Source organism: Centroberyx affinis, unplaced genomic scaffold, assembly GCF_046629955.1.
Source record: "Centroberyx affinis isolate AG114_WGS23_722 - 3 ecotype Tasmania unplaced genomic scaffold, CSIRO-AGI_Caff_v1 ptg000441l_1, whole genome shotgun sequence".
NCBI classification, from domain to species: Eukaryota; Metazoa; Chordata; class Actinopteri; order Beryciformes; family Berycidae; genus Centroberyx; species Centroberyx affinis.
The window spans coordinates 45,326-117,414 of NW_027279104.1; the positions used below are offsets into that span (position 1 = coordinate 45,326).

The 72,089-nt window shown below is 40.2% G+C and overlaps 2 protein-coding genes across 2 annotated transcripts; one reads left to right on the plus strand and one right to left on the minus strand.

Moving 5' to 3' along the window:
• Positions 1-3,369: 3,369 nt before the first annotated feature.
• pdcd7 (programmed cell death 7) lies at positions 3,370-12,001 on the minus strand. The gene is made up of 5 exons (XM_071516986.1): positions 10,783-12,001; positions 10,428-10,566; positions 5,471-5,701; positions 5,201-5,288; positions 3,370-4,755 (listed from the first exon to the last, which is right to left on the minus strand). The coding sequence occupies exons 1-5, from the start codon at positions 11,896-11,898 to the stop codon at positions 4,611-4,613; spliced, it is 1,719 nt and encodes a 572-aa protein (XP_071373087.1). The 5' UTR covers positions 11,899-12,001; the 3' UTR covers positions 3,370-4,610.
• Positions 12,002-15,554: 3,553 nt separating this feature from the next.
• Positions 15,555-50,624, plus strand: spg21 (SPG21 abhydrolase domain containing, maspardin). Its single transcript, XM_071516988.1, is given in 10 exon segments — positions 15,555-15,676; positions 16,038-16,102; positions 31,347-31,394; positions 31,396-31,509; positions 47,744-47,824; positions 47,930-48,075; positions 48,191-48,299; positions 49,419-49,526; positions 49,666-49,806; positions 49,989-50,624. Coding segments are annotated over 10 exon segments (1,011 nt in total). The 5' UTR covers positions 15,555-15,603; the 3' UTR covers positions 50,115-50,624.
• The last annotated feature ends 21,465 nt before the right edge of the window (positions 50,625-72,089 follow it).

Consider the following 72,089-nt stretch of genomic DNA (forward strand, 5'->3'; position numbering starts at 1 on the left):
GAATTACACCAGACCTCCCACCTTTTTCTCAGGTTGGTGTAGACTTCTTTGGACCAATTGAGGTAAAAAGAGGACGTGGCACTCTTAAGCGATATGGAGTCATATTTACATGCCTTTAAGTCGTGCCATACATCTAGAATTGGCTCAATCTTTGGACACAGATTCATGCATTAATGCATTCAGTCCTCCAAGTAAGATCAGACAATGGAACAAATTTCATCTCAACAGAGAAAGAGTTGAAAGATGCATTGAAGAAGTGGAATCTGGCCAAAATCGAGCATGCCTTATTGCAAAAGGGAGTTAAGTGGATCTTCAACCCACCCGGCGGAGCACATCATGGAGGAGTGTGGGAGAGACTAATACGACTATTTAAGAAAACACTGTTGTCCATCACCAACCAACAGACTCTAGATGATGAGGGACTTACTACTGTCATGTGTGAAATAGAGGCATTTTTAAACAGTCGTCCATTAACTACAGTATCAAGTGACCCAAATGACTTTGAAGCTTTGACTCCAAACCACCTTCAGTTTAAAGTCCAGCCCAATCTTCTGCCAGGCTTATTTCAACCTGAAGATGTAGATGCAAAGCGCAAATGGAGACAAGTGCAATACATAGCAGATTTATTTTGGACAAGATGGATTAAAGAATATATACCACTTATGCAAGAAAGAAACAAATGGAACCGTGTCAAGTGAAACTTTGTCAAAGGAGACATTGTGTTCATTGCAGACTCAAATGCACCCAGAGGATCTTGGTTAATGGGACGAGTCTTAGAAACCTGAACTGGATCAAAGGGACTAGTACGCAGTGTGCTCCTAAAAACAAAGACAAACACACTAGAAGGCTAGAGGAATAGCATCACCTGGTGGCCGAGTCCCTGTTTTCACCAGACTGAACAGGAAATATAGGAAGTGAGCAATCACGGGGGCATTGCCAGTAAATTGATCCAGGTGGAAGACGCCAAAGAGCGTAGTAGTTTTCAAACGTAAACGATCGTAAATAATGTAACCTTTGTTATTTTGGTTACTTTTCGTGTTATTTGATTTACTCATTATCATATACTGAAAAGGCCTATTTCAGTTTTTTTATTTAAACTTTGTGGAAAGCTTTTTTCTTTGTTACATAGCAACTTCACCAACTTCACGCCATTCATTCATCGTCACCATCATCATCACCATTACGAATCATCAAGAATCAACAAACTGTGAGAAAACCAATTCAAGAAACGCGTTGAGAAATTGTTAGGGTCTATAACCATGCGGCACGTGGAAACATTAGAATTGGCCGCTACAATAATCTTTTTGAGACATTTCAATCTGTTATGAATGACTTTTAGCAGCTGACTCTGGGAAGTCTTCTGTTTTAGTACTTCTTGACCTGAGTGCAGCCTTTGACATAGTTCATCATTCCATCCTTTTGAATCGGCTCAAATACTGGGTTGGCATCTTGGGCATGGCTCTGGACTGGTTTTCCTCATATTTAACAAATAGAACTTTCTCAGTTGCCATTGGAGAAGTCAGGTCATCAGTAGCAACAGTCTCGTGTGGAGTTCCCCAAGGCTCCATCCTTGGCCCTATCCTCTTTTCAATTTACTCGCTTCTGCTGGGTCACATAAATTAGAAAACATAATATTCATTAAAGCTGAAAGCAGCGATGATCGGGCCCTCGCACCTTTGTGCACGTCGGGGTGTGACGCAGCCGCGGCGTCATTACTGGACACCGACCGGTCAACGTGGCCCACACCATGAAAATTCCATGTTAATCAAATGATGATTGTCACACAAGGCTTACTTCCTGTTGCCAGTAGGTGGTGCAATGACTATGACTCCTAATTGGCATGTATTTGTCCTCAGGCCTGGACTCTTGTCCAGCATGTGAAATCTGGTGCAGATTGGACAATGTACACTTAAGTTAACACAGCTTCCTCTTTCATGGCGAAACATCGAAATTCGCCGCGGTGCCAGGGCAACATCATTCGACGAAAGCTCCCAATCTTCACAATGAAGCGCCATCAACGTCCTACGGCTTTTCTGACCACATTTGAGGTGGATCTGGTCAACCCGCTAAGAGAAGCACAGCAAAGTATAAAACATGGCATTTCCTGTTGCCAGTAGGTGGCGCTATGACTATAACTGAATATTGGCATGTAGATGTGTTCAGGCCGGGACTGTTATCAAACCTGTGAAGTTTGGGGCAGATTTGACCATGTACAGTCATGTTACAAGCCACTTCCTGTTTCGTGGCGAAACATGGAAATTCGACGCCTTTCCACGCCCACGCCGTGCGACGAAAACTCAAGCTTAGCACAACTTTTCATCGTCAAGGTCTTTTATACATGCTGACCAAGTTTGAGGTGGATCCGATCAACCCCGTAGGAGGAGTGCGTTAAAGTACGACCCCTGCAAATGGCCAAAAATGCGCAAAAATGTCACAATAAATCCAAAATGGCCGACTTCCTGTTGGGTTTAGGGCATGGCACCAATTGACTTTTTTTTAAGTCTGGACATGATACATGTGCCTACAAACGTTTATACGAACGTTTTGACTCCAGTCTAAGCCTAGATAAACATGTTAAGACAGTGCTGCAGTCACGTTTCCTCCAGCTCAGTAAAATTAATTTGTAAAATTAAAGCATTTTTACCTTTTCAACATTTGGAAATTGCAACACATGCTTTTATTTCCTCACGCCTTGATTACTGTAAATCACTGTACTCAGGTCTTAGTCACCAAAACATTTCCAGATTACAACTAGTTCAAAATGCCACAGCCAGACTTTTGAACAATACCAGGGAAAGGGATCACATTACTCATTTTATCCTCTCTTCACTGGCTGCCAGTAGAATTCAGGATTGATTTTAACATTTTATTAATCACTTTTAGAGCTCTCTCAGGGCTAGCTCCTTCTTATATATCTGACCTTTTAACTCCATATGAGCCAAGATGCAGCTAAGATCATCTGGTTCGGCTCTTTTGGTTGTTACACAGCCTAGGTTGAAAACAAAGGGAGATCATGCTTTCTCCATTAAGGCCCCTAGACTGTGGAATGACCTGCCTGAAAAGATAAGGTTAACAAATTCAGTGTCTTAATCACTCTTTTAGACCCACTTCTGTCAGCTTGCTTTTATGTGAACTTTTATTTTTTATTTTATTATACTTATTTTCAGTTTGTATCTTAAACTATTTTGAGTCACTGGTTTTTACCCTACTGTTGTCTTACCGTGTATGCATTTATCAATGTCTTATTTTAGTTGTAAAGCACTTTGTAACTGTGTTTTGAAAAGTGCCATTAGTGTATTTCATTTGGTCAAGTTAGTTGAGGATGTACTTAAAAATGAATGTAAATACATTTTTAAAAGAATGTAGTTTTATTATTTGTACTGTATAATACCATTGCAAACATGTACAACATACTTGTTCTTAACTTATATATCATTATGCGTTTAAAAATACCACACCCACCAAAAAAGGAATAGTTCACCCAAAAATGAAAATTCAGTCATGATCTACTCACCCCCATGCCAGTAGAAAATTGGGTAAGGTTTGTTAGTTCATAAAACAGTCCCGGAGATCCCCGGAAGAAATACAATGCAGCTTTCTCCAAAACAACTGCAGCTGCCGGAGACCTGTCTTCAGACTTAAAAAAATAACAGAAAATAACCACAAAATGGCTCCATGCAGCTCTCCCAGGATATTCAAAGTCTCTTGAAGCCAACAGATACCAAAGTGACTTGAAAAGGCAGACATTTACACCATTATTTAGCTGAAATCACCACTCTAGCTGTTATTTCAAAATATGTCACCTTTGCACCCCGGCCTCGATAGGTAAGACTAGCTCGAATTAGCAGAAACAAGAGTTCCAGTTTGGCCATTTAGCCTTCAAAATAAAGGCGTGAGATTTGAAAATAGGTAGAAATACTGTTTTAAACCAATTACTTTGTATTTAATCGTCAAATTCAAAAAGTCGGTCTTTTCAAGTCACTTTGGGATCTTTTCAAGTCACTTTGTGATCTATTTTTTGAAGTCTGAAGACAGGTCTCCGGCAACTGCAGTTGTTTTGGAGAAATTTGCATTGGACTTCTGGGGATCTCTGGGACCCAATTTTCTACTGGCATGGGGGTGAGTAGATAATGACTGAATTTTCATTTTTGTGTGAACTATTCCTTTAAGCTACCAAACCCATGTTGAACTAAAACTACACTGAAATTGAAATAAAATTTAAAACTATATACAAAAAAAAACAAATAAAAAAAATCACAAACTATAATAACCCTGGTCTTAACATGATTTGTCAAGTTTACTGGTAGGATGTGTGGAAATTTGTTTACTTTCTTTCTTTGTCCGGCAGGTCTTGTTGGCACACACAGTGAATTGTGAATTATCAGCAAACAGCTAGTCTGTATTGCATCTCAGTGTCAGCATTTCAGATTCTGCCTCTGCTTGACCCACTGCTCATCTTGTCTCCTCTGAACAGCCCTTTCATCTACCAAGTTGTGTATCTGGTGTTTTACCAAGAGTCTCGTCACTGTCCTTACGCCAGGGAGGACAAATGTGACAAAAGTATAATTTTCTTTCTTTGTCGAGCAGGTGTTGTTGGTACATACACTCAGTTAGTTTCCATCTGGGTGAGGGTCAGTGTTATGTAGGAAAGAGGCCCAAGCCTGGTCTGATGGGACATCTGGCAGGACCCATCCCTGGGGAACCGCAGCACCATCAGGATGATCCACAGCAACCAGAAAAACATCCCACTCTCTCCTGACAGGAAACACAGGTTTACACTACTATGTGAATATTGATTTGACAGCATATTCAGCTAAATTAACAAAATTGAAAATTGTTATGGCATTGCTTTATTGACAACCAAGATTTAACCACCCAATAAATTGTCCCATTAACAACAATAACACGTATACATTTTCTGTAAGGGTCAACAGTCACAAACTTGCAGCTCTTCCAAGGTGCATGAATCAAAAGTGACATTTGGAGAACAAAAGACAAAGCTTAATGTGGAAAGGTTTTTAACATTAAAGCTGCCTTTTGTTCTCCAAGAGTAATTTATATTTTTAGGGTCAACACAATCACTGTACATAATCAATTTTAATGTAAAGCACTGTAATTAGGTTTTGAGCAAGTGCTGTGCAAATAAAAATATTCTTATTCTTATTATTATTAAGAATTAAGTAACAGAGGGGACACAAACCTTATTTGTACTAAAGCAGGTAGTGAGTGCTCTCCCTGGGTGAAGTATTCCTTAAAGGGCTGTAACTGGGGATCAGCAGGCATCTCATCTATGAAAAGACGGGGAAAATAAATTGTCACTTTAAGAAAAGACAATACTCTTATGTCAATCATTTCTCCATTGCAAATCACTACAGTTAGATGAAAACAATACATTTTTCTCTGAATTATGCTATTCTTAAAATAATCAAACTATGGAAGTGAAGCAACGGCCAAATTTGATGGCAGTTACCTCCAAAGAGCATTGCGTCCATGTCTTGTTTTCTCTGCAGGTGTCTCTCCCTCTCCTTCTTACGCCGTTTCTCCAGGTCTTTTCTCCGCTCCTCTTCCTGCTCTCCTTCCAACATGACCATCAGTGCTTTCTCCTCTGCTGAGTACACTGCTGTCCTTTTCCTCATTACAGCCCTCAGTTCCTCCAATCGGCTGATAAACGCCTGGTCACATTCTTGGTCAGGGAAGATACCTGGTACACAGTGGTCCAAATTTACTTTTTGGCTCATCTGCCAAGGGCTGGTAAACTAAAAAATATTATCATTCAAAATATATATTTTTTTCATTGTAATATGAAAAGTTTGGGTACAGCACCAGCTACTGTGGATTAAGTTTATAATTGTGACCTGCCACATAAGAATAACATAAAATTTCAACTAACATTAGGCTAGTTTACCATCCAGGAAGTTTAGACTTTACCAGTTTGTGTAGAGCAACATTACTGGCAGCCAATCAGGAGCCTACAGAGCCATTATTTTGCTTTGATTCAAGTTTGCCACACCTCCCAGTGTGGCAGCACTGATTTATCCACCAAAGACACATTTTAACAACATTTGCAGGGTTGCCAACTCTCACACATTTGGCATGAGACTCACACTTTTGGGTCCCATCTCAGGCTCTCACGCTCCCCAAACGAATGTCATGGCAGTTTAAAATACAGCAAGCATGTAAAATATAACATTTAAAATATAGTAGGACTCAGTCTGAGCAAACTGAGTAAGCTATTCTAAACACATTGGCTAGCACAATATATTTTCCCTACATGTCATGATGAGATCATTTTGGCGCATAGACAGTATGGACAGACTGTGGATTGGCTCATTTTCTCCCGTAATACTGCTGTGTGTTGTTTTCTGTGTGCGCAGGCCAAGTTCTTCAGGTGGAGTAAGACGATTCCAAACAACATTTTATTCATAAGTCATTGACATTTTTTCATCAACAAAAATAATTTAATTGTAATATAGGTACTAACAAATGTTGTAATTTCTTTTTTTCTTTCCTTTTATTGTCAAAAAGTAGCCTAACTATCCAAACAGGCAGTATCTGTATAGTCTACCCCTGCCTATTTACTCAAAATGGTTTACTCCTGTGCTTGCAAGTAGTTGGTTGGGTAATGATTTGATTCAAGTTTGAGCTAGAGCTTGAGCAATTTGGTCTTCACAACTTCCGGGCAACGTCCTGTGTGCCTACACATTAAAGGATAAGGCTGGTGTTTTTTAATGCATTTCTTACTTATGTCAACAAATCCAATGAAAATCAGCAATGAATTTGTTTTGCTAACAAGTCTCGTCCATGTAGCCGATGCCCAATAAAGCCATGTCCCAGTAGCCATATACCTCCATTGTATTAAAAAAAACTATTAAAAACACATCAAAGAGCCATGCCGTTGCTCTGGGCAACATATTTCATCATCACGATGTACCGGGCCAGTCTACTTTTTCCTCAAACAACTTAATAAACTGGCTGTAAACACGTTTTCCATCTCAGGAAAGTAGTTCTGTAGCACAGAAAATAGTCCCCATCGTAATGAAGAATTTGTTCCCATTTAAATTTGATTTGGTAATAACTACAATAGCCTGACTTTTCATGGTAACTGTTAGCGATTTTTAAAATTGAAACTATGTCTTTGTGAGCTGTATTTAAAGGTTTTTATCTTACAATTGGAGCCAATGACTTCCAGGTTGAAGACTAAAAAGGGTATGTGGGAAGTCGGAAAGTAATGGGAGTACAGCAAACATATTGTTGATTTTGTTATTTTCATAGGATTTGTTGATGATAAGAAACGTATTTAAAAACAGCAGCCGCATCCTTTAAGTGTTGTACTCGTTTTAGGCCAGTAGAGGGCGAGATATCCTATTTAATTGTATTACTGTGTATTATTACTGTTAATTGTTTCTATTTCATTATATTTTATGTACTACTTCTCCAAAGAGCAGGTTTGAAAGTGCGATGTCTTTGTTAAGGTACATGGCAATCATTCAATCGTTTAATGAGCTCTGATGGAAACTTGAAGTGGGAGGAGCCACTATGTACCACTACAGACTCTGTATGTTTCGAGCTTGAGAAGGATTAGTTCAAAATGATTTATTTGTTCTTTTTGGCCCAGCACTAGTAGTTGGGAGATTTTCTAGGGACCAGAGTGAAGACAGATGGTGTGTTTCATTAGTCGTTTTAACCTGCCCTCGTTGACTTCCCCTTGGCACTTCCCCTCGGGGGAATCCCTGCCGCCATCTTAAGTGACGTTCCATTACTCTGATAACTCAAGTGAATTTTTTGAGATCGACCTTTCAAGGGCAGAGGGAGCGAGTCAACAACGATGTACACTTCACAAGCGCATCTTACCCAGGATGTATTGTGACCGTCTGTCATTTCCGGTGCACGAACAAGTGATATATATAAATGTAAGTAAACAATCAATATTTAGAGGATTTAGACTTGTTTTTGAAATTAACTCATCTGCAATATTGTATTACTCATTATTACTCAATACTAATTATTAGGCCTGCTTAAGGGCAAGTGTGTTCCGTTTCAAATATTCTGCTCCCCGTCGGACCCTGCCCCCCTGCTCTGCAAGTGGCCACTCGCATGACGTATGGTGCTACGTATTACCAAGTGCCGATCGGAAGTGAAGGAGGGCCTGTTAAATGACTAATGAAAGGCAGGGACTCAGTGTTTTTAAATTAAACTGTTAGCCAATTCCATAGGCTATTGAAACAGAGTTGATGGCTTACATAATATCTTCCCATATATTCTCTGAGTGTTCACATTTTGCACTTTTAACTGAAATTTAGTCAACACAAGCCAATTTTTGGCAAGCTACTCATATTAAATCAGATGTCCCCTGGTATCAGGCCCAGCAGATTCAGATTCAGCACCCTGTCACCCCATGACACCCAGTGAACCTGTCTGACTGAAGGAGCAGGTGAGCAGCATTGTGTCGAATGGCCGCAGTTCTATTACTATCACACAACAGAAATCCTGTTAGGGGGGCTTACCTCTCTCTGTCTATTTCAAATATCAAACATAACTCAGGTAACTTATAAGTAATAGTTCCCCAGATCATAAGTTAGCAACTCTCTTATCCAGCTGTTCTCTAGGTGAATTGTTACAATAAATAATATAAAAATGTGCCTGTCATTTCTTGAAATCACACAATACACTCTTGTTTGACATAAGCATTAGTAATGTATTATCCTACATATTTTATACTATCAACCATAGATCCACCTAACACACCTAACAGACACCCTGGTGAGGAAGGCACGGCAGCGTCTGTACCACCTCAGACAACTGAGGAAATTCAGAGTCTCTCTGAGGATCCTAAAGACCTTCTACTCTGGTGCTGTAGAAAGAATCCTGACAGGGAGCATTACCGCCTGGTATGGCAACTGCTCCTCTCAGGACCGTAGAGCTCTGCAGAGGGTGGTGCGATCGGCTGAGCGTACCGTTGGGACTACACTTCCCTCTCTGCAGAACTTCTACATTAGGAGATTTTATATTTGCACACCATTGCTATTTCTATTTCTGTTGTAGCTACTTACTCTTACTTACTTGAGTTTTATCTTATTTCTTATACATTTTTTATTATTCAAATTATTATATTTTCTATATCTTCATCTTTCTTTAAAAAAATTCTATTTCTATATTTGTCTATTTTGTTTTATTTAGATTAGATTTATTACATTTTGACTTTAATTTTTAGCACAGCCTTGAGGGTTTTATGCCACACTGCATTACACTGCACATTTGGATGAGCATGTGACAAAGTCTTTGAATCTTGAATCACAAAGGCTCAGACTACCTGACTCTACTCACCAGATGACAGTATGCTATTTTGGTTGGTTGACTTATTTAATTTTAGGACGTCTTCATTCTTTTGAGAGCTTGATTGCATTTTGTGCATGAAATTAACTGTTAGATTAGACAGCGTCTTAGTGTTGCAACTGCCAACACGATGCTTTAAGGGTTTTGAAAACTCAGTATAAAGAAATGCTTGTAACCAATTGTGAAAAACTATGGAAATGGCATCTTCCTCTTATAAAAACATGGCCATAAATGTGAAGCCGAATATCCATGGCGTGTCATTATGTGAGAGAATTAATACATGTCATTGTTATAGTGCTACAGATACTTACTGATGTTTAAAATGTAGAGTAAAAACAATGTTCATAATGTAAACTGGCACTATGGGTTAGGTGTTGTACTGTAATTCTCAGCAGCTCAGGCAACATTAGTGGTCAGTTATGTTATACAACATAGGGCTGAAAGGGGATGAGGCAATGTCCACATATTTCAGACAAATTTCCATGCATCTGTCAGTGACAAGTGATGGCCAATAATCAGTTGTTTGTGAGTAATTAGGCTAAATAAATGATTTATGGTGAAAACATGCAAGCGCAAAAGTTACAGCCCATGACATGAAAATCTCACTCCAACCAGTTGACAACCCTGCATTTTGCACTTGGCGTGTGTTCAGTTTGGTTAATACTGGCACACCACCAAAACACACATTCAATTTTACTATTGACTAATTTTTGGCTATTGTCAGAACCCATTTTGAGGGATGCAACCAGTGCAGGTTTGGCAGTTGGCACAAAAGGTGAGGGGCTTATTGGCAGAGACTAGACACGGGTGTTACCTCACATATCACTCACATATCACTGCACCTGGAAGCATCCAAACTCCAAAGGGAGGCTTAAAACCCCAAAGGGAGAGAAATGCTGGAATTTTCTGCTAACATTTCTGCTGCAAATTAACCATGTACACACAGCAATATTGACATTTTTATCAGGATTGTCATGTTTCATTTTACTATGCATTCATTGTCTGAAAAAACTAAAAACTAACTAATTTCTTGATGGCACACTAGCTCCCATGAGGGTGAAAAAGATCTATTGCTGGCTAATAATAATTCTCACCTTTCCTGGATGCTGCCTCCTTTCTCAGTTTGCGTAGTTTCTCCAGAGACCTGAGGACATCCTGCATTCTTTTTACATCCGTCTGCTTCTTCCGCACTTCGCAGAGCACAGAGTCGGCAGCCAGCTTCAGTTCATGTTCCTGGTGGATATAAAAGTTCTTGGTAACATTACATTCAAACACGGAATTAAAACTGAGTTTGCCAAAATCTGACATAAATTTTCTTGAAATCCTCCAATAACCTAGTGTTTAGAATGTGTACTCTAGACTAAATAAAGAGCATGTTAAAATTATGGTAGGTGTACAATGCCACCTACTGCTGAAATAGTGTAACAATATTGTGCCAAATTTACTCACCATCTTCTTCTCCTCTACTTGCTGAATCCGTTTAGTCCTCCATTTATCTATTTCTGCCTCTTTTTCAGCAAATAGTCCCTCCATATCTTTATCCTCCATTTGTACTAGTTTCCTTCTCCGTTGCCGGGCTCTCCTCTTAGAAATACAGGACAGTTTATCTTTCAAGCCATCTAAACATTCAGAGTCGTTGAGGACTTTCAGTTTCTTTTGCAGCTCTCTTTTCACTTTCAAAGCAGTTACATAAGCGTCTGTCCAAACACTGTCATTCTCCAAGTTGTGTCTTAATATGTCACATGCAAGTGACAGCTTTGAGACAAGTTGAACAGCACCATAGAGAGTGTCTCCTATGTGAGAAACAGATATCCTATGTGGCTGCTGTGACTCTGGACTTTTGGAGGCACTGCCTCTGCTTTGTAAGAAACGCTTGACCAACTGTTCATCTTGTCTCCTCTGCACAGCATTTTCATCCACGGGTTGTGTGTCTGGTGTTTTGCCAAGACTTTGGTCACTGTCCTTAACCAGAGGAGGAAAGGAGGGGTAGCTAAGAAGAGGTCCACCGTGTCTCTCAGACAAATCTTGGTATTCGTGCTGCTGTATAAAACCTGAGTCTCGATCACTGATTGGTTGATAATCATACTGACTATTTTGGGGACCAGAGATAAAGTTTGCCGTAGAATGCTTAAGATTTTTTGGAATATCTGCAGCCCCAGTGCTACTGTATGTAGTCATTGGTCCAACCTTTGTGTTGGGGTGAACTGTGTCCACAGTGGGAGGGAATTGGCTGGTTGGACAGCTGAAGGGAGGTGGTGGTACGGAAGGATCAAATGCATATCCATATGCCAAACGAGGCCTTCCATAACTCTTTAATCCGGGTGAAGATGGTGGGAAATGGCATCTGAATCCGTAACAACTGTCATATCCTGGTGAAGTTGTCCACGGAGTATCAGGGTCATTTTGCTGTGGATCTTGAGCCGTATTGCTTACCATGTTAGCTGTAAACATCCCCTGTGAACTGTGCGGTGGTCTGCTAGCGGAGTACAGCGTGTCCAGATAGCCGCCATTATAGAGAAGCGGTTGCTGCTTTTCTGAGGGAGAAAGATGAAATGTGTTGTCCATTATTTTCAAGAGTAACTAGTAAACTGAATCAATGGAAAAGTCTCGTCTTTAGATAATGCTACATGGACGCCATATTTCTATGACGACGAATACTACTACTACTACTACTACTTCTGCTGCTGCTGCTGCTGCTGCTGCTGCTGCTGCTTCTTCTTCTTCTTCTTCTTCTTCTTCTTCTTCTTCTTCTTCTTCTTCTTCTTTTTGTCTTTTAATGGCGGTTGGCAACCAACGTCATAGGTGCATTACCGCCACCTTCTGCTTCGGAGTGTGGACAATATAGAACCTCCTTGGTGTGGACCAGAGACTATGCGCCACTTGATAAATTCATTATTGTCTTCATTGTAAAGTCCTGAATTCCCACCTCTCTGAATCCTTCTTTCATTTGTTGCTTTTCCTGTTCATATTTCCCACACTACTGCATAATGACATGTTCTACACTCTCTTGAGCTTGACAGTGATCGCACAGACTATAGGTTGCTTGAGTGTCTTATTTAGGTTGGAATGACCCAGCCTTATTGTGATATTAATGACTTTCTCTTTCCTGCACCGGCCTACATTTATAAATGATTCATTAACCTTGTTAAGAAAATTATACAACAATCTTCCTCTTAATTCAGTGTCCCACTCTTGCCATTTATCCACGGCTTTCCTCCAAATCATTCCTTTAACTTCTGATTTACTTAATGTTATATCTAACTCAATTGATTCTTTTTGCAGGGCTTGTTTTGCTAATGAATCGACGTCTTCATTTCCCTTCAGACCTACGTGAGCAGGAACCCACATGCATTGAATGGACATGCCTTGCTGTATAAATCTGGAATTAATCTGTAACACCTTGAACAAAATATCTTGACGGCTAGACTTCACTCAGGCTCCTGAGAACTGAAACTGAATCAGAGCATATTAAAACATTCCCTGGTTTAACCTCTTCGATCCACTGCAGTGCCAAAAGCAATGCTAGCATCTCCACCGAGTAAACTGAATCTGACATACGTTTCACTAATTCAATTTTCCTGTCAGGAACCACAAGCGCAGCCCCGCTGTCACCTGATGTTCTGGCTTCTTGGATCCATCTGTATATACCTGCAGGAACTGAGAATAATGTTCTTTAACATGATTTGAAAAAGCTGTTACCAGATCTACTTCACCGCTCTCAGTCCTCTTAAGTTCCAACAGGTATATCAGTCAGTGGAGTTGCTAGCAGCCACGGCTCAACATCTGGGATGACTACTGTTGGGTTTAACCTCACATTGAGACCACCCATCTCCTCAGCATAGTGGTTTCCAACCGACCCAAAATTTAATTTTTGTCCTCTTGTCTGTTCACAGCATACCTGCAAAACCGCTTTTGTAGGATGATGTTCCCCATGCCCCTAAATATTGGCCCAGTAGTTCGTCATTAGCTGTTTTCTTCTTCTTCTCTCCTGCTATGACTTGCAGGGCTGGAATAGGTGTTGTTCTCACTGCTCCACAGCACATTCTAAGAGCTTGAGCCTGAATCTTAATGAGCTTATCAAGCAGTGTTTTTGAATCTGACCCATAAGCCACACTACCATAGTCAAATACAGACCGGATTAATGCTATATATATTGTTTTTAAAGATGAGACGTTTGCATCCCACTCCACCCCATTTAGACATCTCATTATTACTTTCTGACATTTCCCTACTACCTTGTTGATATGAACTCCCTGTGTCAGCTTTGAATCAAAGCAAAAAACAATTTGTTCTCCATCTACAAATCAAACTCTTCAAGAATGTAAGTGAAAATTCCCCAAATTTATATGGCCCAAAAAATCCAGATTGGGACATGTGTATTGAAAAACTTAAAACCAGGTATAGCTCCAAAACCCTCACTTTAGTATTGATTTACAATTTTTTGTGTTTGAGCACCCCCCAAACATGTGTTTGGGGGGTGCTCAAATTGAAACACATGGGATTAGTACTACTCCCATGTGTTTCAATGGCTGCATAGCACTGTTTATTATTTCAGAACCTGAGTTCTGTCTCCTTACTCCCCCTTCTAACAGTGTACACATGTATTAGTCGACAACAGTAAAGACATTGGTAGGTTGATCATCAAATAATTTATCATATACACCATTCTGGCAGCTTTTTTGAGGTGAGCAATATCTCAACCCCCCTACCCCTACTCCCCTGGTCACAGTCAAGTGTTTCCCCACTTTCCAAATCCCAAATTAACCCCTCCTAACACCTCAAAGAACTGTTTTACGTGTTTCTGTGTGTTATTGTTGAACTTTTATCATTTTTGCGACTTGGGTTAGGCGATCATGTAGGCTATTTGACATCTCAATATCAATGAATGAACCAAAGTTTTATTCTTTCTATACCCCTAAATTACCATCTATCTGTAAGAACATAATGTGCAAAACAGACAATGAAAGGCTGTTAATGCGGTTTAGTAAAAAGGTGTTATCCCCAAAGGAAAAGTCCAGTTCCTCCTATAATTATAATTCAATGCCAGCATATCCACTATGTAAATTTCATCTGTCAAAATGGTAATTCTTGATATAATTGAGTTACTACTGGTGAAAATGTTACTTCCAGATATCCAGATATGTACGTATCCACAATGATAAAGAAACAAAATGCTCATTCGCAGACAGAAAAGACAGACAAGATGAGGCGAAGAGTTAAAAAAGTGGGAGAAACAACATACTCTACACCTTAAGGTAAGTAAGCCTATTCATGTTTTTACATTCTTCCACAATAAGTTTTCTTGGCTTTGAGTATGTAGGGCGATGTGATTTGCAAATCTTCAAGGCAGGGTCTAAAATTAGCATTAAAACTTGTCTTTAATTCAATAAATCAGAGGATAACATCTTTTCAGTTTCTCAAAGTTTGTCCCTGCTGACCACCGTAGCTACACTCTCTGACCATGAGACAATCAAATCAAAGCAACGCAATGACTCTGGCTTTACATGCTGTAGCCACAAAACAACCATTGAAAACGGTCCTGACGTTATCAGTGAGATATTATTATGCTTATATCAAATATAAAAGTTGGGATGTAAGGTGGGATTTCTGTGCGTTCTAGGTGTTTCTGGGGTTGAAGGTAACGAAAAGGTTGATAGAATTGCAAAAACTAAAGAAAAAGCATTTAATGGGGGAAACAGTGTCACAGTATGATTAAAGTGGAACTTGAAAGGAAATGGCAAGCAATGTGAAACGAACACACACAGACACTATTTACTAATTCAGTAGTCAGTAAAGAACTGAAACAAGGAGACACTGTGGGTTAGGCAGATGTCTAAAATAGGCTAATTGGTAAACATTCAAATGAAAATGTGAGTGAGGCAGTATAATAAGTGTAAAGCATGTCATGTTGCAGGAAACAGAAGGGGGTATTGTTCAAAAAAGAAAAGAAAAAATAATTACGAGATCCGTGTTTTTCTTTGAAAACGTTTTTGCACTTAACTAGAAATAGAAACTGATAAAACAAAGATTTGGATTTTTTTTACACACACGGATTTATCACAGGATTTAATTCATAATAGAATTTATGTGACTATTTTCATCGATCGAGGGCAGTAATACGCCGTTGATGCGTCTACACTGACGGAAATCTACAGAAGAGGAAGAAACTACGCTCTTATTCTGAAAAAATCGCACCGGAAGATTTCAGCTGGTGGAACTTGGGCGGAACACAGCCGAAGAAGTAGGGAAAAAAAATCTACGCGGAAGTCGATGAAACTAAAGTCATATGACCAGAGAGCTGGAGAAAATGTTACCCAGAAATGGATGAAAGTGCGCGGATACGGTGAATAACATTCATAACGAAAACGGTAGCAATTTCCGTAAATTTTGTTTGTTTACATTAAACGTGCCATGTGTAATGTTGTTCCAGCTAGCAGCTAGTTTCAAGTGGTTGGCTTCGACCAACCAGGCCTGTAAACCAGCATATCGTAGTCACATTTTCTCTCAGTCCAAATCAAACGCATGCGTGTCTGTATAAAACTATTTAACTACATAATTCTGTAAGGGAATAAGCCTGGTTTTTAGTTTTTACGTTTAGCATAAGTACGAGCGATCCTCAGTTATTGGTTGATTATTGGTTAACATTAGCTGTTTAAGTTACCATTATTTTTTAACCTCTTTGTTTGTTTCTGAATGTGTTCCAGAGATGGAGGAGATTAAATTGTCTCCTGACTATAACTGGTTCAGAAGTACGGTGCCCCTGAAAAGGGTAAGTAGGTTTTGCTTTGAATTCCCCTCAGATACTAGCATGGTTTTCACTGGGCCCAAATATGCAAAAGAAAGAAAGAGGGCGGTAGACTGTGGATGACAGAATCGGCCGTAATTAGTAATAAATTAATACAGAAACAAATGTATTGAGAAATACACTAATGCATTAAAAAAAAAAAAATGTAACGTTATAGAAATCTAAGGCAAGGCAAACTTTATTTATATAGCACATTTCATACACAAGGCAAATACAATGTGCTTCACATAAAACAGAAAAAATACATACACAGACCATAACTATTTAAAATGACATTAAAAAGGAAAGAAAAGAAAGAAAGATAGAGATAAAATAGGTAAAACACACATAAAAGAAATAAAAGAAATAAATAAAGATAATAACACCTGTTACATCTACATACAGATGATTTAGTGGAAAGCCACAGAGAAAAGGAATGTTTTGAGCTGACTTTTAAAAGAGCTGACAGTGGGAACATCTCAGTTCTTCTGGAAGTTTATTCCAGTAATTGGGAGCATAATTACTAAAAGCAGCTTCACCTGATTTAGTTTTCACCCTGGGAACAACTAACAGACCGGTCCCAGATGACCTCAGAGGTCTGGGTGGCTCATATCCTAAGAGCAGGTCAGAAATGCATTTTGGAGCTAAGCCATTTAGCGCTTTATAGACAAGCAGCAGAATAAAATCAATTCTATGGCACACTGGAAGCCAATGCAGTGATCTAAGAACTGGTGTAATGTGTTCTGTTTTCTTAGTCTTAGTCAGAACTCTGGCAGCAGCATTCTGAATCAGCTGTAAACACGATCTTGTAATGGTATTGATATGGTTGTTAAAATTGAGATCGGCATCCATAATAACACCAAGATTCCTAGCTTGGTCTTTACTCTTGAAAGACAGGGAGCCAAGGTGAGTCCTAATTGTCTGACTCTTTTCCTTAGTGCCAAAGATAATTACCTCCATTTTGTCTTTATTTAGCTGAAGAAAGTTTTGGCACATCCAGTCATTAATTTCCTCAATACACTGAATCAGAGAATCTACAGGACTAAAGTCACTTGAAGAAAGATATATATAGAGCTGAGTGTCATCTGCATAATTGTGGTAATGAATGCTATTTTTTTTGTATGATATGTCCTAGTGGAAGCATGTAGCGGTAGAATAAAAGAGGGCCAAGGATTGAGCCCTGTGGAACTCCACATGTCATACTGACCCTTTCAGAGACAAAGTCACCGATAGACACAAAGTAGTTCCTCCCTTGCAGGTAGGTCTTGAATAGGGCTGCACGATATTGGAAAAAACTGACGTTGCAATATTTTTTTTTTCTGTGACATATATTGCGATATGAAAAAATACAGGAAATTTCACCAGATACACGCAGTTTACAATGTACAGATATATAATTAACAATCATAATTTTCCATCATTTGGGTACTTTAAAAGTCTATCCTCTTCTAACAAAACAAACCCCCCTCCTACTTCTACCACACTTGGTTCAGCCCTCTGCCACCCCTCCAGAAATCAGCTTGGACTCCTCCACTACAAGGAGTGGAGAGAGAACAGGTGGAGAGGTATTTGGGACAAACAACACATGTTTCTTAATAAACTTTACAAATGGACTTGTGTGTCACAGTTGTGTTATTTACATGTAAGGATACAAGGAGGATGGTAAAACTCTCAAACTCAAGCAACAAACAGATTTATCTATATGCCGGCAAGAAGTAACTGAACGCCTGCCTCTAGCATCCAGGCAACATTATCTGTGACAGTAGCCGCGTTGCGTGCATGTTTACAGGCAGGTGATACGCAGACTCTGCATGCACAGCGATCAGTTCGCTATATGCTCCGGTGAAGGGGTGCACTTGATCAGTTTGTCAAACAACCAAAACAGGCAGCGCTCATTTTCAGGTTGTGGTAGGCGACTAGTGGGACCTGCTTTGGTTGTTTGATAAATTGTACATCATGCGTCCTGCAATGTGACTATTGCACATGTGCACATCGCAATGTCGATGCTGAAACGATGTGTCGTGCAGCCCTAGTCTTGAACCAATTTAAGGCTGGGCCAGAGAGTCCAACCCAATTTTCTAGTCTATCTAATAATATTGTGTGATCAACAGTGTCAAATGCAGCACTAAGATCCAGAGGTACAAGGATAGAAAGCTTGCCTGAATCTGTGTTCGAAGATCATTCACAACTCTAATAAGGGCTGTCTCAGTGCTATGACGAGGTCTAAATCCTGATTGGAAATGGTCAAAGTGAGCATTTGAAATTAAATAGTTGTTAAACTGGTTGAAGACAATTTTTTCCAGGATCTTACTAATAAAAGGGAGATTGGAAATAGGTCTGTAATTACTTATCACAGAGGCATCCAGGCAACTCTTCTTTAACAGAGGCTTAATAACAGCTGTTTTCAAAGCATTTGGGAAAACACCAGACAAAAGAGAGCTGTTAACAATTTGCAATAGCTCATTCGCCAGCTCATTCAGCTAAAGACATTTTTAAAAAAGCTTGTGGGCAGCAGGTGGACAACTTAAGCTGTTGTATAGTGTTCTCAAGTGTTGAGTAGCCAATAGCAGTAAACTTTGCCATATAACATTATTTATGCGTGAATGAAATGGAAGCACCTTCCTGTTAGACATGGAAGCACTGATGGTTTGTCTGATACTCACAATCCTATCACTGAAAAAGGCGGAAAATTAATTACATTTAGCAGTAGAAAGACGCTCTGGGGCAATTGATGCTGGGGGATTTATCAGTCTGTCAACAGTAGTAAAAAGTACGTACATTGTTTGTATTTTCACTAAAGATCTTGGCAAAAAAGGATTGTCTGGCATTTCTCAATTCTATGTTGTAGTTTTGAAGCTCCTCTTTTTAGATATTGTGAACCTGGAGTTTTGTTTTTTGCCATTTACGTTCAGCCTTTCGGCATTCTCTATTCCGTTGTTTTACAGACATAGCATTTCTCCAGGGTGCTTTTTGCTTACCAGAGAATTTCACCTTAACTGGTGCAATGTCATCAATGGCATTCCTAGTTTGACAATTAAAATTTTCAACAAGGTCATTAATACAATGCGCAGTGGGCATTTGTGACATAGATATGGCGTTCATAAAAGCTGCAGCAGTATTATCATTGATGTAGCGTTTTTTACCAATTTTTGGCCTAGCTTGTAGTTCCAGATTTATGGACACATCAAAGAAAACACAGAAATGATCAGATAGACAACATCAATAGTAGCAGTTTTAGTTATATTGAGACCCCCAGTGATAATCAAGTCCAAGGTATGCCCCAATTGTGGGTGGGCCCCGACATATGCTGAGACAGACCAAAAGCCTCTAGCATACTAGTCAGCATGGTTATCATTTGGATTATCAACGTGAATATTGAAGTTACCCAATATAGCCAGACAATCAAAATCTGTGGAGATTTTGGACAGTAGTTCATCAAATTCGTCAAAGAAATTGTTGGACTGTTTAGGTGGTCTATATACAGTCAGAAATAAAACTTGAAGAGTACATTTCAAAGTAAAAGCAAGGTATTCAAAAGATGTAAAATCCCCAAATGACACCTGTTTGCACTGAAACACATCAGAGAAAAGAGCTGCAACACCTCCCCCTCTCCTGTCAGCTATAAAAACATCTAAAAAATTAAAATTGGGGGGTGCAGATTCAATAAGAATGGCCATTCTGCCATTTTTGTCTAACCAGGTTTTAGTTAAAAACATAAAATCAACTTTATAAGTATTAATTAGGTCATTGATCAAAAGAGACTTGTTAGCCAGAGACCTAATATTGAGCAAGCCAAGCTTTATGTTTTTTTGGGCTAGTTTTAGATTATTGGTTACAGGCCCTGGGGCAGGATGTCTGCAATTGTCAAGTTGTTTCACACTTATCAAATTTGATAAGTTTGCAGCATGGAGAGGGTACGTCTTGCTTGCTGCTAGTCAAAACAGGAATGGGGAAAGTTACAAGCACTGACGTAAAAACTCTTGGTGGTGGTTGTGATCCAGCAATATGTGTATTGGGTCCCAGCTTGATATGGGAAATTTCATGACTACCAGCTACATTGTAGCAGGGACCTCAAGGCCATCAGTTGTTTGCTTCTCCGGTATTGATATCAGCAACGCTGGTGTGACACAGTGCGCTTGGCGCCTCCAGGATGGATGAAGGTCGAGGGCAGCAGGGAGGGGGAGGACGTCTGGGAGTTGAAGGGGGGGGCATGGGCGAGGGGGACGACGGGGACGACGGGGAAGAATTGAAGAGTGGGGCTTTGGTGGTGGTGGAGCCTGAGGGCTGGCTAGAACGGTGCGGGGAAGGGGTCGAGGGGTGAGATAAATATACAAGTAAATAACAATGAGCATGAATTAGTAAGACAATGTATAAACAAGAAAAATCATCTAGGCTACATAGGCCTACTCATTTATTTCCCCAGATTTCCCAGTTGTTTTATATTTGTGCCTACTTTGGGATGATACACAGCCTATAATGAGGCTGTGTGAATCAAATGCATGTGGGTGGTGTTTAATAGACAATTGGTTGATCGTTGTCATGGAGCATTGCTTGATTAGATTTGCCTTACGGCTTACATTAATGTTCCTCATGGTACAACTTCAGTTGTTCATGGGACAATAAGCAAAACTAGATAACTGTGTTCACTTACCTATAGGTAAAACCCTAGTACGCGCAACAGAACGTGCAGACCGTGGATGGAACAATAACAGAGCTGGTGTAGCAGCGTAAACTGCCGTGCTGCAACTGGGCCACAAAACAAATACGTATACGCTAACTCGTGCTGTGTAGATTTGGGGTTACGTGACTGACACCAAAACAACTTTGGGTACGTTCCATTTGGCCAAAATGCGTCCTCTCCTCCGTCCTTGTGGCCTTGTCTCCTCGCTGACCCGGCATCCAAAAATGAGCCGCCATCATTAAGTACGTTCCAATTAGTTAAAAGACGCATGAAGGATCCTTCATGTCTCCTCCTCTGGTCGTAGTGCGACCAGAGAAATAATGCAGAAATAATGACGATAATTCACGTGCCTGTAGCCTGTAGGCTAAACCCAGCTCCATACCATTAGAAACATATAGAAAAAATCTCATTCTGTATCTCATTCTGTCTTAATCTTTCTTGTGGATTGTGTTTGTGTGTTCCCATGGAATTTCTCTTTGGGGAGAATAAATTCTTACTAAACCTTATTAACAACAATTCATTGTGTTTTTTGCCCATTATGTTCTTACAGCTAGATCTATGGTCATTTAGGGGAATAAAAAAAATACAACTTTGGTTCATTGCTAGTGAGATGTAAAACAAACATCTTTGCCTAACCCAAGTCACAAAAAAGTATCAAGTTGGACAATAAAGCACAGACACACATCAGCTTAAGAAATTTATTTTTTGGTGTTCTGCCTCCATCAGGCTCAGACAAGGCTCATTAGGGGCGGACAGAGATGAATTACACATTAATGTTAACTGTGTGAATGTTTGTGGATAAAACTAGACAGCTGTCATCCGTGGATGGGAAGTAGATACTGTGTGGGAGGCGCCTCAAACGCCACACTTCAAGCATCACTTCAGTGTGGCGCGTGCGAGGACATTCCGATTGACAGCACCCGGTTCACTCCTCCCGTTTCCTCTCCTTGCATCTCCTCCTCGTTTCCCTGGTGACCTTTGACCAAGGAGTAAGAGGAAGGAGGAAGAGACACGAGGCGAGAAGACGAGGAGGTCTTGTCGCAACCGCTTCGTCCGTGCTGGCTGGCTCACCTTTTTCATCGGGACTAAACCCAAAATAGTCCCAAACAGGGGCAGAGGCATTTTTCTTTTTTTACTAGTCCTGTATCCCCACCACTCGCAGTCGCCATCTTTCTCAGCTCAGCTGCCTGTTCCACCAGTAGAGACTGACCTCTGCTGGTGCGTGCTGTGCACTACAATACATCGCCTCAATACAGCTTCTCTGTATCAGTTTAATAGAAAGAGGAGTGTCTGTATTTTTGACAGTATTGAAAATCATACCGTCTGGATTTCTAAATACCCTGGTATACTGTAATACTGTGATACCGCCCAAGCCTACTACAAATGCAAAAAGTTCATATCTCATAATTGACTGCATAGATTTTTATGAAATTTTGTACACATGTTCTAAATCAAACCATGAAATTTGGTCATTATTGATGAAAGTGGGCATGGCTAGTTGCATAATAACCAAATCTTCACAGGTATTAAAGTCACAACTTCAAAAGTTCATTAAAAATCTGCTGTATGTCCTAGAAAGCTGAAATTTTCAGGACATGCTGGCTGAAGTGAGATAAATCTTTCATACACTGGTACCTACCCCCATTCTGAAGTTGCCCCCCTCTGTTTATAGCTAAAACTGACTGTGATCCCACAGTGTTGTCCTCCTAAACCGTACGTTACAGGAAAAAAAAACATGATTTTTGAAATCCTCATACATTAATTAGTAAACAGCCCAAAAATTGTAATGATATCTTGAAAACTGAGCGTATGGTAGATGGAAATGTGCAGCTGCAAATAGTTTGATAAATTGACAATGTGATATGTTCAAGATAGGATGATAAATCTTCATCAAACTAAAGACAAATGATGTCTGGACTCTCAAGATGATGTCTGTAAAGCCATGTGTAAATTGATTAATGTGATTGATCATTGGAGACGCTGGTGCTAGGCGCAGCCATTCTCTTGTTCACCCCGGTCGCACACTGTCTGATCCCCCAGAAAACGAGAATACAGAACTTGTCCATGCGTTTTTTTATTCAAATCAAATGAATATGAAATGTTGAATGCGTGGTTACATTCACTCTTTCCAAAAACAAAAGTCACATTTACGATACCTGGGTCACTCGCAGCTCTCTCATCTTCCTCTCTAACGTTATGTCATTGTCATGCTGTTTTTCTGGCACAATGCCACTAAATAGGGTTCCCCTGTTATTGAGGTGAAACGTTCAAGAGGAGAGAGCTCCGGTGTCTCCTCACCCTGCCGGAGGTGCTGACACAACTGTCGCTGTGCAGCAATGCGCTTCTTGGCGTCAACCTTTATATCGGACAATTTTCTTTTTGTCCCCCACCAAAGGGGGGACTATGGATCGCTCTCCGTCCGTTAGTTAGTTAGTTTGTTCGTTCCTTAGTTAGTGACACTGTAATATTGACTTTGTGCCGCTAGGGGGCGGCATTGGAAATGAATGGGGACTCAGTGGTAAAGCAGGTCATACAGTTAAAGTTATCATACAATGTGGGGGACAATGAATGGGGACTCAGTGGTAAAGCAATACAGTTAAAGTTATCATAGGTAACATAATAGTCTACACACACTACACACTTGGAGACATCAGACTGGGTTGATGTGTTGAAGTGAGAGTCAATGGAGAATTTTTGGGCAAACCTCTAACCACAAGACACTGTAGTTATTGTACAGTTGTTGTACTGTTATTGCACTCATCACTTCACTACCACTGTGCTGTCAGTGTTGACTACTTATGTCATATTATCACTTACCTACTGAGCAATACCATATATCACTTATCATTTAGCATTTATATTACTCATAACACTCACGCTGCTGGTGTTGTATGTTATATTGTATATTGTATTATAAATTGTATTGTAGTGTACATTGTGTAATGTACGGATTGTATTTATTGCGTATTGTAGTTCTTATATTTTGTACTGTATTGAGTAAAAACAGGACAATTACAGTTACTACATTTCAAGATGTAACTTGTAAACCTAATTCTGAGGAGAGTAGGCAACAGAAATATATGGTCAATCTGTCCTTTCATTGTCCCATACCAAAATGCTTATACAATTTCACACTATTACACTCAGCAATCACTGACTGATCCAAGGGTGGAATTACATCACTGGTGGGGGACAATATGTTTACCATTTGCTTGTTTATTTTTAGTTTTATAAAGGGTCCAACTCTCGGAGCTGGCAGCATTAACTGCTGCTGTGACATGTTGCCACTCACCACTGGTTTTGCCATTTTCTCACGCAGAGAATGGAATGACAAGTACATTTACATACACATCAGTATTCATTCAGGGTGTTTCATTGACCATCTGTGGTTAATTGTGGGACTTAAGGGGTGGAGTATGAGGCTTGCGCACGTGCGCAACATTTCAAGTTGGATTGTGATTTATAAAGGGGAAATTGCGTGCAAGTGTGCGTATGCACGGTTTTATAAATCCAATTATTTTTGTAAAATACTTGATTGGCATCACTGATTGGGGTGTGGCCAGATGTTTCAACTCATAGAGAGCAGTGCAGTTTTCTGGCCTATGTGACTTACTATTGTTTTATTTGTTAATGCAGGGCACTACAATGTTCTATGAAGTGATTAGCACTGTCAATCTGTGATATGTGATATCATATACTGCAGTATAACAATACTTCTCCATTTAGTTTCTCAGTAGGTAAAGTATTAGCCTTTCTTTCAATCATTTTATTTATTGTTACAATGATATATACGGAAAAAAACAAAAACATCACATCACGGTATATCAAAACAATAGCGCACAAAGTACTAACAGAAAAGAGCACTATACAGTTATTTCCAATAGAACACACCCACATGCGGACCGAAACGCCCACAAGCACATAGACAATCTGACCGTGCTGAGTATGCATGCAGGCATACACACACATACAGTACACGTGTACATTAGAGGTGTGGAAATTTCTTGATTCTAAGATGCATCGCGATGCAGACGTGGACGATTCTGAATCGATTCACAAATGTCAAAAATCGATTTTCTAAATGTTAGTTAATAACGTGATGTTGACGGAACGAAAAAGGCGGAACTCAACTGCGAGGGAAGTGCCGCACCCGGACAGTGTACAGCGCGCACACGCTAGAGTTATCTTGTCAATACATCCATGTTTTTTGTAGTTCATCTTCAAAAAAGGTGGCAGCAGTTGCAAGCAATTTTGATTTAATGGCTCAATATTTACCTTTGCGAGACGTACGTGAAGTATATTGTGAACTTTCTACGCCATCATTCAGAGACTAACGTTAGCACAGCAGAGCAGTGATCAGCAGTAACAAACAATGAGACCGGCTGACCAACACACACTGCAGCACTTAAACAACTTAAACCAACTCTGAGGTGAAGAAAATAACTCGGTTCTCAGTCTGTTTAACCTCAATTAACCAATTCTGCAACTAACCCGATCAACCCGACCGACCCCCCTCCCCCTAAAGAAAATTTCCCCTCGGATCTACACGAATCTCGTAGGTGACCTATTTTGATCTCAAAACGGCGAATTTTGCCGAAAGGTGAGGAGTTTGCATCTCTGTTTGTCTGTTTGTTAAATTATGGATCATTTGTAATGATCCATAATTAAAATAAACAGATGAATTTAGTAAATTCAATGATCCATAATTAAAATAAACAGATTAATTTAGTAAATTCATCTGTTTATTTTAATTATGGATCATTACAAATACGTTATGTTTTAAAAGTAGCAAGTTGTCATACAGTGAGAAAAAATAAATCATGTATAGAAATCAAAAATTTTGATGCATCAAGATGCATTGATAATCGTTTTATAATCGCATCGTAGCTCTCTGAATCGGAATCGAATCGTGAGGCCAGTGAAGATTCACACCTCTAATATACATACACAGCACACGACTTAAATGGGTGGTCACATCAATAGCGCACAAGGTACTAATAGAATAGAGCACCATACATAAAAAAGTACTTTTCAAAAGAACACACCAACCGAGACGCCCACAAGTACATAGACGCACATACACTCCGACCCAACGTGCTGAGTGTGCACGCGTGCATGCATGCACTACACATATACTAACATATACCCACCCATACCCACCCACTAACAAGCAACAAACATTAAAATACAACAAAACAAAACAGATACCTGTGATGGGGCTCGAAACCAGGGGTGAGGGATATTAGCTGGAGGGAGGGAACACAGAAAACAGACTAAAATAAAAAAATTAAAATTCCAAACTCTACAGTCTTCTCCATACAATCGTATTCTCTACAGTCTTCCCAATACAATCATATCTGTGGTAATATAACCATTATGATATCACTAAATGTTGCAAAGCTGATACTTTCTCTGTTACCTGGTGCAAGCATTTGTTATTTACAAGAAGTGTACATAAACCAAATATATATTTATACATTCTTACAACACTGTAAAAGTTCTTGCAATTCATTTGATATTAGTTCATATTTACAAATCCTCTGGTAATTATTTGATGATTTTCTTTGCCAGGGCACCATGTGTTGAAAAACAAATCAATATTTCCTTTTAGTACATAAGCAGGGCTCCAGACTGTGACCAAAATGGTCGCATATGCGACCATTTTTTGAGAGTGTGCGAGTTAAAATTTCACGTGGTCGCATTCGTGCGAGTACATGATGATCATTGGTGCCACTCCGGCACAGGTACTGCAGTGTTTCCCACACGCAGACTTTACTTGGGCGGCTGCCCAGGTATATTAACAGCCGCCAAAGTATATTTGGCGACACATTTTAGCATTTTTTATTTTTATTTTTATTTTTTTTATCTGTCCGAGAGAATGATGTCATTCGCGATCGAGTAACTGCGTGTAGCGCATTGACTCGCTCAGCCTCTAATTGCTCCAAGCGATCTCTCTCTCTCTCCCTTGCTCTCTGTCTCTGTCTCTCGCTCTCTCTGTTGCTCCCCCTCTCTCTCTGTTGCTCCGTCTCTGTCTCTCTCTCTCTCTCTCTCGCTCACATGCTCTCTCATCGGACCCGTCTGTTCGCCTCCCACTGCACACGCGTGAGGGAGATATTTTTTTCCGTGCCAAGAAGACGGTCAACTGAAGTCCCGAAAATGAGAACTAACAGTTAACGTTACTCGGAATACAGCTGAGTTTCCCAGATTAGCACGCTGTGTAGCCTAGCTGCTAGTCAGTATCCACTGAGTGGACTGATCATGTTAATATTAACTTTTTAACTGACTCTGAATGTTTGCTCCATCAATCGAGATTAATATTGAAAAATATTTTTCAAAGAAGGAAAAGGACTGGTCCTGAGGAGGAGCAGGACAGTCTGGACCAGAGGAGCTGCTGAGCAGTAAAACAGAGCAGATAATAAAGTCAAAGCCTGTAATGTAACGATGTAAAGATACAGGAGAGACTGACAGCACAGAGAGATGTAGAGGGCAGAACAGCAGATTTCTCTGTAAAAGGAGTCTAATTTCTATTCTTCACCTTGCTGACAAAAGCAAGCAACAAACAACAGTGTAGCACTGTTTATATTTTTAAGTTATGTTATCTTTGACACAAAGTACTTTAGATATATACAAGTTAGTTATTTGTTTGACAAATGGAACTATTTAAAATGGAGTACATTAGATAATTTTTCAGCCATCCAGGTAATGGGATCTTTTATTGATATTAGCCTATATGTTGACAATGTAAGAGAATACAAGAATAAAAAGGCACTCGACCCTCCCCCAACCCACCTACCACCACAAATGCATTCAAATTATATGGGAAACACTCTACTGCGTAACCTCTCCCTATCTGCACTCTCCCTGCCTGCAATTCATCAGTGCTGATCACACTGATGAAGAACAGGTTGAATGTGTGATTAATACCATGCTGTACCAAAAAAAAAAAGGGTGCGACCAAATCGTGCTGGTGCGACCAACTGAGAAAGTTGGTAGCACCAGTGCTACCAGTGGAAAAGTTAGTCTGAGCCTTTCCAAGTGTAGAATATTCATTATAATATTATACCAGCTTGAAGTTGTTGGTCTAGTATCATCCAACCAGCATTGCAGAATGGAAAGCCGTGCACAGTGCCAGAGTATGCTCAGAATCTTTTTGTAAGATACCAGATTTAGAATATTTGATTGCAATCCAAATATACACTGTAGCGGATTGAGTTCTAAAGAGTTTTTGACTATGCATGGCCTATCTTCACAACATGTCAGTTTTTGTGTGTGTCTTTCTACCTTCTTTAATGTTTTGTCTATCTGTCTGCCTTTTCAAATTGTGCTTGGATCCCGCAATTGCTGCTTGCGGCTATATTTTTCATTATTGTTGTTGTTGTTGTTATTATTTTAACTTATAACAGGGCAGCACCAATCTATTCCGGTTTAGTGATTGATTTGTGAGCAAGCAAACATATGACAAGTTACCTTTAGTCTTACACAAATTTATTTCTATTGTTACTAAATCTACAACTACAACTTAAACAGCAACTATACAGGAAACAAAAACACAAAAGGGAAAATGCAACACAATCTATACGGGAGGACTAGGGGAAATGTCAACAAAATGGCATGTATAATTGGAAGAGTTATAGAATGAGAAGAAAACCAGATTCAGTAGAGCTCCCCCTGGTGTCATAAACATGACACAACAGTACAGGGAGAATCAAGTGTCTGCAGCGAAAGGCGAGAAGCCTTCTATCAGTAGTAGTATTTGGACTACCAGTATTAGAAACAGTAAAAGTAGCAATAGTGGTCATAGACCACAACGTGAAGTTGCTTGTTATAGTGCCACCATGAGGCCAGTTGACGTGGGTTTTGATGCCTTAGTAGCGGCTGAGACTTTGGACCTATCTGCCAAGTTTGGTTGCTGTAGCTCTTACGCAGTGTTTCCCCTATATGCACCTAGCCGCTGCTGAAATATGACCGCCGCTGAATTCCAATAAACTTGAAACTGAATGTAATATTATGAAATTGAATGTATTTGCTCTGAAACTGTATTCAGTTCTCACAATTCAGATTCAGTTCTCGTAATTCAAATTCAGTTCTTGCAATTCAATTTCAGTTTACTGAGACACACATCCTGGTCGTTGAGGAAGAGCAATCGAGTGCAGATTCACAGATCCCTTCTGTTAGTAACGGTATTTGTTAACAGTAACTTAACACTTTTTAATCAGAGAAATATAACACTGCTCAACACTCGCATAGAAAGTTACCAGGAGTGCAGTGCAAAGACACACCACAAGTAATTAATCCTAAACAACCACTGCCACAAATTTCAACCTGTGGGAAACACAGGTCCGTTGTCGTGAGTCAAAATTTTATTTTTCAAGTTCCTATAGGCCTCAGCTGTTGGACAGCCCTTTTCATTTATAGAAAAATCTGTTGTATTTTGCTATGCTTGCCCTGCATGTTTAGTCTGCATGTTTGGCTTCATGTTTAGTGTTTATGTCTCTAATTAGGCCTATAACTTCTGCAGAATTAGTAAGGTTAATCATTTGAATCTTGCTTGGTTTATTTTTTATTTATTTAGCCTTTATTTAACCAGGCAGGTCAATTAAGAACAATATTTACAATGACGGCCTGGCATCTTGCTTGGTTGATTAACTTGTTTAGTAGGCCTATAGACGGGCGGAGCAGGAGCAGCAATTTTACAAGACATGGCATTATTTCATTATTTCATTATAATATTTGATCTATTATACATATTGGGCCTCATAGTTCTGTTTTGTTGTACTGTCAAAATGCAAAATGGCACGTCTTGAATGTTTAATTGAGTCTTTCATTGAGGAAAAAGCTGTTTATAGATTAAACGACTAATTGGTAATTTATGTGGCTGACGATTGATTAAGGACATTGCTTAAAATTGGCATCCCTAGTTTCCAGAAGAAATGTCACTAACCAAGTGTGGCAACACATTGGTTTTTAAGTCAAATGACCAAGGGGAGCCAGAAAATGTATCTTTGTTTCAAGAAAGTAACCGCGAGAGGTGGCAATACGTTGAATTTACATAGCCATCACCACTCATATCACCCAGTCTGAGTAGTTAAAATGGGTTCCTCGGCAAAAGGAAGAGAGACGATGCAAACAACTGGACAGCAGTCAATTGATGGAGCTTTCACAATGTCAACAAAATACAAAGAGAGTTCCAGGTGGAAAGGGTTGGTTGCAAAATTCTTAGCCAAAGAAATGGTCCCTTTTTCAAACTGTGGATAAGCAAGCTTTCCTCAAATGATTCACACTCAATTGTCAGTATGAACTACTAGGAACAACCTACTTTATACAATCATGTCAGAAAACAGGTACAGGATCTTAAATCTAAATCACAGCATTTTTTGACCTCAGATATGTGGTCCAACGTGAATACGACACCCTACATGTCAGTCATGGGACATTTCGTCAGTAATGGATGGAAGCTTGAATCCAAGTTTTTTTCCAGAGAGCCATACTGCCGATAACTTGACTGAAGCAGCAGAGGACTGGCAGCTGGATGCCACAAAATTGTCTGGCAAAATCACAGACATTGGGGCCAATATAGTCACAGCAATTTGCCTGGCCATAGGGTAGTCTGCATTTCCCACTCTGATGGCATACTTATGTTCTGCCAGGTGATATTGCAGTCTTTTTTTGGTACGTCCAATACAGAAAACCTTGCATTCCAGACCCTCCAAACTGTAAATCACATGGGTACTTTTACAGTTGATGAAGTGTTTGACTTTGTACTCTGTGTTGGTGACAGTATCCAAAAAAAGACTTCCTTTTATGATACATTTGCACAATGATTACATTGGCCACATTTAAATGAGCCTCTAGGCTTCTCAATCCAGGTGCCTTTTGAGGTTGCAGGGAGATAAATATGAACTAGTTTGTCTCTTAATGTAGGACTTCTTCTAAAGCTGATAACTGGTGGATCCAGAAATGCATCACGCAGTGAATCATCACTTAGAATGATACTCTAGTTTTTCTTTATAATGTGTTTGACTTTATGAGCTAAAGTACTGTACTTGGTTACAAAAAGCATACGATCTAGAATGTCCCATGGTTTTGATGTCTTGCGTTGTAGTAGGGTAGATCGTTCAAGTTGCTTTTTTTTGTACATGCTTTTTGAAGGGCTTGTCTTTCTTGTATCCCCTGGATAGGAAACAAGTCTCCAATTCACTAGATTTCACCCCAAAATCTTGTTCATCATCACAGATTCTTTGGATTCTCTGATACTGGCCAAATGGTATGTTCTGCTTCAGATGTTTAGGATGGAAGCTATCCGCATGCAGAATGGTATTCTGCAAATAGAGGTGTGCAGGAAGCCCTCCTCATCTTTACTGATCCCCAAATCTAGTACTGTTCAAAATATTGATGGAATTGAACCATTCTTCCTCTTTGCCTGCGTACAGCAATATCATGTTATCAATATAAACGCCCCCACCAGATAATTTGGTCAAAAAAAGTTGTTTTTTATTGAAATTTTGGTTGTTATGAACAACACTTTGACAACACTCTTGTCTCCAACAGATAATTGTCGATGATGATGACAGCAAGGTGTGGTCATTGTATGACGCGGGGCCCAAAGAGCATAAGGTGTCCCATCATCTTCCTTCCACCAGTCAGTGGAACAGCAGAGGTATTCTTCCAACAAGTCCTGGCTCTAACGGGCTGGGGCTACAGAGTAATCTCGGTGAGTTTGATGACAAAAGAATCTCTGATGCTGAGGCATCAGGGATGCACAATTATGTGGAAAAAAAAATGAACAAAATCTTAATATTGCCTTGTACAAATTAGAAGCAATATCAATGATTCTTTGTCTCCCAGATGCAAGGTAACATCATACTAGTAGTGCAACTTTTTTAGCTGTTTGCTAGCTTTTCATCTCAATAGACATGATCACCACTTCTGAAACAAAACATGTCAAGCTTGAAAAATCCTTCTGTCCTCCCTGAAGTAAACTTTTTATGGCAGCATTCCCTGTCAGTTTATAAGACCAGTATTTGTGTCAGTGGTTTAAAAAAAGGAGATGATGCCATATGAGTAAACATTTTCTTTTTAAACGCACATTATATATAGCTTAGATCAGTGCTCTGACAAAACTTGAATGCTTACAATGGCATGTGGGAAATCAGTGTAATCAGTGATGTTGGTGAGTGGATGAGTGTAAGAGATGTAAGTATGATGTAAGGTGCGGAAAATAAAACCCAAGAAAATGCAATCAAATGCCAAACTAAAGCCAAATTGGCAACCCCTGGCAGTACCGGGCCCAGGTGCTGCCAGTTTGCGCTGATGACCCTCCCGCTCTGCCCCCAGACACCTGCATAGAAACATATACAGACAGCACATAAGCACTGGCAGACAGAGTGGGGAGTACTCAAGTCTAGTCTACTCAGACTAGACTTGAGTAGACAACAGACTAAAAGCCACGCACAGAAACACAGATTGGGCTGTTCAGGCCTTCAACTCCACGTACTCTTTACACTATTTATAACAACTCAATATCAAACCTCTATAATTGTTCATTTAAAACTGTAGTGTATATTAAAAAATGATGTTCATGGGCAACACAATACAAAACAAATTCCCTAAACTCAAGGAACTTCAGAAACAGATAACATGTAAGCCCAATGGCTAATAAGTAAGTCCCAGGTAGCCCTGTGATAGGCAACTGGCTAATGTGTATAAACAAGTCCTGTTTAACTGTCCTGGTAACTGGTAATTTGTGGCTCACTACAAATCTGTGTCACTGTCAGTGACTTTTTGTTGGGCAGTTGGCGTGTGTGGCTTTAACAATGGTGCATTGTGGGCGAGTATTTACCATTGTTTTCATTGGTGTTGGATGCGGTTGGTATAGAGAATTGGCACATTGCCCAAGAGGTTGAACGGGATAGGATGTTAATGAGAAAGTTTATCAATGGAAGGGATAATTGGTTTGACAGTGGCAGCGGTACCAAAACTAATATACATATATAGTGGAGGTGGAGGTGGTGGAGGTGCTCAACTCAAAATGCGAAAACAGAAGTGGCAATTGTGGGGACCAAGCACACAATGAAAAGACAGATGGACAAAACATTACGGAAGGTACACAGACACACAAAGTTTCATCATCCACGGTACTAGTTTACAGCAGAGTTAGGCTAGGAGAGGAGTGTAGCTTAGTCTGACTAGTTGGTTGATAGGGATGGGTATCGTTTAGATTTTTTCCGATACCGGTGCTAAAACGAAACTTTTAAAACGGTACTGGTGCCTAATCGGTGCCTGAACCGATACCTTCTTTAAAATAAACTGTGAAAAACGACATTAAAGATCGCTTTTTTTATTGCAAAGAACTTGAATATATTAATAAATAAATAAATAAATAATAATAAAAAAGTCAACTACAATAATTTAACAGTAAATAATAGTGACAATACTAGTAAATAACAGCAAAAGAAATACCAAGTGCAAATGTCTAGACTTCTACAAATTCTTCTACTCTTCTACTTCAGCAATTCTTTTGCAGAAATATAACCATGTCTGCTTTCTCTGGCAAAATATATCACCTCTCCTGACGTCAACATCACCATTTGCTATTTATTGTAACATTCTAGTTATTCAAAGTTTTTTTTATGAACTAAACCTATTTGTCCTTAATTACTTTTCACATGTTACATATTAACAAATAACTGACAGTTTGTATGACCGGACATTATAGGTAATGAAAGCAACCCGCTTCTTCTTTTATCTGATTGGCTAAGCGACCAAAATGTGACATTGATGAGCGCCACTGCTGTTTGGCTTTCAACCAAAAGTTGGAAGGCGAGTCGCATGGGAGAGGAAAGCGGCAGGCACATCATACCAGAGGAATACAGTGGATTTCAAGCCGTGCCTCCACACGAAAACGTTAGTGAAGGTGTGTGCGGCGGTTTCAGAGCACCGGAGGGCAGATATTTTAATCGGCAGCGCAGGAATGGCACCGAAATGAGGCACCGAAATCTGCGTTGCAATTTGGTCCGGTAGGTACCGTTTGCATAGGAACCAGTGCCATAGTGGTACCGTGTTTCGGTACCCAACCCTATTGGTCGAGCAGACTTATTTTGGATTTTTTGATTATTAAAACTATCTTTTTCATTGGTTTGATTTTCTAATTGTTGCAGTTTTGATTGCTCGTATTAGGCAACTGCCACTCGGCCGGTTTATCTGTCGAACACTAGGCACAATAGGTTAGCTACATGTTTGCTTTTGAGTCTAGCATGTGCTTAGGCTACTTGAGTGCATTTCTGTGTTTAGAAGTTAATGAGTAAGTTAACGTTAACTCACTATGCGCCGATTTCTGATCCTCGAACCACGCACCACTCCCGACTCAGCTGGTAGCTTCTCCTCCTTGGAGCATAACACTGGCCCCAGTACAAGTACCTCCTCTCCTGTTAACAACACAGCTACGCAGTCTGAGAAGGGACACACTTGCACCACTGCTATTGGTGATGCTGACCTGGTTTATTTATTTTTTTTATTTGTGAAAAAAGTCTTTACTGATACACTTGTTATGGGTCAAGGAGCTGTATAACAGATCATGTTTTCACATTGAGAAACACGTCCTTATTGAAGTGAAGAAATAGAAAGATGTAAAACTAAACGAACAAAAGTGAAATGGATTGACATTTCAAACAATAAAAAATAAATAAAATACACAGAAAAATACTGACATGGTGGGTGGTAATGAGTCTAGTTTTACATCTAGTTGTAAGTTATCAATAATTATATTTGTATGTGTTAGAGAGGATCAGGTCGTCTACTAGAGCCCATTTAGATACCATTTGTATAATTGTCAGATTGTAACCTTAACCAATGAGCCATTTTTCAATTTCTTGTACTTCATCCAGTTTGGATATCCATTGACCATGTGTTGGGGGTTCAGATTGTTCAGGATAATAAATTTTGCAGCAGCTACAAGCAGTATTTGCAACATGTATATCTCTTTTCTGCTGCTAAGACCCTCTGGTATCACATGAAGAATGGCTGTTTTAAAATCTTGTGGGAATGCACTGTCCCAGAAGTTTTTAAGTGTCGGGCATGTCCAGATTATAGTATTGATTGCCGTTCTCGCCACAAAATCTCCAATAGGGACTACTATCCGTGGTATCTGATTTGGCAGTGAGTGGTGGTGTCCTGAAGTATCTGGTTCTAGGGGGTGGGGGGGGGGGGGTCATGTAAATTTGCAACTGACGACAAGCTGGATATTAGGGAAGTGTAATGCATTCACGTGAGATAATATCTCAGAATTCTCAGAAGAGAAAAGTTTTCATGGAAAAAAAAATTCTGCTCTGTTTTTCTGAATTAACGAGATACCTCAAAATCCTGCGAGAAGCTATAACCTGCATGGAGTAGCCTACAGTATATTACTTAAAGAAACAAGTATCTCCCAATATTTCAAACCAAAATCAAAATAAAACAGGATTAAACTAAACAGGCGGGACATGTTTGCGTCCATGAAATCGAGCTCTCAAGTAGGAATGAGAGCTTCTCTTCTTCCGTAGGATATTGATGCAGACATTTTGAATATTTTTTGTATTTCTCTCCACACTTTGATTGTAGACTCATGTAAAGTCATGACTCATGTTGAGTCATGTAAATTTGCAACTGACGACAAGCTGGATATTGATGCAGACATTTTGAATATTTTTTGTATTTCTCTCCACACTTTGATTGTAGACTCCACATATTACATTCAGGGTCCCTTAAATTTGGATTACAGAAGGGGAGACCTGTTAGAGGTAACAAGGTGCAAAAGGATTATTCTGTATTTCTATATTGAGTACTTAAAGAGTAACTAAACCCCACCCAAATTTTTAGTGAAGCCTGACACCTAATGGTGAAAAGTAGGGTACTGCACTGCCAATAACAGATGAGCAGTGCAGTACCCTACTTTTCACCATTAGGCGTCAGGCTTCACCAAAGACTTGGGTTTGGAGTTTAGTTACTCTTTAAATCGTCTATCATCCATATTACTAGTGATCTGAGTTGTGCTGCCCAGTAATAGTTTAAAATTGGGTACAACTAACCCACCACATCTTTTAGGGAGCAGCAGTGTTTTATAGCATATCCTTGGGCGTTTCCCTTGTCAAATAAAACATGAGATCATTTTATTTAGTGAATCAAAAATATGGTTGGGGATATGTATAGGTAGCATTTGGGAAAGAATAGAGAAGTCTCTGTAAATATTCATCCTCACTGTCTCCACCCTTCCCATCAAAGAGAGGGGTAGGACATTCCATCTGTCCTGATCTATCTTAATTCTATATAAAAGTTATAATTTGCCTCAAACTGTTTATCTAAACGGAGGGATACAAATACTTAAGTATTTACTACCAGTAATAGGCCATTTAAAGCGGCAGTAAGCAATTTGTCTGACCACTAGAGGGCGACAGAAACAGCAACACATTTGCAGGGCTTAAAGACCTTTTATCCAATCCAGGGTTTTATCCAATCATATTCAGCAAAGCAATATTTTACACTTACCAATGGAATGCGAGCAAGTTTTTTTTTATCCAATGAACAGCAAGCTACTTTCTATCAGAATGTAGCACCGATTCCGTAGTGTAGCACAGCTGAAATATGGAAATGAAGTTTATGAAAGCTGGTGAAGATGCACGCGTCACTGAGACAGGAGTAAAAAACAAACGGCGATAGAGATGGATTGAATAAACGGGTGCAGACGGGAAACCGTTTGACACTTGGTGTGACAAATTAAGGGAACTGGGTGTTTGTTCTGCACTGTGTGCTCAACCAGCAGAAAGAAAGTACTCTTTCCGCATGAGGTAAATCCCAGACACAATGCCGCTATGCGCGCACTCCGATATCTGACCACATTGCCGGGAGTGATAGTTACAGCGGCAATGACAGACGGGAACGTGACCTGTCTTTCACAATTTACAATCGTCATTCAGCATAAAAATGTGGTTTGGCTGTTCTTTACCGAGCTCCCCAGGGGTCACCTGGTAAGAAAAAAATAATTGATGTGGAAATCCATACGGGCACCAATTGGTAAACCGCGCACGGTTTTTAGTAAACCGTGCCCTCGAATTAGTAATCAGTGCGCACGGAGTCCTAAACCATGCCCGTGGATTAGTAGACCGCGCACATTGATAACGTCAAACAGGGACACCACAGCGGCCCACAGAGCTGCACACTTTTTCTGCAAGCATGATTTATAGGGAGTAAATGGGTTTCATATTGTCACCAAAACACACATCGGATCATAAATTAGACCTACTGATGTGATCAATCAATGGTTATGGTTCACATATAGGCCTAGGTGCCTAATGGCTATTACAGCTCACTACAGGCTATGTATGCCAAGCGGTGTGTAATGGCTCTGGCTCACGGTATGTAGGCCTAAAAGTCCCTCTTTGATGTCATCAACGTAGATATTACAAATCTGTGTGGATAGTTTACTAGTCCGTGGGCACGGTTCAGGAGTAAATTGTAAGAAAACTGTGCCCACAGATTTCCCATAATTTTTTTTTTGTACCAGGTGACCCCTGGGGGGCTCCACAGTTATCCTTATTGCACTAGGTTTATGGAATAATAATGCTGTATGTTGAATATTCATTCATTCAGCACAGAAATGTGTGAATTGTTTTCATTGTTCTTGTTATTGGACTAGTTTTATAGAGAAATAAATGGTGTAATGGTGCAGTGTGCTTTAAGCCCTGCATTTGTGAAACACACAGCAAAGCCACTACAGTACGGAAGCCTATGAAGGACAAATGGAAAGATAAATGCTAATAGCTAAGATAAACGTACCTGCTGAGAAGTCTCACCGGTTACCAGTCTCGCTTTGACAGAACTTTCTCCCGCTGAAGGTTACATGTCCCGTAATGACAAGTGAAGAGGTAGGTAGGAAATTTACTAGTTTAACAAGTTTGCACACTTGCTTCATTGATTCTGCCATTATGAGAAGCTTTTTCAGGAATGGGAGGGGTCAGGGCCACTTTTAAACAGTGAGGGAGGTGCCAAGGTACTTTAAAAAAATGAAAAGCTACTGAATGGCCCGGGAGGAGCTTAATTCCAGAGTGGAATTTGACAACAAGCTTTAGAAAAGAGGTGAAAACAGCAACACAGCTGGCCCACGTGTGTGGATATCGGTTTATATCATTATGTCTCAATTAAATCTCCTGTTTCAGGGTTGGTTAGAACGTCTGATATCGCTTATTGCAGGTTTAAGAGATAGGGTATCCTTAGTGTGTTGAGAAACAATGCCTCCTATCACCATGGCTTCTGTTTTATCCACATTAACTTTATATCCTGAATAATATCCAGGGTTTCCCCCCCCCTCTCTGTTGATTGATTTGTCTGTCTGTCTGTCTGCACGGGAGGTGCACGGACCCGTCTGCACCTCCCATTGCACACACGGGCGTGAGGGATATTTTTTTTACATGCCAAGAGGACAAGCTAATAGTTAACGTTATTCGGAATTAGGGCTGTGACGGTTACCGCATTACAGCATTACCGCGGTCATGTGACACCTACCGCGGGGTTGAGCTCATTACCGTCATCACCGCATTTTTTTTTTGACGTTTTATTGTATACTTTATGAAATATTACAGGCACAGCGCCAAAAAAGCACTTGAGTAGCAAAACGGCAAAAAGGGACTTACCAATTAAATGATAAACGGTAACAAACTGTAAAAAACATGACAGGATTGTTCATCTGAATTTACTGAATGGAATTGTTGGAATGTGCCTTTACATAGGCCTACACACTCATCTCATATTTCATATAGCCTATGTTACTGTATATATCGTATACAATAAAAGGAAATAACCAGCATGAATAACATCATACTATAGAGCAAGGGATCTCTGTCTGTCTGTGTGTCCTTCGCATATCTCGAGAACAGTTCGTCCGATCTACTTCACACTTGGTGGGTGTATTGTTGGGGATCCAAGGACGTACAGTGTCGGATTGGACATGTGACACATTCAATATTAATTAATAAACTTTGAATAAACATGCGAACAGCGCTCTGTGCAGCAGCGGGGCTCAAAGCAAGCGACTGATAGCCTACGCCTATTTTGAACGGGCACTGCACTTGTTTAATGTCAAATATTTATACACATAATGAGCTCTGTCCATTAAATCCTTTTGGGAACGTGATTACGCAGCACCTGTCTCGCTCTCCTCTATTCCTCCGACCGACAGTCAACATTCTCACAGGATTTCTCTGAAGCGGTTCTTTGGCATGGCTTGTCTGAAAAAAGGCTGTTTATGTCGAGTAGCTGTCGATGTTCATGTTTGGATATTCCATGGAAATACAGAAGCGCAATACTACTGCGCAATGAATGCTTTCAGGTCATCCACAGACAGGCGATCGCATGCTTCATGTCTCTGTGCGCCTCGCACTGTTGTTCTCTGAACACCGGGGGTCGCTGGAAGCAATATTTTTGAAAGAGGGGCGTTGAGGTGTTCTTGGGGGGTGTTTGTTTAAGGCGAGTTTACACCAAAGATTCACGACGAGACGAGTTGAAACTTGCCACTACTTAGAGGAGACGGTGTATCGTTTCCATACTCTTTACTTCAGTGTTTCAGTCAGCTTTCTGTAGCGCAGCTTCATGCTGCCACAGGAACGGGACGTCAGAGTATCATCTATAAAATTTCGAAAAAATGGATGCTCTCTTCCTTGGTATTCCCCATGGAGGAAATTAAGAGTTTCTTCCTCTTGAAAGCATTCATTTCTCCCGAGCATAACGCTGTGTTATCGCCGTGGTTACAAATTTATAAGAGGGATATTGCGCTGACGGACTTCCCGTGAAAGCAACTTAGCGTCTAGCATCCAGACACACACTATAACACTATTCAATTCAAGTGGCTTTATTTCACTATAGCGCCAAAGAGCGCACGTCATTTTTAAATCGTTTAAAATGTACCAAAAACTGAAAATCAAGTTATCAGCTTTGTTTTATATATATTTCAAGTTGTCATCGATGAACCGGAACCGGATAATTTATCTGGTGACACTGAGACGTTTGATTTTCCCCGGGTTTAGTTGTCCTCCACTGGTAGATCTAAAAATGGCTTCGCCGGCTAAGTGTCACACTTTTAAAACCTTCTGGAAGCTGTCAGATTGTGCTGTGAGACAGAACCTGACCCGCCGTGTGTAGTGGAAAGTTACGAAGACATTGTGAGTTTAAGTCTTTTGATGGAAATCGCTTGTTCTTGTTCGATAAAACAAGACACAAGATCAGCTTCACTAAACAGCGGGACCTACCTGGCTCTCACTGCCGCAGACGGACGCTGTTTTCTGGGAGGCAGAGCGCCGAAGAGTCGGTAGGAGGACTGACCGGGTTGCAGCTACTTTTATCCATATAACGTTAAGTTTGGCAACTTTTTCCATATTTGTTTGGCGACTGTTACTGTGAATGACACTCAAGTAAGGAGACGGCCTGCATCACCTTGCCATGTATTTGGTACCAAATGAAAGTGAAAGATGTGTTTTTTAAAATGGAAAAACTTGTGATTGTCAATTTCTTTTTATTTTTGAGATATAGCTGTTTGTTTGGAATGAGCAAGAAAATGCTGATTTAAGTGAGAATTCCCAGTGAACTGCAGCAACATTCTAGAATTCTACTGGGGTCTATATCTTTAATAATAATAATAAGTCTATGAATAAAAGGAAATGTGAAATCCCAAAACATGGGACATTTACCAGGTTTAATTTGCCTGGAATAGCACAAAACAATGTCAGACCAAACTCCATTCAAAAATCTGCTAAATTAATTCTGCCCTATTTAATGCCAAAAAGTTACATGCTGCATAATATGTGACATAGGCTATGTGACATATGTGACCCGCACAAATCTGTTATTTGGCATTCAATGACATGCTTTTTAATGATATAACACAGAATAATAATCATACTAATACTACTACTACTACTACTAATAATAATAAGAATATCAATAAAGAATAAATATATAGGCCTAATATAAATATAATAAATGCTATAAATAATAATAATAATAATAATAATAATAATAAAAAACAGGATAATAATCAACATTAATATTCAGGGAAGACAATTAGCCTACATTTTATTTGATGGGGGGCAGTAAGGGACCTGGATAATGGATAGGGGGGCGCTGGCCCAAAAAAGGCTGAGAACCACTTAGGGCTGGGCGATATATCGATATTATATCGATATCGTGATATGAGACTAGATATCGTCTTAGATTTTGGATATCGTAATATCGTGATATGGCATAAGTGTTGTCTTTTCCTGGTTTTAAAGGCTGCATTACAATAAAGTGATGTCATTTTCTGAACTTACCAGACTGTTCTAAAACAGGGAAGGAAACCCTGTCTTTGCATTTTATTTTGATCACAGTCTTGTTTTAATGAAAGTGCTTGTGACATCTCACATGTGGCTTTGGCTTACAACTGAACATTTAGCCTACTTCGTGGAAAATACCGAGATATATATCGTGTATCGCCATTCAGCCTAAAAATACCGAGATATGATTTTTGGTCCATATCGCCCAGCCCTAGAACCACTGTTCTAAAGGTATGTCAGTAATCATATGTGTGAAATTACTTTACACGTTTTGAGGGAGAGACTTTCACATCCGTCTATCAGTGTGCTGTAGCCTGCTGTACTTGCAGTGTTTTTTTTCCAGTGTTTGAGAAATTAAAATTTTAAATCTCAACCCCAGCCGGTGTAAAAAGGCCAATATTGTTCTTGAACAGCTGCGCAAGCGGTTCTTTAGGGACAGACGTGGAATGGACATACCTGTAGCTTTTATTTAGAGTATAGACCTACACCAGAGAGGCTATAACAAATAGGCTACAGTACGATTTTGTTGCTCATTACTTATTCATAACTACGAGTCCTAGGCTATACGAGGCGCTCTAGTCTTGTGAGCACTGCTCCTCTCTGTACCTCAAACTACTTCTATTAACTCTTGTTCTCAGTATTTATCATTTCACAGGAAAATTTTAAAATATAATATTGATAAATATATCAATAGCCTACTTATTATACAAAATAAAATATTGATAAACAATATAAAATGTTGCAGTGTCTGGGGTTGGCGGTAAACCGCCAAACCGCAGGGGGGCACTACTTTTTCACCGCGGTAAGAAAATTTCAGTACCGTCCCAGCCCTATTCGGAATACAACTGGATTTCTGAGATTAGCACGCTGTATAAAGCTGGTAGTCAATATCCACTGAGTGGACTGATAACGTTAATATTAACTTTTTAACTCTGACTCTGAATGTTTGCTCCCTCAATCCAGATTAATATTGAAAAATATTTTTCAAAGAAGGAAAAGGACTCATCCTGAGGAGGAGCAGTCTGTACCAGAGATAGCTGCTAGGCAGTAAAACAGAGTAGATAATGTAACAATGTCAAAGGCTAGGAATTTAACGAGGTAAAGATAGAGGTGAAATTGACAGCACAGAGAGATGTAGCAGGGCAGAGGGTCAGAAAAGCAGATTTCTCAGTAACAAGACTACGCTGACCTAGTGCAAGCCAGGCCATTGATGTCTCGCCTCCTCTTGGCTTTCACACCGTAGTATAATACGTGTTCTTTATTGCCCTCTGCTTTGTAGTGATATACTATATAAGTGGCACACAACTATAACTATAAAAACATACAAAACAACAACTATAACTATACTGTTGGTTCCATCTCATAGCGATTTTTTGGGCTGTAGAGACAACAATAAAAATTTTCAACCAATCAAAATAAAGTTCTACAAAGGACGGGGTGGGAGAATTCGGTAGTTCACTGCAGTAATGGCATTGCTGCTGAGGAGCTGATTACAGAAGTCCAGAGGAATCCGGCGCTATTTGACAAAGACCATCGCCTCTAAAAAATGTTGAAAAGAAACGTGACTTAATGGTCAGGATCGGAAGTGCTCATGGGATTAGTGGTAAGGTGTGTTTACTGACATGGATATACTCGCTACCTGGAATATTTGCTACTTATCTTGCTAACTAACAAAATAGCATCATGTCTTGGCCGACCTGATCTGCCGAGGGCAAATCCATTATTATCCTATCTTTTTAATGGCTATGACCTGAAGGTAACGAGTAGCCTATTTAAAACCCGTTTAGCACGGTTAAATTACAGGTGTTTCTCTCAATATGTAGACTAGTATAGCCTCTTTGATCCACAGTAGATGTGGTGTTCAGAGTCCCCTACTGGTAAAGAAATTAACAGCTTCGCTTGGTGACTACCACTAGCTCTCATATAAACAAAGCACAATAATGTAATGAAAGCGCCGTAAAAGAGCATTATTGATTCTGCCAGCTCCTCTCTTGCTGCAATTCATGAACCCAAATCCTTCGGCTATGTCGTTATTTACCTTTGAGAGCGAGTAAAATAAAAGCATGTTGGTGAAGTAGTCATGCTCCATTTTTTCTCTGAATATTTGGCGGCGACGATATCGTAGTGTGAATACTTGAGCAACAGTGTATCGTTATAGTTTGTAGTTGTCGCTCTAGGTGTGAATGGGCCTTAACAGTGCAAACAACGCAATATCACGTATATGACCATAACTGTGTAGGTCTTGACAACTTTCGACAATGGGTAGTCACTCTTCTGTACACAGAACAGTGTAGCACTGTTTATATTTTTAAGTTATGTTATCTTTGACACAGAGTACTTGAAAGGGAGCACTTTAGATATATACAGGTCTTTAGTTATTTGTTTGACAGATGGAACTGTTTAAAACGGAGTACATTAGATAATTGTCCAGTCATCCAGTATGGGATCCTTTATTGATAATAGCCTATATATTGACAATATAAGAGAATACAAGACTAACCCCTACACCTGCTTCCCCTGTCGAAAATTCGGGGCCATAAGTGACACAAATGTATTTACCAGAAGAGACTTAACTAATTGTAAAACAGCATTGGAGACAGGGGACTCAACAAACATGCATCTAGCCTTTGCCGTTTGCAAACTTCATCCTCATGGGCAGAAATGAGGATGAGAGATGCAACTGGTGAAACCATATCCAACTTGTTAGGACAAAACCAGACAGAGAAGAACAGATACTATCTAGTATACTCGCTATGTAGTATACTCGCTCTAGCGAGTCTTGTGTTCAAATCAAATTAACATGGAAATGCTAATATGGAAATGCTGACACAACTTGTGTGTGCCAAATTTCTTGGCACACACATCAGCAACACTCTCAAATGGAACATCAATACAGACCACATTACCAAAAAAACCCCAGCAAAGACTGTTTTTCCTAAGACAGCTCAAAAAATTCAAAGTAAAACAAAACCTCCTCCTTCAGTTTTACACAGCCATCATTGAAAGCATACTCACCTCATCCATAACAGTCTAGTACGGCAGCACGGACAGTTACACACGCAAAAAACTGCAGCGCATGGTCAATAAATCATCCAAGATTATTGGAACCTCCCTCCCATCAGTTGAATCACTATCACAAATGCACAATCAAAAGAGCAAAAAAAACCCATCTCTGACCCCTCTCACCCTGCTCACCACCTTTTCCAACTGATGCCCTCTAGGAGACGCTATAGGTCCCTACCCACCAAATCATCCCATTTTAAAAACAGTTTTTTCCCCACTGCAATAAGGACTCTGAACACTTCTTACTAACCCTGACAGATGTATCTGCACTTTAAAACTCTTGTCAATCTTGTAAATATTGTCTGTGATTTCTGTCTCGTGGTAATCTGTGTATATTGTCTGTTGTGCCAGTCATGTGTCTAATGTGATGCTGATATCTGTCTTTGTTTGATGTTACTGACACTGTTGAATTGAGCTTACCCACCATGGTGTAACGAAAGCAAATTCCACCGACCTCGGTCGTGTGGTCATTAATTAATAAATGAAAAATAAAAATGAACAGGGTTTTGTATAAAGAGTGATGGGACTTGGGAGAGATGCAACTTAGAAAATCTGTCAATAATGATTCTGTTTGTAAACAGACAAAAACTGTCTGACAACAGGCAGTGCTATGGGTGGCATAAGGGGTTGAGTGCAGGCATTACTGCAAAAAAGATTGGCAAACATGTTCCATATTAATATATTGCTACAACCATCAACTGCACCTAGTAGTGGTGCATGCAATGCAAGCACAGCCATGTGCCAAAGCCTTTTTAAATACTGACACAGTCTGTCAAGAGAGCACTTCTGAACATTCTGGACACAGCCATTGCTGAAATTGAAAACAGGTTTTCAAAGAGACATCCTGACCTGATGAAGGCATCAAATTGTCCCTCAATCTAGTTCTTTTTTAGATTTTGGCATTTCTGAACCCTCTGCAGCTGCTTGCAGGCACAAAATCTAGTAATAGCCTGAGATATGAAATTCTTGTAGCAAAACCCATGTTGTTCAAGAAATTCACCACAGAGGTAGACCTCTCTACTGTATACAGACAAGTTAAAGAATACGGTGAAGCAGAGCTGCATGCACTGTAACTGCACTGGTGATTGTGGTATCCTCAGCATCATGTGAGAGTTCATTCTTGACACTGTCCCTTTTCTTAATACCATTCCGACAAATTATGCTACATGAGAGATAAAAGAACTTGGTTATTTTGACTCATGAGAAGGTAATAACTAATACTCTACTAATACTAGACATGGAAGGTAAATAATACTCTAGACATGGATGAGTATATTAGACTTTTTGGCCAAAAAAATATAAAACTATTGATATGATGTGAAAATGTGACTGGAAGTTAAGAAAAAACAAAATGAAAAATACAAAGTAGAAAGTTTAAAATGAGGGGGAAAAAAGTTCAGACATGTCCTCATAACATGGGGTAAAAATGTAAAAATGTAATTCAAGATGTTACAATTAACAAAATAAAGCTGTCCTCTTAGGAGTGGATGGCTGTGGGGAAAAATGAAAGAAAATCAAATGTTATTTATATAGTACTTTTCAGAACGAAGTTACAAAGTGCTTCACAGAGACAAGGAAGGGTAATAAAATAATACTAAAGCATAGGACAGAAAAAAAGAATAATCTGTTTTATTGTTTTTCAGTTGGAGCTTGTGCCGATAGTTTCAGCGTCTAGTCTATTTTCTCCGCGTGCATATTTCATGGAAATACACAATGAAAATACACTGTAGATGGTCATATTTGCATATCACCACAGAAGCATATATATATTCAATGATCAATGTACCAATATCTTCACTGTTGTTGTTGATTAATCCATGTGCACTGATGTGAATTTTAAATGCAACACATTGTAGGATGATGATCTTACCTGGTTTTGAATTATCACTTGATACTGGATACTTACTATTTGTAGGATACTTAATTTATTTAGGCCTATGTTATGAGAGGGGGGGTATGGATCCCATAGGCTTTCCTAACAATTACCTGATCACAGGTCACAAGGTTCTCCTCCTGTAGTGCAGGAGAGCTGCTGGACAGTGCGTAAAAACAGCCCAGCCACGACTTGGGCGCATAAATTGTAGTGAGCACCCCTTAAGGGCAGTTTATAGTAGTCGGCACAGGAGGAAAACGAAATTTCTGTCAGCCGACGTGGGGGAAAACAAATCACTGGAAAGTACTGATCTTGGCTGCACGCTATGAAAACATTCTTTAGTTTTGCCTTTTCTAAAGTCTAAAAAAGAAAGATATGCTGAAAAGTTGCTGTGTCGTGCACTGCATGGCAAATAAACATAAATATCCTGAACTTAAGTTCTATGTGATTCCGAGAGTGTGTGTGAAAACACGCCATGTAGTAGTGAGAAGACAGCAGACAGGCCATAATAGCAAAGGAAATTCACCCTCCTATAACTTGTTATGGCCCAGCAAACGTGTTCTGTAATTGTCTGAACAAGATTGCAATCAAATTTGCTATATTGGCATGGCTGCATAAATTCACAATATTAGCCATAACCATGTAAGGAAAGAATAACTATCATCACACAATGCATGACGAGGTTTGTTCCGGCAATCACACTAGCATTTTATACAGGAAATGCAATTTTCTAGTTGTAAATTTAAAATGCCAATGTGCCAGCTGCTTACCGGGCGATTCAATAAGGCGGCAGAAAATGTCCAGGAATGACACATCTGGCCATTGTGTAGGATCATTTGTCCATTCTTTCATGGAGTAAGGACAATCAGTTCTGACTATTGATAGTTTTGCGATATATCTAGCCAAGTCCTTTTGACCTAGCCCCTCCATATAACTTCTTTTATTCTTTTCCATTATTTGATAAGTAGTTTTCGCATTTTACAATGTCAGATTTGGCGCTTATACCATTAGTTTCAGTTGGGAGGACCCCGTTGTTTTCCCCCACGGTGACCATGCCCACAAGTCGATTGCGTGACGCCGACCTATTGAACTTTGACCCCATCGCTGGGTCAGCTGTCATGACAACATTATGGAACGTTCTTATCCTAAAGTCAGTTCATTCTCTGAGCTCAAACTAAGCTGTAATCAACAGCAATGGAAAACCATAGATTTGTAGAAAATTTTATAAGCACAATTACAATGCCTATTGCTGTGCCTATATGCTACAGAACGGGCAGATTATAGTCGCAGAGAGAACATGTGCATCAATTCAGATCAAAGTATTGTTTCTTTTGATCCATGCAGTTCTGATTTCAAGTCTGTTCCACTTGTCCTGGACAGTTGGACAACTATTAATATCCAATGCTGGCAATGATTGTATGAGTGGGAGGAGATTCATGGTTGGCCTAGGGACTGAACAATAGTATTTTACAATTAGTTAGTTAATTAGTTAATTTACAATACATTAGCTGTGATTGGTAACTTAGCCTACTTGAAAACCTTGAGGTGATTAACAGGCTGAATTCAAGCAAAACATTTCCATTTTCACAACATGAGGCCTACATGAAAAACCCTGTATAGAAAATAAACATGTAATTATGTATACTCCTTCTCATGTTGTTTTCTGTTGCTCTTAGTTGCAGTATCCTGTGTACTGGGATCTCTTGGAGTTCTGTGATGGATTTCGGAAGCTACTCGATCACTTGCAGCTGGATAAAGTAAGCCTATATTTGGCTATTGGTTCATATGTCTCTCTCTGTCTCGCTCATTCTTTATTTCTAATGATGAACTAATTATGAATACTTTTTTCCCCTTTGGTGAAGGTTCATCTTTTTGGTGCATCCTTGGGTGGATTCTTGGCCCAGAAGTTTGCTGAGTGCACACACAAGTCCCCCCGGGTGCACTCCTTGATACTGTGCAACTCATTCAGTGATACCTCCATCTTTAACCAGACCTGGACAGCAAATAGGTAGTCAGTTGATTTATTGACCATGTTGCCACCAATGATTGATCCTTATTTCCCAGATTCTATTCTGCCATGTTACATGAGTGAGTTAATGATGTTTCATTCCCATCTTCCTCAGTTTTTGGTTGATGCCAGCCTTCATGTTGAAGAAGATTGTTCTGGGGAACTTTGCTAAAGGACCTGTAGACCCTAAAATGGCAGGTGCAATTGACTTCATGGTTGACAGGGTAAGTCTTAAGGGGTAATTTCAGTGTTCATTTGTCAGGTAGTTAATGGCCTAAGAGTAGCCTATAGATAAGAATCGCATGACATTTCAAACAGGCCACGCCCACAAAGTGTGGTACAAGTGATATGCCCCGCTGTATTTCTATGGGCAAAACAAAAAATCAACTTTTTCTGTGGTTGCTTTTTCTGTATTCTGATTCATGTGAAATCTATATGGTGTAAATGATTTGTCGTTACCATTTCAGTTATCAAAGAACTGCATCATCATTAAAATGTTTTTTTTCTGGAAGTCACAAGATGCTAACAAGCTAGCAAACTTCCGTGCAAACTTCTGAGTCATATTAGCATTTTGAGACTTCAAGAAAAAACATTTTAATGATCTTGCTGTTGTTTGACAGCCATGAAAATTATTTACACCTTATCAATTTCACATAAATTATTAGAACACAGAAAAAGCAACCACAGAAAATGTTGATTTATTGTTTTGACCATAGAAATTGAATAGGGTTTTGCACTTGTACCGCACTTTGCAGGCGTGGCCTTTTTGCCACACCATTCTTATCTATGGCTAAGGAAACATTTAATATAAGTCATTGGTTTGATTCTCTTGGTAATGGTAAAAATAAGTGAAGCAAAATACTAGCTATCACTAAGGCTAAATGAAATGGAATCATTAGTGCAACCATGTCTTTTATAACTTTATCATCACTTTTGTTACAAGAAATCAAAGTAGTGTTGATTTTGGATGATGTGGCCATGGATTTTTAAACATATCCCTTATGAACTCCATACATTTAGCAGTAATGGTGGCTTAACCTTGATGTTCCAGAGAGCCCCACCGTGTATTCCAGTTTCAGTGTGTCCAAAGGCACATTTCAACCTCGCCTATCACACAAATGCATTGCAGCAAAGTTTTCAAACTTGGTAAATAGGTAACTTGGTGCTGTTACCTCTTATAGTTATTCGAGTAGAGTGATCTTGAATCAGTTTTGTCTATCAGATGATAATGAATGAAATGGATAAATCAAGTCTCTGATCCCAGGCTAGCAGCAGCGCTGTTAAATGCCAATGCTGTCTGTTTTGCTTCATTTCTCCCTCCATGTTTTCTGTGTCTGCTGTAGTTGGAGAGCCTAAACCAAAGTGAGCTAGCATCCCGGCTAACACTAAACTGTCAGAACTCTTATGTGGAGCCACACAAAATAAAGGATGTTGCTGTGACCATTATTGATGTAAGTTCTAAGCATTTTTGTATTGACCAGGTAAATAATCTGTCCCAGTTGAGGTTTATTAGGTATACCATCCATGAGTGTCTGACTGATGAAATTAAATATTGTATTACTCGTTTATGTGTCCATTTTTGCTGTTGAGGTGTTTGATCAGAGTGCACTCTCATTGGAAGCCAAGGAGGAAATGTATAAGCTGTATCCAAATGCCAGGCGAGCTCATCTCAAAACAGGTGGAAACTTCCCTTACCTGTGCAGGAGTGCAGAAGTCAACCTCTACATACAAGTAAGGAGGGACACTACTCATATTGTTAAGAAGTGATGGCTAATGTGTTCTGAAAATGGCAGCTGCAGAGGAAGTAGGCTTGTTGGGGTGACAAATGTTCCTCATGGTGGTTTCTGGCTGGAATAAATAAAATAAAAAAAAAAGTAATCTAGTGCTACTCTTTGGTCATTTTGTATTCACAGATTCATTTGCGTCAGTTCCACGGAACAAGATATGCTGCCATCAACCCTGCCATGGTAAGTGCTGAGGAGCTGGAGGTACAGAAGAGTCACCTGAGTGATGACAAAGACACTGAAGATGACCAATGAGACTACATTGCCCTTATAGCCTCTATAAAAAGCAGAACTATGGCTGCTTTCCCCTGACCATCAAATAGCCAGACATTTTCAACCATTACCCACTGACCACAATTCTTTACACAGATCTACTGAGCCCCTCATTTCAGAAGGGCTTTAGTTAGATCACCACTGTGGCATTTTTTTCTATGAAGCTGAATAGTCAATCAAGTTCAATTGATTATATTTGTATTTTACAGAAGAAGCAATATTTTGATAATCACTTGTACATAAGTTGTAGTTGGCTGCTTTGCTTTGAAAATGTTGTATGATGGCACCATGACGCCTTTGCCTTATGTGAAATGAAATTATTTGTTGCACTTTTAAATTGCCCAAATCTCATGTTTTCCTCAAGTTATGTTTCTTTTGTGGTTTACTAGCAGTTTACAATTGATCAGAAAGTCAGAAAATGATCACACTGGTGTGCAATTAAATAAAATTGTTACGTTAGCCATTTATTTAGTAATACAGTAAAAGTACTGAATTTCATGTGTTGTGCAATGGTGTTATTTCTACCCATATGGTGTGGTGATGCAAGTTAAGGTATTTGCCTTTTCAGTGTGGCAGTGCAGTAAATACTCCAAGGACCCTATCTCACACCCGGTGCAAAGCGGCACAAAGGGCAGCGCAACTGTCATTGCTAGTTTCCGACCTACGCAGTTGTCATTTTCACGGCCAGCGCCCACGTTGTGTAAATAGCAAATGTACTTGCGCCCATCTTTGCGCCCCGGGGGTGTTGGTCTTAAAATGAGGTGTGGTCAGGTGCATTGTTGGCGCATTGTTGGCGCATTGTTGGCACATTGCTATCTTGAGGCAACGGAAAGCGATTGTGCCATTGACCAACAAAAACCTGGTAAAGTCTGTCAGTCTCTCTCTCTCTCTCTCTCTCACACACGTTACCATGCAAAATAGAAAAATAGGATCATCTACTATGAAAATTTGCACTTTACTTCATTCCTGACATGTATTTTGTTGCCAAATTGCCATATACTTTAACCATTATGCAGTGCCAAATGCGCAATGTACATGTCCCGTTAACCATCATCACACATTACCAATTGCTAATTACGCAACCTACAACCAAGAAAAACCGCACAGTAAGTATGTAAAAAGCACAACCCAACAAAAAGTCATGAAAATAAACTGCAAAGGCTTCGTACCTTCACCCGACACACAACGTAGGCCTACCCGACGCACACACACATTGCCATCGCGCATGAGCAGATCCGTTTCCTCAGCAGAAAACCGTTCGTTTGTCAAATGTGCCGAATGCACCATTTAAATAGCAATGTGCCAAGGTGCAAGCGCACCTGGCTCTTAAAGGGAATGTGAGATGACACTCTGATTGGTTGAGTTCATGTTACGCCCAAAACACACCTATGATTAATTAAGGGACTTAGTACAACCCCTTTGCTCCTTGCGCCTTACTTTGCGCTAGGGCTGGGCGATATGGACCAAAAATCATATCGGTATTTTTAGGCTGAATGACGATACACGATATATATCTCGGTATTTTCTACGAAGTAGGCTAAATGTTCAGTTGCAAGTCAAAGCCACATGTGAGATGTCACAAGCACTTTCATTAAAACAAGACTGTGATCAAAATAAAATGCAAAGACAGGGTTTCCTTCCCTGTTTTAGAACAGTCTGGTAAGTTCAGAAAATGACATCACTTTATTGTAATGCAGCCTTTAAAACCAGGAGAAGACAACACTTATGCCATATCACGATATTACGATATCCAAAATCTAAGACGATATCTAGTCTCATATCACGATAGCGATATAATATCGATATATCGCCCAGCCCTACTTTGCGCCCACATTGTGCGTCGTTTAACTAGCGATTTGGATTTGGACACGCCTTAAATGCACTTGCGCCATGTGCTTTAGACCATGCGCCATGGATTGTTTAAATAGGGCCCCTAGTCTCTTCAAGGGCATCCATGTTGCCACTCTGTCACCGCTAGAGAAGTGTATGATAGGAGTTGCTAACACTTTTAAATAATTGATTTCAAAAATCCATTGGAAGACAGTGCTGTCACACAAGGGTGGGGGGGATCCTAAGGACCTCTGTCTGGAGCTTGTGCAGGAGGTAGCCCCTGCCAATGAAAATTATGAAGCACGCGACTCATTGGAAGCAGCCTCCAGAAGCATCTACCTGCAGGTCTATAACTCTGGCTCTGCAGGTGGATGATATTGGCAGGCCTAACCTGGGTTTGTATACTGCGAAGGAAGTTTAACATAACCAGGGTTTCTTTGCGTCAGCTGGCTTGACAAAACCTCACAATGGCAATCCTGGATAACTGGTCTCACAAAGGTGGTTGTCAACCCTGGATTTAGCAGACCAGCTATGAGCGCATTCACATGAAAGAGGCAGAGTTTGTAACCACAAATCCAGAGCAGGGTATTTAATATGAGATAAGATTAAACCATTCATCCCCATGGGGTTCATTGCAACAAAAGTACTATGATTCAGTGGGGAAAAGGAAAAATAATATAAAAACAAGCAATAAAAATGGAAAGAGAAAACAAAAGCAACACACTATATAATAATTGAATAAATGTGGGAGACCTAGGTGGAGTTTGTGTGCAAAAAGGGCAGTCCTGCCATCACAATCAAGCGCTTCCAATCCATCACGTGGAGCAAAACGTGCTACAACTGGACTGAAAGGAATTGGTTTGAAATTAAAAGCATTTTCAATCAACTGTGCAGCCATTTTGGATAGTCCAGCTCTCTGCCACATGTATTCCTGTTTTATCTTGATAATGTGGTATGATTTTGTTGGAAAAAATATTGTTCTTAATGTTGATTTAACTGGGGCAGCTCTAGCAGAGAAGAAATTTGATGAACTGACTTTTTGGAAAGATAGAATAGAGCTTTATTGTCCAGCGCAGTGGAAATGTGTCTTGTGCCGCATTGAAAGTCGCTGAGCTCTTCAGTACTGCCAATTCTACTGCAAATGTTTGTCTATGGAGATTGCATAGATGTGTAGGTACAATACCCTCAGCTGTCCTGAAAACTAGTTCCCTATGTAAAGAACTACAACGGTTTCCTGTATTAATCCCCCTGAACATCCAAAACTGCCCAGCCATTTCACACCTAGGTGTGAAATCACTTATCTTAAAAACCAAGGGTTTTTCTCAGGCTCTCTTGGGCTCTCTCTCTTTCCTGCTGGCTGCCCAGAGGGACTGGTGTCCCTGCAGGCCCAAGGCCTGTACTGTCTCCTGTCTGCTCCAAAACGGAGTGAATTCGTGCAGCCTACCCTCTTCCCTGCAGAAGCAAACTGCATATTGACTTTTTTGAACCAGAGGCCTACACCAGAAGTACGACGTGCTGGTGAGCACAACACTCTCTTCTCTTTCCCCCTCTACACGTAACAGAAGTGGCCAACAGAGAGAAATACAGCTGGATCACCGACCCAGACATCAGGACACAACGGAACAATCCTTTACCCTAGGAAACCAGAGTTTGAAACCGCAAGTTTTGAACCGCGCACAATTCGACGAACAGTCAGACTGTAACAACTGGGCATATAGCATAGCAACAGCATTAGGAAAATAACAGATATATTCAATGAAGTGATTGGAAACTGTAACTAATGTTAAATTGTTGAGATGCATTGCATTTACCAACTGTTGATCTGTTAACACCAAACTGCCATCCCTCATGATAGATAGGATAAATGCACAAACTTAGGGGTTTGTATGCATTTTTCTCCACTAACATAATTAATGCATGATAACATGATACATGATAACATGATCTCATAATATCAAAGAATATATTGTTCTTCTCATATTCCATTGTTAGTGAACTGAGCTGAATGAAAATTCAGGGATCCTATCTAAGTCCATCTAGGCCTGCACTAGGGTGACCAGTCCTGAAATTGGAACGTTTGTCCCGTGTCCCGCACGTCATAAGCAGTGTTCCGCATTTCAATGATTAGGCCTATTTTTATTTTTTTTACTAAACAACATACTTATATATTTAACTGTGCATTTTCTAGTTGCTACTTAAGGAAACTGGTCTGTTTATCTCTCCTATTCTTGCATAAAATGTGATCTTCAACCAAGCTGTTAGCCTGTTATATTTAAATTAATTATATTTATTGGATTCAATAGGTCCTAGTGTCATTAAAATAAACATTTCATAAAGCCTACCGATGATTTAAAGCAGGTTAATATCCAACAGCACTGAAAATAGGCATTCCGTCTAATATTAAAGTGATATTTACATAGCCTAATAATAGTCATTTCTCTTTCTCCCACATGTCTCGCATTGTCCCGCAAAATCACGTCTGCTGTTCTGCAACAGAACAATTAAGAGGTGGTCACCCTAGCCTACACAGCTTTCCCTCCATCTAGACCTATGGTTTATAACCCTTTGTTCCTCTCTCTAACAAAGCACCAGCAGCCGGCTGGTATGTGTGAGCATGTCTAGATAAGGACTAGAGCTGCAACGATTAATCGATTAATCGATTAGTTGTCAACTATTAAATTAATCGCCAACTATTTTGATAATCGATTAATCGGTTTGAGTAATTTATAAAGAAAAATAAGTCAAAATTCTCTGATTCCAGCTTCTTAAATGTGAATATTTTCTGTTTTCTTTACTCCTCTATGACAGTAAACTGAATATCTTTGGGTTGTGGACAAAACAAGACATTTGAGGACATCATCTTGGGCTTTGGGAAACACTGATCGACATTTTCCACCATTTTCTGACATTTTATAGACCAAACAACTAATCGATTAATCAAGAAAATAATCGACAGATTAATCGACAATGAAAATAATCGTTAGTTGCAGCCCTAATAAGGACACATGCACGCATACATAAACACACACACATTCATACATACACGCCTGTGAATAGTTTGTATTCGTTCGTGTTACTTTTACTACTTTTTTTCAAAGAATTGTGTGTTGATTCTAAAAGGGTCTGGTGTCTATATTACATAATGCATTAATGAAGCAACCTCTGCTGTTAAAGACCTCACCTTATCCTTCAACCCTTAGTTAAATGATCACTATTATTAATTTAGTGTTAACTAAATGTATAATATTGTATTTTAATTTAGATTAACTATTAATAAATTGAATTTTCAATTATAATTGTTCAGTTGTTAGCTGATATTACAAATTGATAGTTAACTTTATGAGACTGATTTTTAAACATTGTAGGAATATTTATGTTATAATTTGTGCCACCTTATGAAAAGTTATAACTCTTCATAATCATTGCCACTGTGTGAAAAGACTCATGCCTTACATTAATATTACCTAGCTACTTTGAGGTTTGCACAGACAAATTCAGCTTACTTTCTTCCCAATCGTTCTCTGATGAACGTTCACAATTAAGGTCAATGTATCCATATCGTTGTTGTGTAGCCACGTATTGGGAATATCTGGTAAGCATGTGCAAATTCTCATTCTCATGTTTTTTCCTTTTAACCATGTTTTAGATAAGCATTTAGGCATTCAAATGTTCAGTGAGTGCAATTTGCATGTAGTCATGCTCCTGCAAGTGTCCAGGGATCCTCCTAGGTGCAGAAATCCCAGCAGCAAGGCGTGCTCTCAAGAGTGCTCCACTGACCTCTTCTACCTCTAGCCTTGGAGCAGCTTGAGGTTCCACAAGATCTAAGTCTTCAGATTTCTTGTCATCCATCACATCACCAACTGCATGACATATTGTGATCACTGATGACAGACAAGTGATCAACCTACAGTGCTTTCAAGAATAAACACCTCCACTGGGTCTTGAGCTACCCAAAGGCTTGCTCAATAAAAATGTAGTGGCTCCCTAAAAGGGGTGAGGATGATGATGGGTTTCTGGCCCCCACAATGAGGTATCCTAGAGGGGGGGAAATGCTCTTCAATATTATGCTGTCATGCTCTGATGCTGAATACTCCACATAAATGTCTGAAAAGCCTCCCCTTATGGTGCGTTTTCACAGGTTCTGTCATTTCCACTGTAAATGTTCCTCAGTAACATTTCCACGTTTCCCATTCATTTTCTATGTAAGCAGCCGCAGTGGTGTGACATTTTGACTGGGGTGGCCAAGGTGGGGGACAGAGCTAGTGTGGGATGGCCATGGCATAGCAAGCCTTAATGAATGGTAGGTGATCAAAATGTATAAATACAGTAGTTCAACTCATTGCATACTTCAACCTATACTCAGATAAATCATAAAGGAATTCCAAAACTCATGTTAGTATCCATTGTAATGTTTGTACTCAAAGCCAGGATGTTGTTTTTACATTTTATAATACAAGTATACCTTTTGAAATGCCCATGTGGGATGTGCTATGTTGGTAAAACTAAAAGAGAATGAAAAACCTGGAAATCTGATCATAAAAGTAGCATTAGGAATAGGGATGAGAAGTCCTCAGTAGCGAGACACTTTAATTCAGCAGGCCATGACGTGTGTTCCTTGAGGTTCCAAGGTGTAGAAGTAGTCAGACCTTTGAAAAGAGCCCCCTCTTTTCAAAGATAGAGAGACACTTCTGCAGAGAGAGGCGTTTTGGATACATACTTTACAAACTGAAACACCCAAAAGGTTTGAATGAAATTTGAAATGTGATTATCATTAGGGTGTTTTCTCTGAATTTGTTTGAACTTGTATTTTTTGAACATATATTTGATTTGATATATATGTTTTTCTTGTTTGTGTACTGATATGTGCTGCACTCATTCCAGTCCTCCTTCATTGTTGTTGGGCTCATATTTATTTGAAAGTGTGGAGGGTGGCTATGAACCAGTGGCTCTATTCCTAACTTGAAGCAGAGCCCAAGCTGTTAGGGCAGACTTGCCTACTGCAGCTGACTGCATGTTCTATTGGCCATTTGTATGTGCAGTTTTTTAAGTTTCATAAGGCTAGTATCTTCTGCCTGTACATAGGGAAAGTTTAGCCTCCCTTCATTTCCATTTGCTTTGTAGGGGATCTGTATTTTTAAATGCCAAAACATTTTGAGATATATGTGCAGTACTGATATATTTAGCTGAAGCTATGTATTTTCTATTTAGGTATTCACAGCGTAGCTGGGAAGACCTATTGTTTCTGGCTGGATTCTTATTATTATTAGGTATTCACAGCGTAGCTGGGAAGACCTATTGTTTCTGGACGGATTCTTCTTATTAGGTATTCACAGCGTAGCTGGGAAGACCTATTGTTTTTGGTCTGATTCTTATTAGGTATTCACAGCGTAGCTGGGAAGACCTATTGTTTCTGGTCAGATTCATTATTATTATTATTAGGTATTCACAGCGTAGCTGGGAAGACCTATTGTTTTTGGTCTGATTCTTATTATTAGGTATTCCCAGCGTAGCTGGGAAGACCTATTGTTTCTGGCTGAATTCTTATTATTAGGTATTCACAGCGTAGCTGGGAAGACCTATTGTTTCTGGTCAGATTCATTATTAGGTATTCACAGCGTAGCTGGGAAGACCTATTGTTTCTGGTCAGATTCATTATTATTAGGTATTCACAGCGTAGCTGGGAAGACCTATTGTTTTTGGTCTGATTCTTATTAGTGTGCCTACTTTGCAAGGCAAAGGAGCACACTCTTAATATTGCTCATACTTATTAGTGTGCCTGCTTTGCAAGGCAAAGGAGCACACTCTTAATATTGCTCATACTTATTATTAGTGTGCCTGCTTTGCAAGGCAAAAGAGCACACTCTTAATATTGCTCATACTTATTATTATTATTATTAGTGTGCCTGCTTTGCAAGGCAAAGGAGCACACTCTTATTATTGCTCATACTTATTATTATTATTATTAGTGTGCCTGCTTTGCAAGGCAAAGGAGCACACTCTTAATATTGCTCATACTTATTAGTGTGCCTGCTTTGCAAGGCAAAGGAGCACACTCTTAATATTGCTCATAGTTATTAGTGTGCCTGCTTTGCAAGGCAAAGGAGCACACTCTTAATATTGCTCATACTTATTTTTATTAGTGTGCCTGCTTTGCAAGGCAAAGGAGCACACTCTTAATATTGCTCATACTTATTATTAGTGTGCCTGCTTTGCAAAGCAAAGGAGCACACTCTTAATATTGCTCATACTTATTAGTGTGCCTGCTTTGCAAGGCAAAGGAGCACACTCTTATTATTGCTCATACTTAATTAGTGTGCCTGCTTTGCAAGGCAAAGGAGCACACTCTTATTATTGCTCATACTTAATATTATTATTATTCTTCCTTGCAAAACTTCGGTATGTAACTAGTCTCGGGGCGTAGTTGCGACACCCCTCAAAATACATCAAAACGTGCGCCTTGATCGGGAATCAAGTGCTATGACTTTTCTTAGAGATTGTACGTAAACCCAGAGTGAGAAGAAGAAAAGAAGGTGATTTATATTTTATCACAGCTCCTTTGGTTTAAATCATACAGACACATGTCATACATCAGTGTCGCCAGTGAAGTCTCGGGACGCTCAAAGTGAAAAAAATTTTCCAATGTGAGCTTTACTTTTCGAGATACAGGGATTTGTTCGGGGACAGTCTTAGCTTATTGTGAGTGCTAATGAAACATTAGTTCAAAGTTTCCCGCCACAGGGGGGCCTGTATCCATAGCAACTAGTGACTCGGTCTCTAGGCAGAAATTGTCACACCTGCCCGTGATTGGCTAGGTGGACAGTTAGGTTACTGTTTAATACTGTTTAATACTGTCATGCTGTTTGTGTTTGTGTGTGTGCGAGGGATGGAGATGCGCACCAAGCAGCAGGCACACTCAAAATTTCCTGAAATTTTCTAGTATTATTATTATTCTTCCTTGCAAAACTTCGGTATGTAACTAGTCTCGGGGCGTAGTTGCGACACCCCTCAAAATACATCAAAACGTGCGCCTTGATCGGGAATCAAGTGCTATGACTTTTCTTAGAGATTGTACGTAAAGTTTTCGCACGAAGTGTCACACCTGCCCGTGATTGGCTAGGTCGACAGTTAATACTGTTTAATACTGTCATACTGTTTGTGTTTGTGTGTGTGCGAGGGATGGAGATGCGCACCAAGCAGCAGGCACACTCAAAATTTCCTGAAATTTTCTAGTTAGTGTGCCTGCTTTGCAAGGCAAAGGAGCACACTCTTATTATTGCTCATACTTATTATTATTATTATTAGTGTGCCTGCTTTGCAATGCAAAGGAGCACACTTATATTATTGCTCATACTTAATATTATTATTCTTCCTTGCAAAACTTCGGCGTGTAACTAGTCTCGCAGCGTAGCCGCGACACCCCTCAAAATACATCAAAACGTGCGCCTTGAATGGGAATCAAGTGCTATGACTTTTCTTAGAGATTGTGCGTAAAGTTTTCGCACGAAGTGCGAAAACGTGCGATTTTCGGCCCATTGAAATGAATGGAGAATCGGAAAAAAAAACGCACAAATTCATCAAATCGGCCCCTCTTTGGAGCCACGCCACTCGGTCATACTTTGTCGCAGAAACATGATTAAAAGTTTACACGGGTCACAAGACTTTGAACTCTGTTGGTCTAAAGACACTTTTCAATAGCTACTACGGTTTTTACGCAATCGCAGATTACGTTTTATACGACTTTTGGACAGTTTCAGATTTTATAATGGGTGTGTATTGCGCGGAATGTTCAGACCTAGAGCACGTGATGTCGTCACACACTCTAGCTCCACGCCTTCAAGTTTTATCAGAAATCTTCCAAACATTATCATCTTAGTCCCACAGCTTCCACTCTACAAGGACAATTTATATACCAAATTGTAGGCATTTTTGTCCTCTCTCACCCAACGTTACTTCCATTGAAATAGGACCCACGGTTTTTGAATAAATCGCCCAAAAGGGCAGGGAGTGCCGTCCGACACTCCCATCCGCTTCCATGTAATTTGACCGCTCAAACCCAGAGTGAGAAGAAGAAAAGGAGGTGATTTATATTTTATCACAGCTCCTTTAGTTTAAATCATACAGACACATGTCATACATCAGTGTCGCCGGTGAAGTCTTGGGACGCTCAAAGTGAAAAAAAATTTCCGATGTGAGCTTTACTTTTCGAGATACAGGCATTTGTTCGGGGACAGTCTTGGCTTATTGTGAGTGCTAATGAAACATTAGTTCAAAGTTTCCCGCCACAGGGGGGCCTGTATCCATAGCAACTAGGGACTCGGTCTCTGGGCAGAAATTGTCACACCTGCCCGTGATTGGCTAGGTCGACAGTTAATGCTGTTTAATACTGTCATACTGTTTGTGTTTGTGTGTGTGCGAGGGATGGAGATGCGCACCAAGCAGCAGGCACACTCAAAATTTCCTGAAATTTTCTAGTTAGTGTGCCTGCTTTGCAATGCAAAGGAGCACACTTATATTATTGCTCATACTTAATATTATTATTCTTCCTTGCAAAACTTCGGTATGTAACTAGTCTCGGGGCGTAGCCGCGACACCCCTCAAAATACATCAAAACGTGCGCCTTGAACGGGAATCAAGTGCTATGACTTTTCTTAGAGATTGTACGTAAAGTTTTCGCACGAAGTGCGAAAACGTGCGATTTTCGGCCCATTGAAATGAATGGAGAATCGGAAAAAAAATCGCAGAAATTCATCAAATCGGCCCCTCTTTGGAGCCACGCCACTCGGTCATACTTTGTCCCAGAAACATGATTAAAAGTTTACACGGGTCACAAGACTTTGAACTCTGTTGGTCTAAAGACACTTTTCAATAGCTACTACAGTTTTTACGCAATCGCAGATTACGTTTTATACGACTTTTGGACAGTTTCAGATTTTATAATGGGTGTGTATTGCGCGGAATGTTCAGACCTAGAGCACGTGATGTCGTCACACACTCTAGCTCCACGCCTTCAAGTTTGATCAGAAATCTTCCAAACATTATCATCTTAGTCCCACAGCTTCCACTCTACAAGCAAGATTTATACACCAAATTGTAGACATTTTTGTCCTCTCTCACCCAATGTTACTTCCATTGATATAGGACCCACGGTTTTTGAATAAATCGCCCAAAAGGGCAGGGAGTGCTTTCCGACACTCCCATCCGCTTCCATGTAATTTGACCGCTCAAACCCAGAGTGAGAAGAAGAAAAGAAGGTGATTTATATTTTATCACAGCTCCTTTTTTTAAAATCATACAGACACATGTCATACATCAGTGTAGCCAGTGAAGTCTTGGGACGCTCAAAGTGAAAAAACATTTTCGATGCAAGCTTTACTTTTCGAGATACAGGGATTTGTTCGGGGACAGTCTTGGCTTATTGTGAGTGCTAATGAAACATTAGTTCAAAGTTTCCCGCCACAGGGGGGCCTGTATCCATAGCAACTAGTGACTCGGTCTCTGGGCAGAAATTGTCACACCTGCCCGTGATTGGCTAGGTCGACAGTTAATACTGTTTAATACTGTTTAATACTGTCATACTGTTTGTGTTTGTGTGTGTGCGAGGGATGGAGATGCGCACCAAGCAGCAGGCACACTCAAAATTTCCTGAAATTTTCTAGTTAGTGTGCCTGCTTTGCAAGGCAAAGGAGCACACTCTTAATATTGCTCATACTTATTATTTTTATTAGTGTGCCTGCTTTGCAAGGCAAAGGAGCACACTCTTAATATTGCTCATACTTATTATTATTATTATTATTATTATTCTTCCTTGCAAAACTTCGGTATGTAACTAGTCTCGCAGCGTAGCCGCGACACCCCTCAAAATACATCAAAACGTGCGCCTTGAACGGGAATCAAGTGCTATGACTTTTCTTAGAGATTGTACGTAAAGTTTTCGCACGAAGTGCGAAAACGTGCGATTTTCGGCCCATTGAAATGAATGGAGAATCGGAAAAAAAATCGCACAAATTCATCAAATCGGCCCCTCTTTGGAGCCACGCCACTCGGTCATACTTTGTCGCAGAAACATGATTAAAAGTTTACACGGGTCACAAGACTTTGAACTCTGTTGGTCTAAAGACACTTTTCAATAGCTACTACGGTTTTTACGCAATCGCAGATTACGTTTTATACGACTTTTGGACAGTTTCAGATTTTATAATGGGTGTGTATTGCGCGGAATGTTCAGACCTAGAGCACGTGATGTCGTCACACACTCTAGCTCCACGCCTTCAAGTTTGATCAGAAATCTTCCAAACATTATCATCTTAGTCCCACAGCTTCCACTCTACAAGCAAGATTTATACACCAAATTGTAGGCATTTTTGTCCTCTCTCACCCAATGTTGCTTCTATTGAAATAGGACCCACGGTTTTTGAATAAATCGCCCAAAAGGGCAGGGAGTGCCGTCCGACACTCCCATCCGCTTCAATGTAATTTGACCGCTCAAACCCAGAGTGAGAAGAAGAAAAGAAGGTGATTTATATTTTATCACAGCTCCTTTAGTTTAAATCATACAGACACATGTCATACATCAGTGTCGCCGATGAAGTCTTGGGACACTCAAAGTGAAAAAACATTTTCGATGCGAGCTTTACTTTTCGAGATACAGGGATTTGTTCGGGGACAGTCTTGGCTTATTGTGAGTGCTAATGAAACATTAGTTCAAAGTTTCCCGCCACAGGGGGGCCTGTATCCATAGCAACTAGTGACTCAGTCTCTGGGCAGAAATTCTCACACCTGCCCGTGATTGGCTAGGTCGACAGTTAATACTGTTTAATACTGTCATACTGTTTGTGTTTGTGTGTGTGCGAGGGATGGAGATGCGCACCAAGCAGCAGGCACACTCAAAATTTCCTGAAATTTTCTAGTTATTATTATTTTTCTTTTTATTCTTCCTTGCAAAACTTCGGCGTGTAACTAGTCTCGGGGTGTAGTTGCGACACCCCTCAAAATACATCAAAACGTGCGCCTTGAACGGGAATCAAGTGCTATGACTTTTCTTAGAGATTGTACGTAAAGTTTTCGCACGAAGTGCGAAAACGTGCGATTTTCGGCCCATTGAAATGAATGGAGAATCGGAAAAAAAATCGCACAAATTCATCAAATCGGCCCCTCTTTGTAGCCACGCCACTCGGTCATACTTTGTCACAGAAACATGATTAAACGTTTACACGGGTCACAAGACTTTGAACTCTGTTGGTCTAAAGACACTTTTCAATAGCTACTACGGTTTTTACGCAATCGCAGATTACGTTTTATACGACTTTTGGACAGTTTCAGATTTTATAATGGGTGTGTATTGCGCGGAATGTTCAGACCTAGAGCACGTGATGTCGTCACACACTCTAGCTCCACGCCTTCAAGTTTGATCAGAAATCTTCCAAACATTATCATCTTAGTCCCACAGCTTCCACTCTACAAGCAAGATTTATACACCAAATTGTAGGCATTTTTGTCCTCTCTCACCCAATGTTACTTCCATTGAAATAGGACCCACGGTTTTTGAATAAATCGCCCGAAAGGGCAGGGAGTGCCGTCCGACACTCCCATCCGCTTCCATGCAATTTGACCGCTCAAACCCAGAGTGAGAAGAAGAAAAGAAGGTGATTTATATTTTATCACAGCTCCTTTTTTAAAAATCATACAGACACATGTCATACATCAGTGTCGCCAGTGAAGTCTTGGGACGCTCAAAGTGAAAAAACATTTTCGATGCGAGCTTTACTTTTCGAGATACAGGGATTTGTTCGGGGACAGTCTTGGCTTACTGTGAGTGCTAATGAAACATTAGTTCAAAGTTTCCCGCCACAGGGGGGCCTGTATCCATAGCAACTAGTGACTCAGTCTCTAGGCAGAAATTGTCACACCTGCCCGTGATTGGCTAGGTGGACAGTTAGGTTACTGTTTAATAATGTTTAATACTGTCATGCTGTTTGTGTTTGTGTGTGTGTGAGGGATGGAGATGCGCACCAAGCAGCAGGCACACTCAAAATTTCCTGAAATTTTCTAGTTATTATTATTCTTCCTTGCAAAACTTCGGTATGTAACTAGTCTCGCAGCGTAGCCGCGACACCCCTCAAAATACATCAAAACGTGCGCCTTGAACGGGAATCAAGTGCTATGACTTTTCTTAGAGATTGTACGTAAAGTTTTCGCACAAAGTGCGAAAACGTGCGATTTTCGGCCCATTGAAATGAATGGAGAATCGGAAAAAAAATCGCACAAATTCATCAAATCGGCCCCTCTTTGGAGCCACGCCACTTGGTCATACTTTGTCGCAGAAACATGATTAAAAGTTTACACGGGTCACAAGACTTTGAACTCTGTTGGTCTAAAGACACTTTTCAATAGCTACTACGGTTTTTACGCAATCGCAGATTACGTTTTATACGACTTTTGGACAGTTTCAGATTTTATAATGGGTGTGTATTGCGCGGAATGTTCAGACCTAGAGCACGTGATGTCGTCACACACTCTAGCTCCACGCCTTCAAGTTTGATCAGAAATCTTCCAAACATTATCATCTTAGTCCCACAGCTTCCACTCTACAAGCAAGCTTTATACACCAAATTGTAGGCATTTTTGTCCTCTCTCACCCAATGTTACTTCCATTGAAATAGGACCCACGGTTTTTGAATAAATCGCCCGAAAGGGCAGGGAGTGCCGTCCGACACTCCCATCCGCTTCCATGTAATTTGACCGCTCAAACCCAGAGTGAGAAGAAGAAAAGAAGGTGATTTATATTTTATCACAGCTCCTTTAGTTTAAATCATACAGACACATGTCATACATCAGTGTCACCAGTGAAGTCTTGGGACGCTCAAAGTGAAAAAACATTTTCGATGCGAGCTTTACTTTTCGAGATACAGGGATATGTTCGGCGACCGGCTTGGCTTATAGTGAGTGCTAATGAAACATTAGTTCAAAGTTTCCCGCCACAGGGGGGCCTGTATCCATAGCAACTAGTGACTCGGTCTCTGGGCAGAAATTCTCACACCTGCCCGTGATTGGCTAGGTCGACAGTTAATACTGTTTAATACTGTCATACTGTTTGTGTTTGTGTGTGTGGGAGGGATGGAGATGCGCACCAAGCAGCAGGCACACTCAAAATTTCCTGAAATTTTCTAGTTAGTGTGCCTGCTTTGCAAGGCAAAGGAGCACACTCTTATTATTGCTCATACTTATTATTATTATTATTATTATTATTATTCTTCCTTGCAAAACTTCGGTATGTAACTAGTGTCGCGGCGTAGCCGCGACACTAGTCAAAATACATCAAAACGTGCGCCTTGAACGGGAATCAAGTGCTATGACTTTTCTTAGAGATTGTACGTAAAGTTTTCGCACGAAGTGCGAAAACGTGCGATTTTCGGCCCATTGAAATGAATGGAGAATCGGAAAAAAAATCGCACAAATTCATCAAATCGGCCCCTCTTTGGAGCCACGCCACTCGGTCATACTTTGTCGCAGAAACATGATTAAACGTTTACACGGGTCACAAGACTTTGAACTCTGTTGGTCTAAAGACACTTTTCAATAGCTACTACGGTTTTTACGCAATCGCAGATTACGTTTTATACGACTTTTGGACAGTTTCAGATTTTATAATGGGTGTGTATTGCGCGGAATGTTCAGACCTAGAGCACGTGATGTCGTCACACACTCTAGCTCCACGACTTCAAGTTTGATCAGAAATCTTCCAAACATTATCATCTTAGTCCCACAGCTTCCACTCTACAAGCAAGATTTATACACCAAATTGTAGGGATTTTTGTCCTCTCTCACCCAACGTTACTTCCATTGAAATAGGACCCACGGTTTTTGAATAAGTCGCCCGAAAGGGCAGGGAGTGCCGTCCGACACTCCCATCCGCTTCCATGTAATTTGACCGCTCAAACCCAGAGTGAGAAGAAGAAAAGGAGGTGATTTATATTTTATCACAGCTCCTTTAGTTTAAATCATACAGACACATGTCATACATCAGTGTCGCCAGTGAAGTCTCGGGACGCTCAAAGTGAAAAAAAAATTCCGATGCGAGCTTTACTTTTCGAGATACAGGGATTTGTTCGGGGACAGTCTTGGCTTATTGTGAGTGCTAATGAAACATTAGTTCAAAGTTTCCCGCCACAGGGGGGCCTGTATCCATAGCAACTAGTGACTCAGTCTCTAGGCAGAAATTGTCACACCTGCCCGTGATTGGCTAGGTGGACAGTTAGGTTACTGTTTAATAATGTTTAATACTGTCATGCTGTTTGTGTTTGTGTGTGTGTGAGGGATGGAGATGCGCACCAAGCAGCAGGCACACTCAAAATTTCCTGAAATTTTCTAGTTAGTGTGCCTGCTTTGCAAAGCAAAGGAGCACATTCTTATTATTGCTCATACTTATTATTATTTTTATTATTTTTCTTTTTATTATTCTTCCTTGCAAAACTTCGGCGCGTAACTAGTCTCGGGGGGTTGTTGCGACACCCCTCAAAATACATCAAAACGTGCGCCTTGATCGGGAATCAAGTGCTATGACTTTTCTTAGAGATTGTACGTAAAGTTTTCGCACGAAGTGCGAAAACGTGAGATTTTTGGCCCATTGAAATGAATGGAGAATCGGAAAAAAATTCGCACAAATTCATCAAATCGGCCCCTCTTTGGAGCCACGCCACTTGGTCATACTTTGTCGCAGAAACATGATTAAAAGTTTACACGGGTCACAAGACTTTGAACTCTGTTGGTCTAAAGACACTTTTCAATAGCTACTACGGTTTTTACGCAATCGCAGATTACGTTTTATACGACTTTTGGACAGTTTCAGATTTTATAATGGGTGTGTATTGCGCGGAATGTTCAGACCTAGAGCACGTGATGTCGTCACACACTCTAGCTCCACGCCTTCAAGTTTGATCAGAAATCTTCCAAACATTATCATCTTAGTCCCACAGCTTCCACTCTACAAGCAAGATTTATACACCAAATTGTAGGCATTTTTGTCCTCTCTCACCCAATGTTACTTCCATTGATATAGGACCCACGGTTTTTGAATAAATCGCCCGAAAGGGCAGGGAGTGCCGTCCGACACTCCCATCCGCTTCAATGTAATTTGACCGCTCAAACCCAGAGTGAGAAGAAGAAAAGGAAGTGATTTATATTTTATCACAGCTCCTTTAGTTTAAATCATACAGACACATGTCATACATCAGTGTCGCCGGTGAAGTCTTGGGACGCTCAAAGTGAAAAAACATTTTCGATGCGAGCTTTACTTTTCGAGATACAGGGATTTGTTCGGGGACAGTCTTGGCTTATTGTGAGTGCTAATGAAACATTAGTTCAAAGTTTCCCGCCACAGGGGGGCCTGTATCCATAGCAACTAGTGACTCTGTCTCTGGGCAGAAATTGTCACACCTGCCCGTGATTGGCTAGGTCGACAGTTAATACTGTTTAATACTGTCATACTGTTTGTGTTTGTGTGTGTGCGAGGGATGGAGATGCGCACCAAGCAGCAGGCACACTCAAAATTTCCTGAAATTTTCTAGTATTATTATTATTCTTCCTTGCAAAACTTCGGTATGTAACTAGTCTCGCAGCGTAGCCGCGACACCCCTCAAAATACATCAAAACGTGCGCCTTGAACGGGAATCAAGTGCTATGACTTTTCTTAGAGATTGTACGTAAAGTTTTCGCACGAAGTGCGAAAACGTGCGATTTTCGGCCCATTGAAATGAATGGAGAATCGGAAAAAAAATCGCACAAATTCATCAAATCGGCCCCTCTTTGGAGCCACGCCACTCGGTCATACTTTGTCGCAGAAACATGATTAAAAGTTTACACGGGTCACAAGACTTTGAACTCTGTTGGTCTAAAGACACTTTTCAATAGCTACTACGGTTTTTACGCAATCGCAGTTTACGTTTTATACGACTTTTGGACAGTTTCAGATTTTATAATGGGTGTGTATTGCGCGGAATGTTCAGACCTAGAGCACGTGATGTCGTCACACACTCTAGCTCCACGCCTTCAAATTTTATCAGAAATCTTCCAAACATTATCATCTTAGTCCCACAGCTTCCACTCTACAAGCAAGGTTTATACACCAAATTGTAGGCATTTTTGTCCTCTCTCACCCAATGTTACTTCCATTGATATAGGACCCACGGTTTTTGAATAAATCGCCCGAAAGGGCAGGGAGTGCCGTCCGACACTCCCATCCGCTTCAATGTAATTTGACCGCTCAAACCCAGAGTGAGAAGAAGAAAAGGAGGTGATTTATATTTTATCACAGCTCCTTTAGTTTAAATCATACAGACACATGTCATACATCAGTGTCGCCAGTGAAGTCTTGGGACGCTCAAAGTGAAAAAACATTTTCGATGCAAGCTTTACTTTTCGAGATACAGGGATTTGTTCGGGGACAGTCTTGGCTTATTGTGAGTGTTAATGAAACATTAGTTCAAAGTTTCCCGCCACAGGGGTGTCTCTGGACAGAAATTCTCACACCTGCCTGTGATTGGCTAGGTCAAGTTTTATCAGAAATCTTCCAAACATCTTCCAAACATTATCATCTTAGTCCCACAGCTTCCACTCTACAAGCAATATTTATCCACCAAATTGTAGGCATTTTTGTCCTCTCTCACCCAATGTTACTTCCATTGAAATAGGACCCACGGTTTTTGAATAAATCGCCCAAAAGGGCAGGCAGTGCTGTCCAACACTCCCATCCGCTTCCATGTAATTTGACCGCTCAAACCCAGAGTGAGAAGAAGAAAAGAAGGTGCTATATATTTTATCACAGCTCCTTTTTTTAAAATCATACAGACACATGTCATACATCAGTGTCGCCAGTGAAGTCTTGGGACGCTCAAAGTGAAAAAACATTTTTGATGCAAGCTTTACTTTTCGAGATACAGGGATTTGTTCGGGGACAGTCTCGGCTTATTGTGACAGCTAATGAAACATTAGTTCAAAGTTTCCCGCCACAGGGGTGTCTCTGGGCAGAAATTCTCACACCTGCCTGTGATTGGCTAGGTCAAGTTTTATCAGAAATCTTCCAAACATCTTCCAAACATTATCATCTTAGTCCCACAGGTTCCACTCTACAAGCAAGATTTATCCACCAAATTGTAGGCATTTTTGTCCTCTCTCACCCAATGTTACTTCCATTGAAATAGGACCCACGGTTTTTGAATAAATCGCCCAAAAGGGCAGGGAGTGCCGTCCGACACTCCCATCCGCTTCCATGTAATTTGACCGCTCAAACCCAGAGTGAGAAGAAGAAAAGGAGGTGATTTATATTTTATCACAGCTCCTTTTTTAAAAATCATACAGACACATGTCATACATCAGTGTCGCCAGTGAAGTCTTGGGACGCTCAAAGTGAAAAACATTTTTGATGCGAGCTTTACTTTTCGAGATACAGGGATTTGTTCGGGGACAGTCTTGGCTTACTGTGAGTGCTAATGAAACATTAGTTCAAAGTTTCCCGCCACAGGGGGGCCTGTATCCATAGCAACTAGTGACTCGGTCTCTGGGCAGAAATTCTCACACCTGCCCGTGATTGGCTAGGTCGACAGTTAATACTGTTTAATACTGTTTAATACTGTCATACTGTTTGTGTTTGTGTGTGTGCGAGGGATGGAGATGCGCACCAAGCAGCAGGCACACTCAAAATTTCCTGAAATTTTCTAGTATTATTATTATTCTTCCTTGCAAAACTTCGGTATGTAACTAGTCTCGGGGCGTAGTTGCGACACCCCTCAAAATACATCAAAACGTGCGCCTTGATCGGGAATCAAGTGCTATGACTTTTCTTAGAGATTGTACGTAAAGTTTTCGCACGAAGTGCGAAAACGTGCGATTTTCGGCCCATTGAAATGAATGGAGAATCGGAAAAAAAATCGCACAAATTCATCAAATCGGCCCCTCTTTGGAGCCACGCCACTTGGTCATACTTTGTCGCAGAAACATGATTAAAAGTTTACACGGGTCACAAGACTTTGAACTCTGTTGGTCTAAAGACACTTTTCAATAACTACTACGGTTTTTACGCAATCGCAGATTACGTTTTATACGACTTTTGGACAGTTTCAGATTTTATAATGGGTGTGTATTGCGCGGAATGTTCAGACCTAGAGCACGTGATGTCGTCACACACTCTAGCTCCACGCCTTCAAATTTTATCAGAAATCTTCCAAACATTATCATCTTAGTCCCACAGCTTCCACTCTACAAGCAAGGTTTATACACCAAATTGTAGGCATTTTTGTCCTCTCTCACCCAATGTTACTTCCATTGATATAGGACCCACGGTTTTTGAATAAATCGCCCGAAAGGGCAGGGAGTGCCGTCCGACACTCCCATCCGCTTCAATGTAATTTGACCGCTCAAACCCAGAGTGAGAAGAAGAAAAGGAGGTGATTTATATTTTATCACAGCTCCTTTAGTTTAAATCATACAGACACATGTCATACATCAGTGTCGCCAGTGAAGTCTTGGGACGCTCAAAGTGAAAAAACATTTTCGATGCAAGCTTTACTTTTCGAGATACAGGGATTTGTTCGGGGACAGTCTTGGCTTATTGTGAGTGTTAATGAAACATTAGTTCAAAGTTTCCCGCCACAGGGGTGTCTCTGGACAGAAATTCTCACACCTGCCTGTGATTGGCTAGGTCAAGTTTTATCAGAAATCTTCCAAACATCTTCCAAACATTATCATCTTAGTCCCACAGCTTCCACTCTACAAGCAATATTTATCCACCAAATTGTAGGCATTTTTGTCCTCTCTCACCCAATGTTACTTCCATTGAAATAGGACCCACGGTTTTTGAATAAATCGCCCAAAAGGGCAGGCAGTGCTGTCCAACACTCCCATCCGCTTCCATGTAATTTGACCGCTCAAACCCAGAGTGAGAAGAAGAAAAGAAGGTGCTATATATTTTATCACAGCTCCTTTTTTTAAAATCATACAGACACATGTCATACATCAGTGTCGCCAGTGAAGTCTTGGGACGCTCAAAGTGAAAAAACATTTTTGATGCAAGCTTTACTTTTCGAGATACAGGGATTTGTTCGGGGACAGTCTCGGCTTATTGTGACAGCTAATGAAACATTAGTTCAAAGTTTCCCGCCACAGGGGTGTCTCTGGGCAGAAATTCTCACACCTGCCTGTGATTGGCTAGGTCAAGTTTTATCAGAAATCTTCCAAACATCTTCCAAACATTATCATCTTAGTCCCACAGGTTCCACTCTACAAGCAAGATTTATCCACCAAATTGTAGGCATTTTTGTCCTCTCTCACCCAATGTTACTTCCATTGAAATAGGACCCACGGTTTTTGAATAAATCGCCCAAAAGGGCAGGGAGTGCCGTCCGACACTCCCATCCGCTTCCATGTAATTTGACCGCTCAAACCCAGAGTGAGAAGAAGAAAAGGAGGTGATTTATATTTTATCACAGCTCCTTTTTTAAAAATCATACAGACACATGTCATACATCAGTGTCGCCAGTGAAGTCTTGGGACGCTCAAAGTGAAAAACATTTTTGATGCGAGCTTTACTTTTCGAGATACAGGGATTTGTTCGGGGACAGTCTTGGCTTACTGTGAGTGCTAATGAAACATTAGTTCAAAGTTTCCCGCCACAGGGGGGCCTGTATCCATAGCAACTAGTGACTCGGTCTCTGGGCAGAAATTCTCACACCTGCCCGTGATTGGCTAGGTCGACAGTTAATACTGTTTAATACTGTTTAATACTGTCATACTGTTTGTGTTTGTGTGTGTGCGAGGGATGGAGATGCGCACCAAGCAGCAGGCACACTCAAAATTTCCTGAAATTTTCTAGTATTATTATTATTCTTCCTTGCAAAACTTCGGTATGTAACTAGTCTCGGGGCGTAGTTGCGACACCCCTCAAAATACATCAAAACGTGCGCCTTGATCGGGAATCAAGTGCTATGACTTTTCTTAGAGATTGTACGTAAAGTTTTCGCACGAAGTGCGAAAACGTGCGATTTTCGGCCCATTGAAATGAATGGAGAATCGGAAAAAAAATCGCACAAATTCATCAAATCGGCCCCTCTTTGGAGCCACGCCACTTGGTCATACTTT

Excerpts from the sequence above, each read along its gene's own strand:
- pdcd7 (XM_071516986.1), bottom strand. The coding sequence starts at position 11,898 with ATGGACAACACATTTCATCTTTCTCCCTCAGAAAAGCAGCAACCGCTT. Across the intron at positions 10,567-10,782 it reads AAGTAGAGGAGAAGAAGATG|GAACATGAACTGAAGCTGGC; the intron begins GTGAGTAAATTT and ends TATATCCACCAG. Across the intron at positions 4,756-5,200 it reads CCTGCTTTAGTACAAATAAG|GAGAGAGTGGGATGTTTTTC; the intron begins GTTTGTGTCCCC and ends GTTTCCTGTCAG.